At 43.5% G+C, this 70786-nt stretch overlaps 2 protein-coding genes across 4 annotated transcripts; both read left to right on the forward strand.

The window, feature by feature from the left end:
* The first annotated feature begins 13332 nt into the window (after window positions 1–13332).
* Window positions 13333–50433, forward strand: SMARCAL1 (SWI/SNF related, matrix associated, actin dependent regulator of chromatin, subfamily a like 1). 3 transcript variants are annotated; one of them, XM_057364789.1, is made up of 17 exons: window positions 13333–13416; window positions 14328–15276; window positions 15955–16005; window positions 18573–18833; window positions 20007–20057; window positions 23997–24177; window positions 25231–25381; window positions 27586–27744; window positions 29494–29559; window positions 37290–37430; window positions 42619–42837; window positions 43613–43683; window positions 45830–45932; window positions 46604–46786; window positions 47276–47376; window positions 48900–48996; window positions 49367–50433. In XM_057364789.1, exons 2-17 carry the CDS (start codon window positions 14409–14411, stop codon window positions 49580–49582), a joined length of 2919 nt encoding a protein of 972 aa, XP_057220772.1. In that variant the 5' UTR covers window positions 13333–13416; window positions 14328–14408; the 3' UTR covers window positions 49583–50433. The 3 variants fall into 3 exon arrangements, with proteins under 3 accessions (XP_057220772.1, XP_057220774.1, XP_057220773.1); XM_057364791.1 differs by lacking the exon at window positions 13333–13416 and adding an exon at window positions 13427–13616; XM_057364790.1 differs by lacking the exon at window positions 13333–13416 and adding an exon at window positions 13804–13929.
* Window positions 50434–53426: 2993 nt separating this feature from the next.
* Window positions 53427–56797, forward strand: RPL37A (ribosomal protein L37a). Its single transcript, XM_057364792.1, has 4 exons — window positions 53427–53606; window positions 54547–54675; window positions 55921–56003; window positions 56646–56797. The coding sequence occupies exons 1-4, from the start codon at window positions 53604–53606 to the stop codon at window positions 56707–56709; spliced, it is 279 nt and encodes a 92-aa protein (XP_057220775.1). The 5' UTR covers window positions 53427–53603; the 3' UTR covers window positions 56710–56797.
* The last annotated feature ends 13989 nt before the right edge of the window (window positions 56798–70786 follow it).

Consider the following 70786-nt stretch of genomic DNA (forward strand, 5'->3'; position numbering starts at 1 on the left):
TGACTGGAATAGAGCAGCTGCAATAGATGGTGTGTTTCAGGATATCTTCAGACGGCATTCAGCCAAATGCTGAGTCGTTTTAACTATCCAGGAATGTAGTAATTGTTATGAAATCCCAAGTGTGAAAGGACCTGGAAATTAGACATTAAGAACGGAAGAGAGAGAGAAAGTATATAATCAAAGATCCCTTGGATATTCCCACTACTCTCCTAAGTCAAGTCAAATTTGTTTCAAGTCTCTAATTGCATTCTTGGATATATATTATTTTAGTGCCACACAACAGTCCTGGAACTAGCTCACACTTGTCTGACAGGGCATTTAGAGAAAAAACAACATTGTTAAATGAGCCCATTAGGGGTGGATCTGAGAGATATTCAGTGCTCCCCAAATCCAGGTGAACAGAAAGGATCTAGCATGTCATCCAGCATTTGCTTAGTTACCAGGATTCATCATCAGACACAGTAACACTGAGGGTATTCCCCCTGGGACCATCATCAAGCACAACACTGCTATACTCAAGCAAAAAAGCAACAATTCTGTATGGGAAGACTGAATGTCTGTCCTTAGGAGGACTCATACCTAGGATAAAGGGGTCATGCCTGGTGACACCACACTATGATGTCCAGGAGTTTAATCCTATGAATCCTGGGAATCCTGTGCTGAGCTGAGATCCTTCTTGAGCTACAATTCTGCTTCAGTATAAAACACATCTTGGACATTTGAGACTGTTTCCCCAAATTCTTACTAATATGTATCTTAGGGTTTAACACCTTAGGCTGCCCAGATAACTTCCCCATCTGCAGCAGCTTGTTTCTGGATCAGCAGGCAGATATGCACTTGCTGCGTAAGTACAGTGCAGGCAGTGAAGTCGCTTACAAGCCAGATAATCTTAGTTTCATCAGTAGTAGGTGAGTTTCCACATTGGCAGAGGCCAAAATCCAGACATGAGAAGAAGACCTTTTTAGGTATCCCCTAAACGATTTCATTGCATATAAAGGGTCTTGAGAAGAGCAGGGACACTGGAGGTCAGAGAAAGGCACACTGAAGTACATTGCAGGAGGACATCCTAGTGTCTCCCTGTGCTGAAGAATTATCCACCATATGCACCAGCTCCACATTATCTTCACAGGAGAAAGAAGGCAGTAGGCTTCCACATCTGCCTGAAAATATCAGTTACAAAACACTGGGCTGACCCACAGCCTGTTAAGATACTGTGTTGTCTCTCTTTTGCCCTGAATATGCTCCAACGCACATCAGAAACACAGGAAAGCTCACAAGTGCCACTCATAAGTGCACAAAGATTTCACTGGAAGGTATCACCCTCCTTGGTGACCTCTCCCCACACCTTTGCACAAAGGACAAGTGCAGTGTCTGTCAGTGAATGAACTGAAGGCTCTATCAGGAACAGAGAAGCGAGGATTTAAAAGCAGGGCTGTTGGAGGTAGCATGGTGCAGACAGAAAAAGGCAGAGGGAAATGGAAACGTGGTGAGTGGGAAAAGTTAATGGATTTACACCCATGGAAACAGGAATTGATTTTTGACCATTGCACTTCTATGGARCATGCCCCAATAGTACCTCAGAATGGAAACTTCTTTCTGAAAAGAACATCTTGGCCTTGCATGAGACTCAGACACAGCATTTGAAAGGGAGCTTAAACATCACATTGACATCTCCCAGGGCCTCAGGAGCACATGAAGTGAGAGACTGTTACTTCCAAGTGATGGCCCAGATCTACTGCTTCCTAATGCACTTTATGTTAATTAAAGGGAGATTTCAAAACCATACACATTTTCTTGCCAAGATAATTAATTGACTTAGAAGCTTATGTAGTTAAAGAGTTTTGTAATTACATTTTCTTGTGGGGGAGTATTTTAGGGATGGATGCTGCCACAAGTTGAACACCTCCATAAAGGTAGTGAGTACCTGGGTTTCCCTGTGGGCTGAACCCTCARTGCTGATGAGCTGGAAATCTTTTCTGGTCTTTGGGGTCATGCAGCTCCTAATGACCTGGTCCCAGTAGACTGAAATATTCAATCTCATCACCCTAAAAGGAAACGCTCAAAAGCACTGGCCTCTGAGCACTTCCATGCTGCTAAAGGGGCTTTTCCTTCCTAATAGCCTTTGTCTCTTTCTGATGATGTTTTTTAACCCTCAGGTCATATGCAGATGACTGTGGTGATGGGCTGACTCTAATACCAGTCCTTTCCATCTTCGGACTAGTGTGATCTCTCTGGATCTTCCTCCCAGACACGTTTGGTCTCATTCAAGAAGAGGGGGGAAACAAGCTGTCAACCCCAGGAAACACTTCTCTCCCTGCATCATTCCCAAACTCACAACCCTGCTTTGCCCTGTATGAACATGAATAAATTCCTGGCCCTGAAAGCACTTAAGCTAGATGGGAAGAGCTACAACCGCTTTGATTTGTACTGGGAAACTGAGGCACAGGCAGAAGAACTCCCCCTTCAAGTCAGCAGCAAAGCACTATGTAGGGAACTATTTTACCTCATAGCACGATTCTCTTCAAGAGCAATTTGCACATCCTTGTGTGATGTGCAAATAACAAATGCAATATATCTCTATTTTTCTTCCCTCTTTTTATGACTGAATAATCACACAATCTTTCTTTCATGGAAGTTTGACTGCTGCTGTTTATTGCCCCCTGGAAACAGGATGACAACAGCCCACGGCTCCTCCACAGCAACTCGCAAAGGTCTCCTAAGCAGAGAATTATGCCTGTTGGAGGCAATAAACAGCAGGAACAGTAGAGTGACTAAGCACCAAAGATCCTGCATTTGTGTAGAAACTAGCWATGAAAAGGAGGCAAGGATGCCCTGGAGGATAGTGCCTTAGGAAAAAGTTTCCAGCATTTTCTAAAAATGAAGGTTTCCGTGCAAAAAACACAGGCCAAATTTGAACCCCATTCCACCACTGAACCTGTCTGTAATCCTGGGTATGACTTTCATGGTAAGCATCAAGACTTAATGGAAATCTGGAAAATCACAGGAGAATTGGCCTTGAGTATGGTGAGATATATTCTCCTGCCCTCCTGAAATTGTTTGGGTGTATGGTATCACAGGAACTTCCAGACAGACATGGAGTCTTTTCYATCTGAAGCCATTATGTGTGGGGACACTGCTGCTGAGCTCACCCCCCTGACTGGCTCTGATGTCCCTTGGGGAACTCTCATTTAGGCAGAAAAGGATCAAAACCTTGAGGTATCTCAGCACAGGATACTGCCCACACAACCTTTTTTCTCTGAAGAAGAGCTGCACCTGCAATAGCACTGGCATCATGTGATTCCACAAAATCACTGTCCCAATGAAATCCTGATGTACAAGGGAAAAAAAAAATTAATCTCCTTTTGTTCTCTTCCCTGACCGCCCACATTTTCCCTCCTACATTTTTCTTCTTGATCAATTTTTATGTCCAGTGGTATAAATTTTCCAGGTCAGTACTAAGTCCCTTGGTTGTGTGATCTTTACATACCAGCAGMCACATGCAGAGAGATGAGAGGAGACCAAGTGCTAATCAATCCATCCTGCTGAYACCTTTATTTATCTATTTTCTTTCCCCATCTGCCACTGCTCAGCTGCCTCTGTGTGTGTGAGAGAGGGATGGGGAAAGGGGCTGGAATATGGCAGAGCTGCCAAAAAGCCCTCCACTTGCAACATTTCCTTCCTACTACCCTGTCATCCATTGCTCAGGTTCTGCTTTGTGGCAATTTAAAAAAAAAAAAAAAGTATCAAATGAAAGTAACACAGGGATTTTTAGTGCTGATACAAGATGCCAGGGTGACAGTCAGGAAGCCAGAGCCATCTGCCAAGCCCAGACTCAACACCGGTGGCAAAGCTGCCTGGCTGCTGGGTGCATCGAGGGCTCCCAAGAGAAAGGGATCTGTGTCTGCAGCCTGAGCTGAGCTCCATGGCTGAAATCAAAGACAGATGTACATCATTTGTGGATCAGGCAGAGAGGAGGACACTTTACACACAGTGACTATTATATTTCATGGCTGTGACATCCAGCAGCCACACTGAGAGAAGAGACAAGCGTTTGTACTTCTACATTTGCATTTACCCATGTACCCATTACCCATTTCCCACTGAAATGTGCAARCCAAGGTTAATCATGGCACACAATGGAGTTCTTTACTCACTAGGCTTGGGTCAAGACCTGGATTTTTTCATTYAGTCTGTATCACCTGTAATAATTTCTGCTTTACTCTGATCCAAAATAGCTCTGAATCATCAACTAGAGCTGGGTCCAGTGGCTGTAAAGTTTCTCACATATTAAATAATTCAGACAATCTCCATCTAGAGTATTTAACTTTTTCAGCAATCCTGTTTTCTCTTCTAGGAACTARGCCTCAAGAACTCATGACCCACCAGGTATTTGCAGGGTGGCATGCATTCAAAATGTACTTCTTTTATAGCAGTGGTGTTATCACACAGTACGCTTGTTCCTGGAATGAACATTGCTTAGGAATTGTCAATACTTTAATCTGATTTATACAAGCTGTGTTCTCCCTTTCTCCCTCTTCCCTCAAATAAGCACTAATAAGTTCTCAACCTGGACAAATCCCAGGCAGTGGGATCACTACCTGGCAATATATCAGCTTTGTTGCTGAAATCGGGGATGAAGAAGGGACAGCTGAAAATGTTTTTCCCAGTTGTTTTTAATTCAGCTTGCAAACAGCTTGGTGCCTGTCTGAAGCATAACTGCCCTATAGGAATACACTTCAATTCTTATACTACTGTGTGCCAATTAAGTAATTAATAAAAGTGTGGAAAATCTATAAAAAAAGTTGGTTGCATCCACAGGGAACATTAATACTGCAAGGTGTCATGCCCATGAATAAAACCTGACAGCATCTGCAAATTCAGAGGGAACCTACCTGTTCTGCTTTTAAGAGATCCAGTTCAGGTGATGATCAGAAGATTTTTAAGACTGGGTCTTTAACTCGCCTGTGGACTGGAAAGTATTTGCAGGGTGYATGGGGGTTAGTCTTTGTCCTCCAGGACTCAGTTGTCACTTTACAACCATATGATGCATTAGACATTGCAGGACATGAATGTCACTGCTTTTAGCCTCAAATTCTGTCAGCATGATATTGTGCTGTGATGCAATCTCAGTCAGCATCTTGATTTGATTTGTGCACTGCTTCACAATTCGCTCCAGGAGGGCTTAGGGTCCAATTCTGCAAACAGTTCTGCAAATGAAAAAAAGTCATCCCCATCACTGTTAATAGACCTTGACATCCAGCAGCGCTCTCAGAGCATGGAGCAGTGCTCCCCATCCTGGCAAAATTACATGGAAATGGTGGTCATTTCCAAAATTCACCTGCCCTCAGAGGCAGTGTTTGATTTCTCTGTGTTACAGTGAATCCAGATGGACAACAGGGAAAGAATCAAGGGACTTGCTGAAAACCCAGCTGCTGCTTCTGAGCTTGGATTTTCCAGGTCAATTCATTTCAATTTTTTTTCTACCGAATGAGGGAAGAGAAAACCTCACTCTTCCACACTCAGTCTTAAAGCAGGCTCCTGCAAGATAATCTTAAAAGAAATTTCTTGCCTGTCAAAAGAGGAGACCCACTCCCAACCCACATTTTTGCACGGACTGTCTTGATTCAATAAACTCAGTGTTTATACTGTCTCTGTATGTGTGCACCCTCACAGGACAAAGAGATCCAATCAGACAACTCTTGCACTTTTCTCCTTTCTATGGAGCAACTTCTGAATATGAAATATGGAAAATGTCAAATAGACCATCAGAAATAACTGTTGTTAAAATGTATGATCAGCAGGGAAAATGTATTGCCTCAATATATCATCTAGGATCAAAATGTGCATTTTATAGTAGACAGCTATGTGATAATCAAATGATCTATCACCGAAAACATCATCTGATTCATGGTACAGACCAAAGAAAGGATKCAGTGGACAACCATGCTGAATGGGACAAGTAGCTCCTTTATCCTTATATAATTAAGCTAATTCTCCTCATCTGTTATTGTTGTCATTCTTATGTTTGTAATGCTTTTAACTGGACATAAATATTCCAAASAACAGGAGTTTCTTGGGTCCCAGAAGCTGAGCTTAGACAAACTCTTGCAATTCTCARACCAGGTCTCAGCAAACTTTCTGTGTATCCTTCATAAACCTTTCTCATGGGCAGGCACGRCTCAGGATGTTCCACAAAACATCAAATGACAGCTTGTAGTTGAATTTAGAACATATTTGACTACATGACAAACACTAAATTTGTTAGTTATTGTACAATGTATAACATCTATGTTGATTTATTTATTGCCACTGAGGATGGCACAACTTTGTTCTACTCCCCTGTGAAGAACCCCTGCATACCTGTGCCACCATAAGAATAAAAAAATATTAAACTGCCCTAAACTCAAGTCCCTTGAGCTATTCATGCCACTCCTTTTCCTTCACCACCCTGTATTAAGCCTTTTAAAGCCAAAAATGGTGTAAATCTTTCTAAATGCCAGAGGACCATTTTGCTAAAACACTATCCATCTTAACAGCATGCCAGATTTCTGAATGGGAATGACTTCTTCGGTGGGAACAGGCCTATAACTTATACTGCTTCTCATTTCCTGAAGCACTGGAATTGTGCTGCTCCCTAACGTTATTTTATTAAGATGCGATTTGTCATCATATTGCTGAAAACAAGATAAAATGCCAGCTAATTAAATTCCTTGTTTAACTTGATGAGCATCTGCTTTCTCTAGTCACATTCACAAARGAGAACCTTTATGGCTGTTTCTCAGGATCTGGCTATTATGATTTTTACTCTGATCAAAAAGGGGAAATGCCCTCCCTAAACAAAGCACATGCACTCCCATTGCCTATGACCCTTGCTYATAATAAGAGATGTACAGGCAGATTGCAGCAATACCTGCAAGCACACTGCCCTGACACTTCAAGAGCACTCCCTGTTGTGGAATAATTGCTATCCCATGGAGCCCAGTGGAAGTCACTGAGACAAGCTGGTAGCAAAATACCACAGCTGACAGCAAGTGTTTTCTAGATCAGGCTGCTATACAAAATATAACAAACACATCATCTTGTGACTTCCCCCTTCTGTAGCAGATGAGACTCMCAACACAAAGGAAAATCTTCCCTGTTGAAGGAGCAGGCTTAACAAGCTTAAGCACATACTTCAAGTTGAGCATGTGCTTAAGAATGCTGTTTGTCAAGGCCAGATTCTGGCTCCCTTTCCAAGAACTGCATTCATAGAGGTTTCTAAGATGATAGCAACCTTCCTGCATGATTGGTTGAGTGAAGACTGGGGTACAAGAGAGTCCTCTGCTGAGTCCACATTCCTAATTTAAGCAGTGGTCTTATTTTGCTCCCATCTAAGCAGAGGATGGCAAACAATTGTATCAGAACCCACTGTAAGCTCAGGCCTTGAGCATGCCACAAGCCTGGATCCATCTCCTGGAAGCCCCCTTGCATCCCACAGARCTCCAGAGCTGCTTTGCCAACCCTTTTGGTCTGGAATATGTCTTGAGATCCTTCAAGGAAAGATGCTGCTCCTGTGAAAGGGCAAAGGACCACTAGTATTGGTGTTGATTATTTAACACCAGTGACGTTTGATTCTACTGCTTAAAGGATATCTCCACATCTCCGCGTCTCTCATGCACCAGAAGGAGAAAAGGCAGAGAAACACAGCTAGCTTTAACAAACAGGATCTCAAAACTTGGCTTCATATAAATACTAAGGCCATAGGATTATCTGCTTATTCTGAGCTTGTAAAACCWGGCCAATAATTTAAGCTCCAGAATAGAACTAGGAATGCAACTTGATTGGTTTAACCTCATTTCCTAAAGAAATAAAGCTTGTGCAATTAAATTATTTCTGTGGGCACACAAACCTTTCCTTCTAACTTTGGACGCTTCAGGCAGTTCAACTATGTTTCACTAAGATGAAGTTCTGTTGAGCATCTGAACAAAAAATCCCAGTTGTTCAGAGCAGAGGGGTGTGCAATGCCCTGACCTTAAGCATAAGATACTGGAGAATCTACATTGCCAGCACCCTCAYCCCAGCTGGATCACAGCTCACATTGTGTTAAATGCTGGTGACACAGAAGATTTGAAAACAGTTTGAATCTCAATGTAGGATGTGTTTTTTTTCTCTTTTAAATCTTTATTCTGGTTTCCAGTGAACTGCCCCCCACACCTGGGCTGCATCACACAAAAGATCACGAGCAGACTCAGCTTTGCAGCAGCTCTGTGRGTGAGGCAGAGGCCTGGCAGTGAAGCAGGGGCCATGTGCTGTACAGACCATTGCTCTGGACTGGARCTGTGGAGAGGAATCCAGCCAAGAAGGACAGAAGGCAGAAAAGGGACCCTGCAATCTGTTGGAGGGGTTGTACTATAAACAAGAGCAGAAAGGCTTCAGCATGCCAGGGAAGAACAAGCTGTGTAGATAAAAGRGGCTGCTTCAAAAGAATGGAGGGTGACTAATTTTTCTTGCACCGGTGGCCAAAAAGCAGCGAAAAAGAAGTGGTCTTCACTGAGCTGGCAGTCAGAGGAGGGGAGCAACCTTCTCATGCTGGAAAAACTCACAGAAAAGTCTCTGCAGATGCCCTTTTATCAGAGTTTCAAGGACAGCAGGATTCAGCAAACTTCAAATTTTGTCTTTGGTCCTACAAAGATGCTCAGGGACAGGGCCTGAGCTGTCAGATGGGCCAGCAGGCCATAGTCCTCGATGTGCCTCAGTGGCAGAGGAAATGTAAAGGGGATTAATAGTTGTCTAAGAAAAGAAATCCAGAGAATGGTAGGGGATGCAGGGTCACCATCTCCCCAAACCCAAGCACACTTTGGTCCTTCCAACCAAGGGCTCTAGTTCCCCATTAGGCAGCTTACACCTCCTTGAGAATCCCAAACCAGAGCAGAGGAAGCCCAAGCCCACAGCCTACAGAGGACAGGTCCTGTAAAGAGTATTCAGGTCAGTCCCTGGAAGCCCAAAAGAAAAGTTTTCTCCAAATAGAAGAAGCTCTGCCAGTCCAGCAGCCTTTCTCTGACTATCCTGCACCACAGCCTTCTCTTAATAGCTGACCTGTATGTCCCCAGTCCAAGCACTTGACTGGTCTTAGCTGGGAAGGAACTGAAAAGTCTCATGAACGTGGGATTAATTTATTTTAGAAGGTGCAACTCCAAGTTTTCCACACCTGGTCAAAGACTGGTGCATTTGGGCACTGGTCATGGTATCTCTGAGCTCAGTGTGGGCTACCAAAACCSTCTCAGAAGCTGGGGCATCTCAGGACCCTTAGCTGGGGCTGATTTCCAGTTCTCTGTCAGATAGCTTTGCTACACACAGCAGCTCTGCATGCAATACAGCCCCAGCAGAGAATGCAGGCTGGCCACACATCAAAGAGGAAGGAAGCCAGCTCTGTTCATGTAGAGAACCACCAAAGKGTGTTGGCAACGTGATGGGATGGGGCAAATATATTCAATATGGCAGCAACAGGACCTCCAAAAAGCAGCTCAAGACCCCTCAAAGAATAAACCATGAGATTCCAGAATGGCTCTGGAGTTTTGGGTGACTAGTAATTCATGTATTAGCTGCTGCTCATATAAGATGTACAACACAGGCAGTTCTGGCTCATTTGGAGCCAGAAGTCAGTCAGCCCAGCCCATGGGAGGATGTTTCGAGCAAATAATGGAAAGATCCTGGTGAGAATAACACTGAGAACYCCATTTCCTAAATTTTTTTCATTATTGGGAGCATTTCTTCCGAAGGTGGTGAACCATTTCCTCTGCAGCAGTGCTGGGGTGGGCTATCCCCTCCCAGTCCTCCCAGGATTTTCACGCTGCATCTCAGCCCCCTGACCCAGTATGTGGAGGGTGAGTCCAAGCCACGGCTGGAAGCATGTTCTGACTGARAGGACACCTGGAGTGCACCAGCAAAGGGCTTGCAAGCGGCCTCTCGTTTTGTAGGTCTGTTCTCTGCATGGCCGGGCTGTTCCTTGTGTCTCGCTGAACTTGTGCCATATGGAACAAATGCTTCAGTGTCTGTCTGTGTCTGCCTGACCGTGCAACCCAAGAGCTCTCTGCAAATGATGCTCTGCTTTCAACATTTTCAGGAGCTGGGGACAGTCCCTGCATAGGCCTTTTCTCCACTTTTCCCAAGCTGGTTTTTTTTTTTTTCTGTAAGGTCTCCCAAAGCATAAGGAGCCATCACCAGAGACCTAGAACTGGATAGCTGCTGGCAAGGACAAGGTGACTGGAAACAGTTGTGGGATTATGCTCTGCATGTTCCCTCTCTGTCTCATCCACATGTGACACCGGGATCTAGTTTAGTTTTGGGCAGTTAAAAGTGCCACCAGAAAGAGAGAAAAAAGGTCTCCCATCCGCTCCTTTCTCTCTCTGCTGTGTAGCCACCTGGAGTCTGCTGGCTTGCAGGGGAAGAAAGGGCAAAGGCAGAAGMTCTGGACAGAGACCATGGGACTGWGCATMCTTTCCTAGCCAACCCRCTCTGCAACGAGAGGACCTGCAATGGGCACAAAGGTTTGATTTCTTTTCTTGAGAGAAGCTGGGACAAAACCTCAGAMCCAGATGTCTCCTTAGCTTGTGGTTTTATTTAAAAGTGGTGTGTTTGCAAGAGCCTGTGTACGTGTGATGTGCTCATGTCTGCCTGTGATTCCCCGGTGAGGAACAGCACTTCCATGGTTGTGGTATGTGTTGAGTTGCACCTCACTCTTCCTGCCTGCCTTGTTTTTCTCRGGCTGACAAGCTCCTGACTAATTGCAGTCACTGCTGCTCAATCAGGAAGCAATTTAATGATAACCTTTTCTAATTAACCAGCAGAGAGAAGAATGAATAAACTGTGAAACAGCCAGCTGGCTTCAGTGTCCCGAGCCAAAGGGCCTGTCAGGTTGGAGAAAATGGTATCTGGGGACAGGGATGGCAACTCTGGGCCTGCCACTGGGCAGGGTAGTAAAATTCTGAGATGGGAGAGGGTTATGGTGCTCCCCAGGGCCTTTTCTCTGCTTTCTCCCCAGTTACTGCTCTGGTCACACACATGGGGAACACGACTGTCCAAGAAGGGCATCTCGGTGTGTATAGTCAAGSCCCATGCATAATTAATATCCTGTGAGGCCCTTTTATTTTAACTTAGGCAAATCTGAGTAATCACCTTATTTTGAAGATGTTCACAAAATCTTAAACAAATTGGAAAGTACCTCAAAAGACCATCTGATCTAACCCTTYGTGGGAAAGGGAGCTTAGATGAGGTCATCTATCACCGTGTCCAATTGGATCTTGAAAACCTTTAGTGATGGGGGCCTASCATRTCCCTGGGGAGKTTGTTTCARTGATTGATTGTTCTCAATGTAAAAAATTTCTTTCTCATATCAAGATGAAACCTCTTTCAGTGTAATTTGTTGAACAGTGTGGGACCCAGTGTTGCTCCCTGAGGGACAGCACTTGTGACAGGCTGCCAGCCTGCATAAAACCCATTGATTTCTGCCTTCTGCATGTGGCCTGGAAGCCAATTTCCTACCCATCTCACAGACCACCCCTCCAGTCTGTATCCCACCCCTCCAGTCTGTATCTGGTCAACTCATCCAGGAGGAGGTTGGGGGAAACATGGTCAAATATTTTGTTTAAGTCCAGACTAACAACCTCCACTACTCTGCCCATGTAGACAGAAAATGTCATTTTGCTGTAGAAGGTGATCAGGTTAATCTACCTTGATCCGCCTTTAGTAAATCTGTGCTGGCTTTCCCAATCACCTGCTTAATTTCCTTTGTGACAGTTTCTTGAARGACTGGACTACTTTCCAAAGGCCTCAAGTAATACTGATAGGTCCATAGTTTCCTGCATCCTCTTTTGTGTTCTGCTTGTAGAAAGCCCTGACACCTGTCCTTTTACAGCCTCCAGGTACACCCCTTCACCTGTTCTTGTCACTAGCAGTGTCCCCAGGAATCAGTGTTGGGTCCAGTCCTGTTTATTGGCAATCCAGATGAGAGGATCGAGTTCTACCATTAGCAAATTTGTGGATGACACCAGTTGGGTTGGATTGCCACCCTGCAGAGGAAATCTGGACAGGCTGGGTCAATGGACTGAGATGAGGGTATGAGATTCAACATGACCATGTGTCAGGCTCTTCAGCCACAACAACCCCAGGAAGCACTACAGGATGGGGGGAGAATGTCTGGAAAATGGCCCAGTGGAAAAGGACCTGTGGGTGCTGGTAGACAGCAGCTGAACATGAGCCAGTTGTGCCCAGGTGACCAGGAAGGCCAATGGCATCCTGGCCTGGATTAGCAATAGTGTGACCAGAAGAACCAGGGCAGTGATTGTCCCCTGTCCTTGGCACTGGTGAGGCCACACCRTGAGTGTTGTGTCCATYTCTGGGCCMCTCAACTCATGAAGGACRYTGAGGTGTCVGAGYRAGTCCAGAGAAGGGCAAAGGAGCTGGGGAAGGGTCTGGAGCACAAATCCTATGAGGAGCAGCTGAGGGAGCTGGGGGTGTTCAGCCTGGAGAAAAGGAGGCTCAAGGGAGACCTCATCACTCTCTACAACCACCGGAAAGGAGATTTTAGCTGGTGGAGGCAGGGCTCTTCTCCAGGCAACCAGTGACAGGATGAGAGGATGCAGCCTCAAGCTGCCCCGGGGGAGGTTTAGGTTGGACATCAGGAAGAATTTCTTCACAAGAAGGGGTGATTGGACATCGGAATGGGCTGCCCAGGGAGGTGGGGGAGCCACTGTCCCTCTGTGTGTTTAAGACTGGACATGGCATTCAATGCCATGGTGTGGTTGGCTGGTGGTGTTTGGTCACAGGTTGGACTCGATGATTTCTGCAGAGGTATTTTCCAACCTAATGGATTCTGTGGTTCCGTGGTCTCCAGCAATATTAAAAGTGACAGAGGACAGCCTTACACCAATGCCAGCTGCTGCTCCTAACCCTCGGGGGCACACTCGTTCCTCACTGCTAAACTAGTGTCGCCACCCTTTCTCACACATCGGCTCCACTGTTTACTCCCCGCCCAGTCACCATTTACGAACCACACACATTGGCGTGCCAGATCATACTCCAGAGCAGCCAGCGAGGGTGCCCTGCCCCGGTCGAACAGCGCTGGGTGCTGGCTGGGACACGGCGCTGTGTGAGGCCGAGAACAGTCCCCGCTATTCCGTACCGGGCCGGAGCCGCACAGGGCGAGAGGGTGCTGAGGGCGGCCCCGCCATCCCCGCTTTACGCCGCAGCCTCCGAGATGGCGCCGCCGCCGGAAGACTACATTCCCCAGCGCCCCGCGGGCCCCGCGCGCCCCGCGCGCGCCGCTTTCATCTCCCGGCGGGCTGCGCGTTGCCGCCCGCTCAGTGCTGCCGGGCGGTCGCGCACTGCCTGCTGGGAGCTGTAGTCTCTCCACGGCGCTCCGGGCCGTGCCCAGCGGTGGTGAGCGGGCAGAGGAGGCTCCGGGGCGGAGGGGAACMAGGCCTGACCTCCGGGACCCCGGGGACTGTGGGTGGTCGCTGGCGGCGAGGGGAAGGGAAGGGCGCCCGGCCGGGCCGGCACTTCCGTAGAGTTTGGGACGGGAGCCTTCCCGGCACGTGAGAGAGAAGGGGCAGAGGGTGAAGCCCACCGCTCGCAGGGAGGTGGGGAATGGAGGAGGCGGGAAGTACGCAGGGTATGGGGCAGGGAGCGGATGGAGAGAGACGGGCTGTCTTTTGGGAGCTCATCTCTTGGGAGATGTGATGGGAACCAGGTCCTCGCTTCTATCTGACGGTCCGTGACCTGCGAATGTAGCTTTCTCAGGAGGAGCTTTCTCTGTCCTATGGGGTTTAGTACGCTACGCTGAACATGCTGTGGTGAGTGTAGCATGTGCTTTGGTGAAGGTTTTATCCTGTGAGATACCCAGGAACCGGAGGTGAACAGGGAAGATGGGCGTAATCCCATCTTTGCTWACAGGTACCCAAAATAGGACACACTTACACAAAAGTCTCTGCAGAGATTTATTGCTTTACTGTCATATGCCTATGCAGGGCTGGCTCTGCAGTGCAGGGTCCCCGTGCTTTGTTGTTTTATTAGTTCTGCTGGGATTTGCAGAGAACAGTGCTCAGAACTGTAGTAGAAKAGGAGTTCTCTCCTTTTCCCATATGTTTTATATATGCAGGACTGGCATGCAAACCCTCATCAGTGTCTGTCACCATCTACTTGCTGATAATGGCTCAGCAGTTGTGTGACAGCTTTGCTGTACTACCAGATTTGTGTACGATCRCTTACAGTAATATTCAATCACTAATAATACTAAGTTAGCAATACAATAATAGTTGGTTTTGGTTTTTGTTTGTTTTTTTTTTTTGTAGGCTGGCCTCCATTCCTGTAAACAAGCAGTGCCTCTGTGATTTATTCCCAATGTAGTTTTGGTACAGGTGGAATTGTTGAAGATGTCCTCAGGCCTTACAGAGGAGCAAAAGAGAAGGATTGAAGAGAACCGCCAGCTGGCTTTGGCTAGGAGAGCAGAGAGGCTGGCAGCCCAGAGAACTGGGCACRTGGGCGTTGCTGCACCTTCGGGGAAAGAACAGAGTTTGGGCAATCTGGGAAACTCGAAGGAAGAAAACAATCATGTCGGGTTCAYCAGCCAGCAACGACAGAATACACACAATCCTGTGGAGAAGGAGAGCTGCCTCCAGAAAGGCTATAACCATTACACAGCAAACCAGATGGCTGGCTCACATAGAGAGCAGCAAAAGAGTTGTTCAGAGGCCTCCGAACAAGCAAGTGGCCTTAAGCAGTTCCCTGCAACAACCCCAAATTCTCTGAGTTATTCCCATAAACATTATTCCGATGCTGGTAATCAGGAACATGGACAACACACTTCAATTAATCTTGGAACATTCCAGCAGCCSAAATGCTATCCAGCCTACAAAAACCCCACAGGACCACCTCATCCAAGATTAATTGGTAACGGGCACCCTGATGGTAGTAAAGGTTTACAAACTCARAACAAGTCTTCCATAAAATATGTTCCACCGCCAAGCAGCACTGCCCTGAGTGATTCAGAAATGCTGATAAACATGAACAGACCAACAGAAAGAACAGGGGGAGGTTTTGTCTCTCAGGCCAGTGGTAGGATGCAGAAGATGACCAGTTCTGCTGATGTGGGTTCTGCCTTTGAAGCTGCCTCTCATAAGAAAGCAAATAATGTTACAAAAGGAAAATGTGTAAAATATGGAGAAGACAGATTCCAGGTGGAAATAGGGTATAATGCTGAACTTATTGCTGTGTTTAAGAAAGTACCAAGCAAAGCCTATGGTAAGAATTATTTGTTTGCCATTGTCTATTTTACATTGGATTGAAGTTTCAGCRTCTGCTGCTATTGTAGTTGCTACTTGCTCTTACCAGTGTACCTATTGCTGGAATGGAATATGTGATATTAATGGGGGATTAAAGATTAAATTGGATAGAAATTCTCTGCATAAATAGCTTGAGCTTGGATTTAGAAGTCTTGCTTTATGARCAATGCTCTGAGAAGTTTAGTGGCAGCAGCTGGTCAAAGGCTTTTGGAAGTGAAGGAAATTATTTGTAAATTGGGATGTGAAAACGGGTCACTTCAACTGTAGTTCAGAGTTAWGAGCTGATTCCGTTTTCTGAGTTACTGAGAGCAGTGGAATCTACCTCCACCTTTTGGCTTGCTTCCTGCCATCTTTTCCCCCTGCCTTTATTTGTTATATTTTACTTTTGTTTTCCCCCATGTGTGGCTGATCCCTGTGAATGGCTGTTGAGTTCTTCTTGTCTTAGTGTTGATATTCCCCCTGGCTTTTTTTGGTGTCATGTAGCTGTRGACTTGGGTGTAACTGTTTTTCAGATGTATGGCAAAAAGTTTGCSTGAGTAGATTGAATACTTTTACCTCACATAAACATTTCACACCACCACTTTTCTTCTGTCCCAAATGATTMATATTCTGCCCTATTACTCTTGCCCTACTTTAGATCCTGCTATGAAAAAATGGAATTTCAGCATGGAAGATTACAGCAGTGTCTGTAAGTAAATGTTGAATGATAAAACACAAGAGGAATCTTGACACCCCCTCCATCCCTGCTTTCCAAAGTTGTTTAGCTTTGATAGTCTTGCATAATAAAAGTGGTGCTACTCAAAGATAATGCCTGTCTTTTAGTCACCTAGTTCATAACATTTTTCTGATATTTTGTAGTTAATTAGAAATAATTTAATTTTTCATGTAATGTAAGTACCTGTATTTGGTACACTTTCTCTGCCATTGAATTTTTTCAGCAACCAGCAAGATCATAGGAAAATTATATGCTGTACTGCTGGTACTTCTTTTGAATTTGTCTTGAAAACTGAATATGTTCCAGTGGCTAATGCTTAATTTCTAGGTCCATTCATTTATTTTCTTTTTAAAATWGCTCTTATTTAAACACTTTTCCTGTTAATTTTGTGTGTCAGAAAAGGATTAATGGTAATTCTCCATGGCTTTGAGTGAGACTGAAAATGGATTTGCCTTTTTTTGGTATAACAAGGGTGGGTTTATCTTTTTTTTTTCCTCTCCTGTCATTTTGTTCTGGAAAGATTGAGAGATGATAGAGGCAAATACTTCAGGTAAGCTTTTCAAAAGCACACTGTATTGAAGTGAGTGATAAATCACTATTGATTTCAGTGGGAACAGAATTAGGCCTGTGTTGAGCACTTTAAAAAACCACAGTTGAGTGCTGGTATTTTAGCTTCCCATGTGGGTTGCCACACATTTATAATTTAAATGCTGTTGGCTTGCTTGAAGTGTATCAAATACAGATGAGAGCAGAGTCTCTGCACCAAGGAACTTCAAATAAAGAGAATGGTTTTTTAGAAATCAGGCATTTTTCATTAAAGCTATCAAATATATGAATGCTCTGTGGAAAGTTCCTGTTAACATGTGAAGACAATATATGATCAGCAATGGCCAATGAAATTGGGAGAAAATGCCCTGAGTAAAGGGAACTGACTTTAAAGGGCCTTGAAAGTGTAAAACAATTCTTTTTRAAATTCCCACTTGTAATTTAGTTCTTCTGAATAATGTGATCCTGTATCACCTTTCTTTTCTTTGTACTATAAATTAAATATGCAATCAAGTGTAGAAAAAATTTCGAAATAAAGAAGTAAACATGCTTTTTGTAAACCCTAATTTCTTTCAGTATTAGTTGTAGAGGTGAGATCTARCTACACAATGCTAAACCAGTAGCGTCTAAAATCTTATGCTTGATGCATTGGGAGAAGGTCTRAATTGGTGGTTTCCTATTCCTCAAATTTAAAAAATACTTTCACTGAGTGTTCTTAGGCTTTTTATTTCGAGTAGAAAGCTTGGATWTATTCAGGAAGTCACTTACTTTAAAATGAAGTTGGATGAAATCCAAATGGTTTATTTATTAATTGATTAGGAAGAAAATGTMTGAATTTCCATTTTCACATCACTGGCATTGAACTTAAAGTTTGTACTTTTTAGTTGTGTATCAGTTTTCTGGACTGCTTAAAAAGAAGCAGAGTGTGTCATGATGTGCATCTCAGTGCTCAAAGGACTGGATTCACCTGGATTTATCCTGAACAGATCCCAGAGAAGGGAGGTTGCCTTTCCACAAGTACTTGGAGGCAGGGTGTGCTTAATGGTCCCCTGCTCTTGAGTCTAATGGACTCTGGAGATGTTCATGGATCTTTCTGTTACTGTAGTATCTGTGAGGTAGAGTCCTGGGGACGAGCTTACTACTTGGTCCTGTAGAAAATAAAAGAAATACTATTTCCATTCCTTAACCACCASAGTTCAGTGATAATAATAAAGACACACATGGGTATAGACTGACAGAGAAGCACAGGGGTAAGTGGCATGTTTATTCCTGTGGATAGCTGTGTTGTCAGGCTAACATCTGTAWAATGCTGTGTCCCTCCTCTCTCCATGCCCTGGTGACAGAGGAGGTTGCTGGTGATGGGCAAAACAGGTGTGCAGATGGCTGGGGGGAAGTGCAAGTCAGCTGTAAGACACGGAATAAAGGGTAATGAACTTAACATGTAACAAAAGAGATTTGGGGATTTGGACTATGTTCCTTCCTCCAGCATTGTGGAGGAATTCACAGCATTCCTCCTAGGTGGGTTGTCTATCAGATGTTGATATGAGRCTGAAGGCAGATATTTTTAAATCTTTCTCCTTTGCTGCTTACAGAAGCACCTTCCCATCTTTTCAGGCACATGCTATTAATCACCATGCCCCTGTCCCTATGATTTTCTGAGTGAAAGCACTGTGTGGCTGTGAGCAATTTACTACTTMATGTGCTTCTGGAGATTGCTTGCCCTGGCCTAGGGAGCCACATTTTAGGATTGCTGACAGAGAGGGAGCTTAGTGCAGTTGCAATGCTGGACAGGCCCTTTTTCTCTTGTTATCACATGTTCCCCTTTGCCCCTGCTGGATTCTCTATTCTAAAATCACACCAACCTGCTCCTCTAGGCCATTGCTCTCTCTATTCTTTGTCCTTATGAATGAAAGCAGGGAATCATCATCCCTTTTAAACTTATGTATGTTCTTTGCTATTAATTCTTTTCTCTATCTCAATGCTTTTATCCCCAGTGGAAGCAGCAAATCAACTTTCATCAGTAATTCTGGCACCACTGGAAGGAGAAAATGCAGTTTGCTTGGCATCAGGCTCTCATTTTGTTGGCAGTGGGGTTGATGTGAAATCCCTCTTGAAGATGTGTAAGACCTGGAAGAASCCCTCAGCCCTCATCAAAGGGAAGTGCGTGCTTGTCTCTCACTTGCGATTTGAGGTCGATATTGGGTATTCTGCAGAAGTGATTGGAGTGTTCAAACAGGTTGATTCCAGAAATTATGGTGAGTCTCCTGCTGTCTGCTTTCTAATAATGACCTTGTTGAGGCTACTTTCGCTTCAGAGAAGAGAGGTTGTGGTATTACATCTTCTGAAAGGGCRTAAGAGAATGTGCATTGGTGAAGATTTTAAAAGCTCATGTGGTTCTGGTTTAGGGTTGTATCCATATCCAGTGATTTATCCCAAGGCAGAACATGTCCTCTTCTGGRCCTGTTAGCCAAGGTGATATTTCAGATCTCAGCATGATTACATTTACTGTTGAGGTTGGATGTGCTGATAATTTGCCAGCATTATGGAGACCATGCAAAGTTCTTGTCTTTATTATCAAATGCAGCTGGACATTCTCTTACTTCTCCTGCTTTACTGTGGTGTATAAGGGCTGCAACTGCCTGAGCAGATTCAATTTAGCAGGAGTTTTACCAATGTTTTCAAGGCAGGTGTAATTGTAGAGCACTTTTTATGTTGGCATTCAGATRTTAATGGGAAATACAGTTTTTTGTCTGCTTTTAATTTGGAAAATGAGACACGGAGTGATGAGGTGACATGCACAGTGTCACAGAAGGTGACAGCATGGAGAAGAAATTCTGGAGCTCTAGTTCTTTGGGCAGGGCTCCATGTGGCTCATTGTGTCTTCACCTGACTCTGAATTCACTCTTCCCTGGATGTTGYACACAGGTGCTACCCAGGGATAAACCTGCCAGATAGGTCTGGCATTGATGTTACATTTTGGATATTGATGAATTGGCAAATTTCTTCCTGTACCCTCCTGAGCACTTYGACTATAGGATAAAGAGGCACAACTGGAAGTGATTGTTTTACTGACTCAAGTCAGAGTTTGTTGGTTCTCAAAAAGAAACCTCTGCAGACATTCTTAATCCCTCCTTGCAGTGAAGTGGTTGCCAAAATCCTTGAGCAGATGGGCTCATTAGGAGAGCTGATCTTGACTTGCTCTGGTGATACTACCATTTCTASATGTGTGCTCATACTTTTAAATCTTCTCCATACTGTTTCCTTAACATGACAACAAACAGAGGAAAACTGATTTTGATCAAGTTAACAATTCTTTTAAAGCTGTTCTGAAATGCAGAGGATATGGGTGGATAGACATSTTCTTATGGACAGAGAATTCAGTCTTTTTTTAAAGAGACTTGTGACAGTGTTTGTTGTAACTATTGCAGATATGAATACCAGAAAGTGGAATTTCCTGCTGGAGGATTATCCCAAACTAAGTGAGTAGCTGCATWTCTTTAGGGGGCAAATTAATTCTAACTCCATTTCTTCTTTATTTTTAACTCTGGAAAGACAAGTTGCTAAGGAACTATCAGACCAGTGTCTTCCTGTTTTGTCAGACATTTACACTGTTTGYCCAGACTCAAAACTTTGTTAATGTGTGCTATTCATGACAGTACTTTAGGGGCCCTTTCTCAAATTCTGTACTGAATTTCTATACTATTTATTAGAGCATTGATCTATCACAAAGCTTATAATCTAAAGCATCTTTACTTGACCTATGGCGTTGCAGGAGAATGGATTCCTTTCTTCCCACTTGCCAAATTTGAAGAGATTGATGTGGTGTCTGCCAAGCCTACTTGGCCTTACAGAAATTCTGTCAAACTGACTCMTTTTAGCTGTGTTCCCCTTACCCTCACTGCCAGCCAACTTCGCACTGTTTTGTGTGTATAGCAATTCATAAACTGCCACAGCAAACTTAGAAAACAAATCTGTATCARGTAGTTTTGCTTCTAATTCCTTAAGTAGTATGTTTGATGTAGTGCTGGTTCATTTCATACATTTCAGGAAGTTTTGGTTTTCAGGTCAGAGTAGTAGATGATGACCTCTGCAACAACCAGTTCAAAACTGTAACCCACAATTGCAGTCTGGGTTCTGTCTTGCTGTTTTTGTTCAGCCTCATATGTTACTGCTGATAATAATGGCTTTGCAGGCAGCACAGAACTATTAAGTTTATARTGTATGTGGCAGGTTAGAATTGGGGTTGCTTCCACAGATGAGTTGATTCTGAGGCAAGCAAGAAGAGCTGGTTTCTCTTGCAGAAGTATTTAGATCTGCTTGAAGCAGAGGCATTTTTGAAGCTGAATTTCATACTCCACTGAAAAGTTTTGGTGCTGTTTGGATGCTTRAAAGAAAGTTTAGCAACAAAATTTTATCTAAGAGAGCATCATATTTTTGCTTGCAAGTGGAATCTATGCACATAGTGTTGCTACAGTGCTTATTTCTTGGTAGAAGCTGGTCAGTGGATTGAATCACAGATTGTGTCAGGTAGAAAAGAACCACAGTGGGTCATGTGGTCCAACCTCCCTGCTCCAGCAGGATTATCCCAGAGCACATGGCACAGGAGTGTGTCCAGTCAAGTGTGTCCAGATATTCAAGTTCTTGAATGTGACAGCAACCTGTTCCAGTGCTCAATCACTGCACAGAAATGAAGTTCTTCCTCATRTTCAGGTGGAACTTCCTGTGCATCAGTTTCTGTCCRTTGCCTTTTGCCTTTATTCATTTGTGTAATGCTGCTGAAACTGACTTGCTGCACTGAAATGTAGAACTCTGTTTTGGTGCAGGTTTGGTTTGTTTTTTCAGATGCAACTTTGCAGAATAATCCAGACTCCACAGCATCCTTCTAGCACATCTGCTTCCTAGGTTTTTACGTTTATTTAAGTTTATACAGTGCTTTGAGATGAATAGCATTACACAATTCCTACGTATTATTATTCATCATCCCAGTCAGCGTGCTGTGTTTGCCTTGGTGCTCATGTGAAGGTTTGTGGCTGTGAAATTTGGTTGGGGTAAGCTTCAGAAGTATAATAAGCAAGGTGCTCTGTGCACATCCTTAGGAAGTGGGAGTGTTTCAGAGCTGAAATGCTGTTGCTTGGAGTTGTTCTTCTACAGCATGGGCTTCTGCTTCCATAGGATACCAGAGTGTGTTTAATAATTGAGTATGTGAATGCTTCTATGATGCATGTCTTAGTAACATTAGTAGCAGTTATAGGGCAGAAAGCCATTGGTGGGGCTGTGTAGGAATGCCGTGTCTTGTTCAAGAATGTGTCTTGGAGAAGACTGTTATGAAACTGCAGGGTTGGGATGTTGACTGGCTCCGATTTCGTGAGAGCTGATGATTGCTCATGATTTGGTCAAAAGGCCTTTTTTTCATGCAAAGGGCCTGATCTTGYGGCATGTGCCAGGCAGCCTGAGCAGACACATCACCTCCCAGTCTGCCRTAGGCTGACTGGCAGTTGTATGCATTACGTGAGGTATTCAGAATCCCACAGATTTGAAGAAAGAAAAAAAAAATTCCATGAATCTTGCCGAGTGTAATTTGTGAGGGCATTTGAGGATTCTAGCACGTGCCGTTTTAGAGGAACAGCATTTGCTTTGTTGCCTGTTCATTTGCCTACATTGAAATAAAAAAAAAAAAAAAAGAGTATTTAGAAAGGCTGGTTGCCATTTCCAGTAGAGAGATCTGTTAGCTGGGAACTGTTTGTGGAGGTTAATGTCTCTTTGCCTAGTTGCTCAGTCATCTTTATATAAAGGTCACTTCACTAAAAACTGTCTGTTGGATGAATCATGCTGGTGGCAGATATATCTTAATCACTCTCCCAGCTCATGTACAGAACAATAGCAACAGAATTATCAGTGAGCAAATTGTAGCAATTATGGTAACACACAGCTCGGTCTGTGAGTGTAATAACAAGCTTGTGCTTTTCTTCGGGTGGAAAGAGTTCCTGCTATTGAAGAAGTATAAATTAAACTGGAGAGTTTAAAAAGTTTGGTCATTGCCCAACCACAAATGGAAATCTTTTCATATGCATATTTCTTGGAATCGGTTTCCCCCTTTATATGGCAGGGGTCCATCCTGCTGCTTTCCTCTTGGAGATAACTGAAACAAAAATACCTAACTGAATTCTGGTGCATTTACTGCTGGTATAGTGAGTTATTATTTCAGTTGTTTTTCCAAGCAGGTTTTTTTTGTCTTCTGGACTTCATATACAAACCAACTATTAAATAAAAAAGGAAGTTGCTTCCTGCAGTGAAAATCTGTGCAGTTGCATTTGTGTTCCTAGTGTAGAGGTGTCTTTCATTTCATAGCTACTGGTCGCAAAATACTAAATATGTTTTCCTGGTCACAGTTCACCGTGTGTTTTAAGCTGGTGTTTATTTTTRTAGAAATTAACTGTTGGATTAAAAAGTAGTACTTTTATTTTTGGAGGGATAGGATAATAGGCTGGAGGGAACTAAAATAAGGTTGTCCAGGAGGAGAGTTGGCTAGATGCTGTGATTGCTATGATGCATGGGTTGAAAAGATGAAGGCTCTGAGGTCTTGGCATAATGGATGCTGGGGATCCCTTTAGTCTGACTGGGAAGGTAAAGTTGTGAGACTTCATGGGTRAAAGAGCAGTAGTATTGGGGAACTGAAGTGACTGCCTTGGCCTGCAAGCTGCTTCTGTCGAGAAGACAGCAGTGGCCACTGGCTGAGCAGGGAGGTGCTGTTGGTGCYTAGGGATGGCTGAAGGTCAGAATGCTGCTGATGGTGGTACAAGAGCTGTTTCTGTGAGTCTTGAGGCACTTCCTTTTTTCTTATCCAGACACAGTAAACAAGGGTGGTAAAGTGAGAACCCAACTGTGAGAATTTAGGGTAATGTGAGGATAAGAGASTTTACAAAATTGAAGATGAATGATATTCTTTAGGTAACTGTCTTGGGTCACTCCTGATGACTTGGGAATGGTGGAAACCTTAGGGTATCTAAGAATCTCAAGGTGAAAATGAAGATGCCCCTGCGTTCTAGACTTCAGAAGCTCTTTTGTTCAAATCCGTACTTTCCTTTCTGAGTAAAGTGTGCCCTAAGCTGCCCTCAGCATGAATAATCCAGCTCCAGCTGTATTAGTAGCAATCATCTCTGAATGATGGCATTGGAGTTTCAGCTTTTTTGTAAACAAGTCTAAATATGAGGGGAGGAGATGTGATTCATCATGGGGTTCTGAAATAGACTTTAGGGAAGAGGCAGGCTAACACCTGTGCATGATGCCTTGATTTCTGTGAGCTGTTTCAGGATAGGAACTGATTTTGCTGATGAGTCTGAGGGTTGTGTCCTGACATCCATTGTGGAAGTTGTGTGTATGTTGTCCTTTCAGATAATAAACTGCTTTGTTCTTTGCAGTGGAAGTGTTACTGAACCTCGTGTCTGTAGAAGTGGAGCCGCTGCCCGAAGCAGTAATTAAGACTTTCGCTGCTCGACTGCAGAGATCTCCATCACAGACAGACATTCCCGATGCTGACCTTTCAGCAGTGGACTCCAAAATTGTGACGAGCCTCATGCCCTTTCAGCGGGAAGGTGTGAAGTATGTGSTTTTTTGCATGGTGTTAAGAGCTAGTCCTTGTCTAGAATTGTGTAATTTATATTGGTGCCTAGGTTGCCTTCTCCTCCGTGGRGGGCTCTGCATTTCTCTAGGGTCTGTTATATTCTGGTACTCTAGGCTTTTGATTGTTTGGTGTAGTATGGTTTGTTTGGAATTTTTTTTGTGGATCTTTTGAGTGACATGTATGTTTTATTTCTAGTAGAATTCATCATGAGTCAGGTGGCAAGTAGCATTTTGCTGGTCTAAAAAATTGTTCAAAGAATACATCTCTGATTTCCCTCTTGTGATTCAATATGTACATAATTGTCATATGATTTTTTGTTTTTGTAAGGTCATTGTTCTTTTTCCGAGTGCATCTCTGTTGTTGTTTTTTGTTGTTTTTGTTGTTTTTGTTTTTTCCCAATATTAAACATACTTGGGAAGGGATGAGGAAATGGGACCCTGGCCCCAAAAGATTCAAAATTATGATTATATATACAGATAAAAATTTAAATGCCCCTGTCATCATATATGATCATTAGTTGTTGATTTCAAGATACAGTCCAGGACAGTCTGTACTTAAGGGTCTTAGTTRCTATTGCTATTAGTAATAATATTTTAGCTCAGCCAGAATGAACTCTGGAACACCATGTGAGTAATATCATGGAAAGAATGTGCTTTAAATAATTTTAAGGTCTTGAGACTATTTCTCATATGAAATCAAAGTCTCTAAGGACTGGGCTGAACCACTCTGTTCAGGAGCTTCCAAGCTTTGAGAGATTTGTGAGAGTTGCTCACTTTCATGTAGACTAAGGAAGAAGATCCAGGTTTACTGAAAAACCCAGATCACTTCCAGGTGATCCTGGTTAGAGAACCCAGATGACTTCCAGGTGATCCTGGTTAGAGAACCCAGATCACTTCCAGGTGATCCTGGTTAGAGAACCCAGATCACTTCCAGGTGATCCTGGTTAGAGGCTTGGTTATAACTTGTGCTCAGCCTGATTGCCAGCTCGTAACCCATTTCTTGACTCTTCTTTCCCTCTCTGTTTTCCCCAGTTTTGCAATTTTCAGAAAGGGACGTTTGCTCCTTGCGGATGACATGGGTCTGGGCAAGACCATCCAGGCCATCTGCATTGCTGCCTATTACCAGCAGGAATGGCCCTTGCTGGTGGTCTCTCCTTCTTCCGTGAGGTTTACGTGGGCAGAGGTACTGTGAGCTTGGGCATGTGCACATTGTCAGTAAAGAGCCTGTGTGATGGTTAGACTGTACTGTGCTTTGCAAAAGTTAAACTTCTAAATGAATTAAGGCAAAGAAACAAAAAACTGTAGTGATTTAGAAACTTGAGAGTGGGAAATTGCTTGGCATTGACTGTATGTATGCCAGTTTTATTTTTATCGGTTGATTTTCTTTTTGTGGTCCAACTGCTCTGTTGGGAAGAGGGAGAACTAGACAAAGTATCTCCTCTGACCCTCTGTTAACTTTGTTCCTGCAAGTCATTTGGCTCCACGAGGGCATTTTACTCGTCAGTGTCAAAGATAATAGTTGCATTCAAGCAATTGACTTGTATTCGAGCCCATCATAGCAGTATTTGCCAGTTCCTTGGCTGGAACAGAGGCCCAGATTCTGGGATTCTCCACTCTGTTCAAAAGGCCCCATTATCATCATCATTAAATGTCTGTCATAATATGTCTTTTGGCGTGTCTGGTGTATGCTGCTGACTCCTCTGAGTCCTTTATTAATACTCATCAAAGCCCAAGAAAGCTTGTATGATTGAGAAATGTATCTTGAAATAAATCACTGCCATAGTTTGTACACTGAGGCTCCTGGGTTGCTATAGACTAGCCAGATGTTCATGGTGGGAGCAAAAGGTGAGCCAGAGGTTTTAGGTCAGTAAATTCCTTCCAGAGAAGGAGGAGGTGAGAGTTCAGCTTTTCCAGGAATATTGCATTGATAAGGAAAGTATTGATTGGGATTTGCTGGTTTTGTGCTGTAACCAGATTGTTAGACCATCTTGGTGTGAGTTTTAATATCCAATACTGCAACAAAATGCAGAGTGAAAAGAAAATTGTTTACTGAAGAAGGGAATGGTGCTCATCATACTTGAAATCTTGAGGCCTTGGGGACAACACCTAACCTGAATCCATTGCTTCTGTGGTATATCTACCAGGAAACAATTTGGGACTAGGTTTCCTCAAGTATTGGGCAACTGCAACTAAACTTTTATGTTCTGCTTCAAGAGATTTAAGAAAGATGAGGCTTTTTTTGKTTTTGTTTTGGTTTTTTTTTGGGGGGGTGCTTGTTTGTTTGTTTGTTTGTTTTGTTTTTTTAAGCGCTTGATTTCTCCCTTCCCCTGCTCCCACCTGCTCAGAAGGCTCTTGTGGGAGATGATGGTGAAGTGGTGAAGGATAGTTAATTATTACTTTCTCACATAGTGAAAAATGTGAGAAGCTCAGATTTAACTCCTCTGGCTGCTGCATGAGGTTGCTGAACAGTGGACAGGAAGGATGATGGTTGGRGGATTTCAATAGGCAAAGCTCCTGGAGACAGAGATGCCATTTCTTGTCACCCTCTGGTTACATCTCTGTAGGGACCAGATCCTGATGGGCCSAGCCAGTTTTCTGCAGAGGAACATCAGCAGAACCCAAATGTTGCAGAGAGCTTGGTGTCACTGGGGACAGAATTAGGAGGGAAATAGTGGGTGGTCTGGCTTAACAGATGGGTTTGGGGGAGGATATCTTGCTCTGGTGTGTGGAGCATTTCAAAAGGTTGATTGAATGACTATTACCACATGTATTTCAGCTGCTGTCATAGAGCAGCTGGTGTGTTGTCAGCTTGATTGTTTTATTTTGTATTTTTTTGTTTTKGGGGTTTTTTTCGGTGGACTTTTTAAGAAGAGGAGGTAGTGGATGAGTTTTGTTGATCTGGGTGAGTTGTGCTTCACCCTCACTGTGGAGTAAACATTGCTATAGTGATAGATGTTTACTGCTCAGAAGTCTGTTTCACAGCCTTAGGTTTCCTGTTGAGTGAGAAAACTAAATTTCCCTGTAAGTAGTGGTCACCGCATTCTCTGGCTCTGAGCATAGCAGGTGACTTTGTGAGCAAGTTATGCACATTTCTGCTACACATCAGATTTTTTTTTGTTTGTTTTATTGGGGTTTTGCTGGGATTTGAGCATCCCTTGCTGTGTAWAGTAGTTTTTGCCTTATAGCCTGAGTTCTGTTCTTGATGTTSCTATTACCAGGGTGGTTGCCATGGAAAGGCTGCTTACCCTTACTGTGCTCCCAGGTAATGTCTAATGGTGGATGGCGTGGCTCCATGTTCTAAGTATTCATGGGGATATTCTCTGGAGTGCTTTGGGATCTTGACAAAGAAGCACCAGAATGCAATTAATTTCTTTCCTCTTCCTCCAGGCATTTCACAGATGGCTTCCATCCTTGAGTCCAGACAGCACCAATGTCATAGTGAGCAGCAAAGACAACCTAAAAGGAAGTTTGATCAACATCATCAGTTTTGATCTCCTCAGCAGGATGGACAAGCAACTTCAGAGCACATTCCAAGTAGTTATTGTTGTAAGTGGTATATGAAAATTTTTCAAGCTAATTGTATGCTGCAAGTGGGGTAGCCTTTGTACAGCAAGGAAATGTGAAATGGGCCTTATTTGGGACTGAAAGTATCTCGTAATTGTGGCTGTGATCACTGCTGTCTTCATGAGTGCAAGCATGAGGTTTATCTGAAACTTTTTGAAATAACTAGTAGAGTTTAATTCCTTTCTGATTCCTAAGGCTGTGTTTTCACTTTTGCTGGTTATGGTGCCTGTGTGATTTTACTGTGCTTGGTCATATCCTCTGCTGGRGAGAAAGATGTTAAATGTAGTGTGTCAATACAATCGTCTTGGACTTATATCTTCTTAAGTCTTGGACTTCAGGGTGGTGTTATTGTTTATCCAGTAGACCAGATAACCTTTCAACATCAAGTATGTGGGTAAAGCATCAAAAAAATCTCCCTTAGYTTGTGTTCCACTGACAATCTGCATTAAGCTTTCTTTGATCACTTGTATCATTTCACTGTAAATTACTTCAAATTCCAGTTTTTATCTTTTTACAGAGCCACAGTAAATGGCATTTTTCTGGATTTCAGTTACGAAAAATTCAAAACATCTAGTGTTTCAAATCCAGCTTGGATCAATAGAGAGCAAAAGTGTCTGTGTAGCTTACTATGAATGTTTGATGTTTTCAGCACGCATACACACCTATCCAAAGATCATGACAATTGGAACATAATAATCTTGTTGTTTCTCAGCATTAGATGGGAATGTGGTAATAGATGGAGTTCTTTGGAGACCAAACTAGTCATGGGAGAACTGATCTTTTTTATTTTTATGTTTTTTCTCCTACACACTCTCTGACAAAACATTCTGTGAAGGTGGAAATGCAGATTATTACTTTTGTAGGCTCGAGGCTATTGCCTTGGAACTTTTAACCAGCCCTGAACTGGCAATATTCTTTCTGTGTGTTTATATGTTCAAATTTGGACCCTGTGTAGGTTTTTACAGATGAGAGTAGTCCTACTGAGTGCTGACTTTTTCTGCTTTTTCTTCAAATCTTATTTTTTGGTTGCTGGGAAAATTAATGTAGTTTGTTTGTTATTTGGGAGGGAGAAGGCTGTGCCTGAGAGGCTAAGCAGTTGTACTGTCTTTGCATGCTTGTTTCTACACCCGTGGAAAGATGAGAATATGCCCTTGGAGGATGCTGATAGCTTTTTGAGTCTTAAGTTCTGCCTTACTACTGCAGTAGAAGTTAAGCCCATTTGAGGGTGATGTCTGAAGTAGGAGACTATTACCCACCTGGTGAGCCCTATCAGCAGAACAGTTGGATCTTAATTAGATTTCTTTTTTCCTTATCATTTGCATTAACCCCTTATTAAGGGAACTGGCACTCGATAGGCCTGCTATGTTTGCTGCATTTAAAAGATACATAGGGACAAATAAGTATCAGTTATGAAAGTAATATTTATCTTTCTCTTTGCCTCTCCAKCTCCCTCTGCTCAGGTTTTTTGTGGTGTTCATTTATGATTCATGCCTGCAAGGTTTGATTTTTGTTCCATTTGCTTGCAGCTGCAGGTTTGAATGCAGGAAGCCTGCTWCTCTTCATCCTGTCTTTTTGTTTAGAATTTGATATGACTGTCCCAGTGCCTGAAATATCCTCTGAGATGAAAGGCTTGTAGTATTAGATAGCTGAGAATACTGGGAATTTGTTCTGTAACCTGCATTTGGATTATGGATCTGAACTGACTTCGCTTTTGTGCTTGTTTCGTTCCAGGATGAATCCCATTTCCTGAAGAACACAAAAACTGCACGATGCCAAGCTGCCCTGCCTCTACTCAAGGTGTGTATGCTGGATGCCAAACCTCTTAACTGCTCGTGTCACACTCCTGGGGCAGTGTTGCTCCACTTTCCTGGTTTGGGAGCCAGCAACTGAATTCTTTTGTTGTACAGGGGGAAATCCAGGTAATAGTGCAGATCCAGGAGCAAAATTTGGCYTTACCACTTGTTTCCATACAAATATTATATGGCAAAACCTAACAAAACCACTTCAGAAGCTCCCTTGCTATAATTGTAGTACTGTCACTGACGAGTTTGGTGGTGGCAGGAAAAAGGGAATGTCAGAACTTCCTGAATGTATTCTGGGAGASTAGAAAGAATATAGTGGTGTCAGAATGCTTGTTAAATAAAAATAGTCGTTATCAGTTACTTCTCAGCACACAAATCTTTAGAATGATGTTTGCCTGGGGCCYTTCCCTGGTGTTGGTTTAGGGCTAAATGGTAACAGGACTGTTACTRCAGGCTTCCAGTGTATTTGTGTGGCTGGGGTTTAGGGGCATTCTTGCTGATTACATGTACAGAACTACTAGAAAATGGCAGAATGTGAGGTTAGCAAGACAAGAAGAGAGGCAGTAGTCATCAAATATGAGCTACCAGGAGAAATGTAAATTCCAGTGTTTGCCTGTTGTCCTGGGRTCATGGAACCGTACTCTCCCTGGTAGCCTCTAATAGGTGCAAATTAAAATGAGTAGTTTCTAAACACTGCAGGGTCTGTACATTAGAAGAAGGTAAATGCAGTTCCTCTTCAGCAGTTCATCAGTTAATGTGTATAAAGAGAGGATTTGATCTGTGATGGCTTTATAGCAACCAACCTCTATATGCAAGACTCTTAATGGCAAGCTGAAGGTGGTTGTCCTTGAATAACTTGGTTGTTCTCCTTAAAGGCCTGACTCGTGTCTTCTTTTGATTTTCAAATCACTTCAGGCTTTTAATGTTTAGAAACGAAGTAGGAGGTCAAATTCTATGAGCAGTTTGAAACACAATAATTAGGGTGTATGTCTGAAAATCATGGAAAATAACAGATTTGCCTCATTGCAAAATGCTCAAAAAGCAGCCTCATCATTTGCTACTTGAAGCTTTGTAAGAATCAACTTGTCAAAACTACTTGCAGGCTGCAAGATATGAGAGTGAAAGATGGTAGCTGTTAGGCAGAGGTTAATTGTGCCTGTATGCACTTACTGAGAATTTACAGTTTTATGCTGTCACATCACTGGTCTTAACGAATTGAGAGCTGATGCTTCTGAAACTAAATTTTAGTCTTCTGAAAGCGTTAGGAGTTTCATGTTCATATCATGCATTATCTCACCTGCAATGAGCATAGAATACCAGATGTTTTGTGTTAGATGTTCAGGTAAATTCTGTTTGCCTGTTTGCTGACAGAAATTTCTGAAGTGAGTATTCGCTTTAATARCCATTTTTCTTCCCTCCTTGCTTTCCCACATAGGCATTTTGYTCTAAAACTATCCCCTTTGGCAGCTGTGTTTTCAGCTCCTAGTGAGTGATGGTGTGGTCACTACTGGCACAGCACATCACACCAATGTTTTCATATTCAAAATAACTGCCAAAATATCAGGAGCTTTCATCACTTGAATACTGAATTTAACAACTATACCATGTCATATTTATACTAAGTAGCCATTAGGGTAAAATTAGGAGTATTTTCATTATTTTACATGATACCTTGAAATTACTGAATAACAGGTGTGGCTAAACATGCTGCTGAGGATAATATTCTTTTTCTTGCCTTCTCTATGTTAAAGGATTTGAGCAGTAGAAGGGCTCTTAGAAGAGACCAGAAAATATGCCAGCCCTGGTTGATAGACAAGTCCTTGATAGGTAAACTCCTTCTAGTACCTCAGTCCCTACCTTAAGGTCACAGTGTGCAGCGGGGTCAGTGCTCTAACCAGGGCCCCTGGAGCTGGCTCATGACTTGTTTGTCTGTCTTCTAAGCATTTCCACTTCTAACTGTTGTTAGCATTATACTACTTTAAACTGTTTGAAATTGCCATAGTTGCTTCTATTTTCTATAAGGATCCCAATGTCCTAAGGTATAAAAGCTTGAACTGACTTCTAGGGACAGAAAAAAAGAACCTTAAGAAATGTCATCCTTGATCCTTATGTGCTACAAAGATTTATGAGTTCATAATGGTACTGGTCAGATCTAAGGTAAAATGTTTTGGAGACAGAAATGTTGCTATCAGTTCCATTCCTAATTAATTAATTCTTTTTGATATAATTAATTTTATAGAATTTGCTCTTGTGATTTCTCTATCTGAATTATAAAATATGTAAGTTGTTGCAAGTGTTCATAAAGATTTGCACAAAAATCAGATTAAATCAGTACATTGATAATAAAGATGACTTACCTTGGATATTAATTTCTCATTTGTCTTGCTAGACACCCCGACTGAATCCCTACCTCTGAARTCTGTAGCTCAAGGTTACTGCATTTAAAGCCTTGTTTCAGTTTTAATATTTGAGACTGACCGGTTTTCTAAATGAAGTGGTGTTTTTGACCACTCAGTAATAAGTCATCTTTTCCTTCTCTCTTGTGTATATTGCAGAGCAAGCATGGCATKGAATTGTCAAGCAAAACCATGTATTAAACATGTCACCTAAGTTTGTCAGTTGGGAATTTTTAGCCTTTTTTTTTTTTTTAATATTAACAAAAGCTGCAGATTTTGTACGTGCAGTACTCAGTGTCTTTTCTGACATAGTTAGCTGCTACCCTGACAGAGATTTAGAAGAGTTTTAYTTGAGACAGACAAGGAACTTCTGTAATGGCTGGATGTATTCAGTGGCTGTGCTCACTGCCTCGTGGCTTGCCCCAGGTTGTCATTAGTTTAAATATATAGACATGTTATGCCAATTGTACTGTTAGTGGGCAGAACTTTGAGAGTAACTTACGATTGCATGAACAATAAGATAGAGTGAAATAGAGCAGCAAGATGTTTAGGTCATATTTCTTACTCTCTTCATGTTCCAGTGGATGTGCAAACTTGTGGGTGTGCAGACTTGTACATGGGGGAGAATGCTCGGTCTGCCTACGGGAAAGCAGGTGGCAGAGTTTGYACAGTCTGTGTGCATCCCTGCAGAATTGTGGAGGAGGAAGCATTGAAAGCTATAGTAGAAAACAGTCCTTTCATGTTTGGTCCTGTGGTAAAAATCTTGCTTTCAAGGTCAGCCAGCTTTGACACTGGCAGATCTGTGCTGGCAGCTGCCTGAGATTTGTCCCCAGCTGCAGCACCTCTCACAGTATWTGAGGGGTGGAAGTTGCTGTGTTCAAAGTAGTCTTTTGTGTCTTGTTTCCATGCACATCAAAGTGAGAATAGCTTCATACTGTTAGGCTTCTGCTGAGTCACCAAAAGGTCTCATTAGGCCTGGCATGTCCTTGCTCCTAATTCAAAGCTGTGGCAAGTGGTAATAGGACCTATTTGTCATCTTGCTGTTTTCTGTAGTCTCATGTTGGGACTAAATTCTCCTKGGCATACTGACAATACTGGTTGTTCCCTTCACCTCTGCCCTGCATCTGCTTCCCTCAGGGGCAGTGTCAATAGTGTTAAACTTCTTGTAAGCATTTTGCTTTTTCCTTCTAAGATTAGACTGGCTCAGAGATGTAAACACAGGAGAGGGAGTATAGGTATTACCAATATCCTTAAATCAGAAAAGCCTCAGGGATACAGAGTGAGAAGAAACAAACAAAACAAGTTTTTCACTTATCTGTRGTGGGAGCTCTTGACGAGATCCCAGCCCTTGACCAGCCAAGGTGTTGCATCGTCTTTTATTCTTCTGTAATTGCATGGAGTACTGCATGGAATGGAAACTAGAGAAGGTCCCAATRGAAAATGGTCTAGTTTTTTTGAAGCATGACAATAAGTAGTGAAGAATCKCATTGAAAACTGAGAAATAAAAGGGAACTATCTAATAAAAAATTCCAGTGACATTAAATGTTCTTATACTCTTTGTGCTCTYTGTAAGCTTTACCCAACATATGGGTAATATTATTAAATTGATTGTTCCCATTGAGCTGCTGTTCCAGTTAATAGTGTGATGCACATTCTGATATTTGCAGGGTTAAAGGTCTGTGGTTTTATTATGGGAGTCCAAATACATTGTGTGGCTGGAATCTAAACCTTTTGTGCTYGTTGCCATAGTGCAACTTAAAAATAATGGAGGGAAACAGGTCCATGCTGGAGGTAGAAGGTGAGGAGGGAACACAAAAATTTCCATTTCTGTCAGGAAATAAACAGCAGCTGTCTTTAGGTGTTGCAAATCTGTATGGWTTAGATAAATAAACCTTTCCTTATTGTCACCTGCTGAGAGAAGGAACTTCATCTTGAAACTGGAGAAGCTGTGGGCCCTCAGGGCTTCATCTTCAGATCTGCTCTTACCTTCCAATTTCTTTTCCTTCTTGAAATAGGAAGGCAGTTTAATTTGCTTCAGTCATAGCTTATCACTGCTGTTTGACACACATTGTCTGTCTAGATGTCACTTAACAATAGGGAAAGGTATTTATATTTTTTKGAATAATTACTGTAGGATCATCTTATGAAATGCAGAGCCCTATCTCTTGCCCAAGTGCAGAAACAGACTTCTCAAAGCAGCTGTAACTCTTTCCCTTTATCAAATCCTTTATTTCATCAGATGATTATTTTATTATGGCCCCTCTCAGATTTTTCATTTCACAGGATAAGCTGTTCTTAAGCTAAGCAGTTCAAAATGACACCGTAAGCAAAAACTGGGGACACAAGTAATTGTACAGCCAGAACCAGCCACACTTATTAAAAAAGTATGTCAGTCTGTTAGCATATGGCAGAGCTCATGCTRTGAAATTCATTTAACACAGAGACAGTCATTGTATGTTAATGAGGCTCTTTGCATGTTCAATTATTTGTTTGTCACATAACCCCTCTGCTTCTCCTACTCCCCTTTGAATTGTTGGTTGCTGGGTCTTGACCTCTAAAGTAAGTGCCATAATTTCATAAATTATTCTTTGACTTTCAAAAGTGACTTTTGTAAATGTTCTCACAGCTGTGGAATTAATTCTTGCTGTTGTATTGTGTARTGTTACAAAGCCACATTTGTCTTAGGCTACTTAGTAAATGAGAACTGCAGACCAGGTCTCCATCAGCTCCATGGATTTCATGCCTAAATGCAACTGAGAAGCTAAGTTCTTCTGAGTGGAAATATGTATCAATTGATTACAGGTCTGATTTTGCTAGAAAGTCCTTTCTGGCCCCTGCAATCTTATTTTGTGTGGTTGTATTCCATATTATTGTTACAGACCTTTGAAGAAAGAGGCTATGTGCTCACTCYTGGCAGCGCAGAAGGTTCAGCAGGAAGACAAGAATTAAGCAGTGATCAGCAGAGACTTCTCTGCAGGAGCAAATCCTTATTGGCTTCTATTCAAAATGAGTTGCCACTAGAAAAAGAAATGGGAATCAAAGCTATTTCTTTCATCGAGAATTTAAGTCAGCCTTCAACACTTGAAAATTTGTCTTGCTAGGGGTTTTTTTTTTCTGCTGTTCTTTCTTGAGCTCCATCTGTCACAGGTTTTAAAAATGAAAGAGACCTTTGGGATAATGAGTTAGACCACCTATGTTCCATGCAATTTTCTGGAAGTAATTTCTGAAGTTCTTCACAGCCCCAGAATTAGTGATTTTTGGGGTTTTGTTTGTTTGTTTGTTTGGGTTTGTTTGGGTTTGTTTTTATTGGGTTTGTTACTATATTTTCWGTTGGCATAAATTGGTTAATTAGAAGATATGTCACAGCGCTTGGTAAGAGTTTGCAGTGGTTGGATGCCCTGTCTGTTCAGAAGTAAGTTTTGTACAGCAGAGCAACAGCTGGACGAGTTTAGAATTCAAATAACCTGTAACTTCATCATCCTCTCTTTTGACACCTATTTAAGGATTGAGGAAGGAGCCTGACTAATTGCTTTGACTACTGGGGAATTAGTGTTCCAGCCTCACCTTGTGCAGCTCCTGGGGAACACCCTCTGAAGAGGAAGAGCCCTGAGAACGGCATAAAACCTTCCAATGCAGTTAGGTTTATGTTGCAATTATTATGTCCCTGGTCTGTTTTGAGTGTGCTGTTCTTGCTTTAGCTTGATCCAGAGTTTTTTTACATGAGATGTCTGTAATCCCATGACCTTCATGTTTTCGTTTTTCTGGCAGTTGCCTTCTGTTGGTCCAGGAGGCACAAGATTAATTTGGAGGTTTCTTGCACTTGTGGGACTTGCTTGTCTTGCGTTTCAGCAAATTTCTCAGGGTAGTGTCAGTTTACTCCTCAAAGGTTTCTGCAAGGTGTCATATATTGTCTAGGTTCTGTTCAGTTGTCCTCTAGTGTTACCTTAATTTTTAAAACTGACCTAATTTCTGCTTGATCACTGTTTTTTCATGGGATCTGGTATCTCTGGTCTCTGTGACTCCTTTATCTTTTGAGTAGCATAGGCACCTCTTCCTACAGACTAATTCTCACTTTCTGACATGTTCAAAGGTTTGACCTCTCCTCTTACTTAGTGGAATAAATATCCTGCTTTTTTAAATGTTCACGGGAATTGTCTGATCCTGGTGGTGATCACATTTCCCTCTGATCTGTTTAATAGGGATTTTTGGAGAAGGCAAGTCCCACCTTGATCACACCCTATATATAAATAGCTGATAGTCTTTAAATTAATTTCCGGAACTCTTTTTCCACTAAATTTGGTTGATAAGTGGATGAAACAGCTGAATAGATCTGGGTGACTTGTTGATCTCAGTGAAATGATAAAAGAATTTAATTTTATTTTTCATTTAAATGTGAATGAGCTGTTGGTACAGATGTCACTCAACAATCTCTTTGTTATTTTAATGAACCTGCATTACACATGCTGTGCAATTTCCTGCATGGTTTAATTTAACTACAGTATGTGAATTTACAGCAGTAGAAGTTCACAGCTTTTATCTAATAATAGAATTAGGTAATRGGACGTATGAAGGTAGAAGTGTATCTTGGAGACTTTAATGTCTATAGTGTAATTATTTGCCCCATTTATTTGGAGCACCTACTTTTGATACAGGTTTTCTGCCTTCTTCCTGTCTCCCCTATACCACATTTTACGATCTTCCTACATGATTTGTATTTATTAACTCATGTTTCTAGTATCCAGCCAGCTGTGCCTAGACTCACTGTTGGCTGTCAGATGTTCTTCTGACCCTTCTTCAGACAGCTTCATTTTTTGCTCCTTGCTAGTATAATTAAAAAAAAAAAAACAAACCCTAAAAARTAAGAAAAAAATCTTCCTTCTTGGTATCTCTTCTGCTTTTGTGAGAAACAGTCTGCTTGTGGCTTGCTGTGGCAGGTTTATTATGAGAGAATTTATTTTGGAGGTGGGGATTTACCTGAGAGGGTGTGTCATCTTCCTGTGATAGTTGATGCCAAATGAAAAGTTGAGCCAGGCATAGGATATGAATGTGCCTAGTGGTTAAATGCCAATACAGAAAGTTCGGGTGTAAAAATGGACATTCCCTTCCCTTACAGCATGTGGATGGATATTAAGGGACTATGTGGTTTGTCCTGTTTCCTAGGARGTTGAACCACTGTCCTTGGGTGTGTTCAGGCAGTGACGGCTGAAAGTACCTGTGGAAGGTGAAGCACTCTTCCATGTAGGGTACTTCAATGGGGGGTTGTGGGATTTTCTTTCAGTACTGGGGTGACTTCTTTGTATGATAACAATGCCCTGCTTGGCTTTTCCAGGCTGCCAAGAGAGTGATCCTGCTTTCAGGAACCCCAGCCATGTCCCGGCCTGCAGAGCTCTACACTCAGATCGCCGCTGTCCAGCCAACCTTCTTCCCTCAGTTCCACTCCTTTGGGCTGCGCTACTGTGATGCCAAGAAGGTATTTCAGTGGGAAAGTGGCAAAACGGGACTCTGCAAACAGCACTGTATTTCTTTCAAAATGTGGAGGCTTTTTCTTTTTTTCCTTCTTCTTTCTTGTTTTTGAGAAAGTCTCTCTGCAGAGTAACRTTTTTAAAGCTCTTAAACTGAGGACATGTAGGTGCTGCAGTGGGATGGGCCTGAGATAYGGAGGCAGTAATGCTTCTTGCCTTGAAAGCCATGGAAATAAAAAGCTTGGGGGGAAAAACCCCAAACAAATGTGGCCATAACTGGTGAAAGGAACCTATTCTTATCAGATCTTGTCGTTCCCCCCGCCGTCCCACCCCTGAGTTTTTTGAAGGAGCAGAGTAGCTATGGGGCCTTTAAGCAGCTGCAGGTTTGGGCTAGTTGATTTAAAAACAAACAAACCCAAAAAAAAATCCAGTTTCTAGTCTTAGTTACTGTTCGATAAAGGACTTAGTTGCTCGGGATTTTAGATTTTTTACCTCCAGGAGTAAAAACATGAAGACTTGTAGTCTTATCTTTGTATTCCACCCTCTTCTAATTTAGGAAATTGATGCAATCCTCAGCATATCTTGAAAATAACTCCTCTGCCAGCTGCACAGCACTTGTTTCCAGAGTTATTGAGTCCAACCACTGCAAGAATTTGGCCTTAGAGGAATCCAGCATTTGCAGCCATGATAGCAAATGTTTGCCTTGCTGCCAAGGTGCAGGCAACTCACYTATGCTTGGATTTGCCATCCTTAGGGCTGCTGTATGTTTTGGAAAACAAAACCTCCCACCTGCTGAGAGAAGTGCTTTTGCCGCTGCTTCTTGTACAAGGATCCTCTAGGATCCTCTGTGCTGGTTGCACAGACACAGAACAGGGACTCAAAACTCCCTACAGCTCTGATTCGAAGTGTTCAGCAAAGTGGTTGGAAACACCAAATGACCATTTCAGTGTATAAAAATATTTGCTGAAGAACTGAACATCATTGATGTATGCCATAAAAATAGTTACAGCTATTTGTAGGGCTTTCGTGTTTGCTTTCTTTTCTGTTTGGGGTAGCTAACATATATCAAGTTTCCATCAAAAAATTCTTGCTGCAGTCTCATGTAAAATTCTTGAATCTCCTTTTTCATGCTTTCATAGCCAGTGTAGTGCTGTTCCTGTGTATGTCCAAATGTGCAAGTCAGAKGAACACTTAATTGGCTTAGGTAGTCATGTGCTGATGTCATTGATTAGAGTAAGGCCATTAGCAGAATYGCAGAGCATCAGTCCTGGGACTCCATCCATAGCAGGAATTATACAGAAGGAGAGGCCACATCTTCTCCTAACCTTCATTATCTTTACTGAAAGATTCCTTTCTGAGCATTCCTTTCAGAATGCGTCCTAGAGGGAAATGAAGAAATACAATTTAAGCTGCTTGGCTTTCTTCATCAAAAAGGGAAGTTTATTTGCAGCATGAGAGTCTTAAGTAGGTATGGAGTTTAATAAGCCCAGTTAAGGGTAAAGTTCTGCACATGCAGCTGTAATTTCAATTATGAGGCAGGTGGACCTTGGATAGAAGAAATAAAATCGTTTTACAGGATCCAGGTTGTAACAGTGTGTTCAGTGTTAATGACTTTTCAACCTGCAGTGAAACTCAGCATGGAGGTCACAATCTAGATCAGCTTCCCTTCAAAACCTCGGCAGGGTTTCTGGTACAATTTTGTTTCTCTGTTTGACCTGCCTCTCCTAGACAGTTGAACATTGTTGGTCTTCTCCATGCTCACGTGAGACTTTTTTTTACAGTTAATGCCAGCAAATGATAGCGTGAACCTAGAAAGAATTTGGGTTTTTTTGAGAAGTGGGGCTGCTGGAAACGAAGAGATATGAATGCGTAATATCAGAGAAAAAAATGGGAGTGCTGGATATTGGGTTGCCATAGATCCATTTGGCAATGAATAAATTTAAAAGGTGTTTGGATGATTGTAGCTGGTTCCCTTATGTGTCCCTCATGTTTGTTGCTGCAGCTCTAACCTGAGTTAATGTCAGGAGCTGCATCCTCTCTGAAGAACTGTTGTGGTAGTTCTGCTGTCAATACTTTAGTAGGTTCTTCTTTCTGTCCTGAAATTGGCAGCATTGTAACTGGAGGTAGAATGGCACAGAACCAGAGAGGCTTTGCAAGGCTTTTGAAGATCTGTAAGGATGAAAGGTGTTATGTAAAAATGTTTCAATATTAATAATAAATCCAATTGCTTTATAAGATTAAAGAAAAATTGGAAAACCTGATCCATTCAGTTTAAAACTGAAATCTGACTAGTTTCTGTTTCAAGATTTTGTGACAAAAAAAATTGCAAATATCTGGCAGATCTGATTAGAAGAGTTATAAAAGTTTATAATTTTGTAATTCAACCTCTAAGCATCTGTACTTTTAAAAATGCAGCAAGTTAAATGTCACGTGTTATTTACAAGATAGCCCAAGTCTGTTTCCCAAAATACATGCTGTGAATTCATKTTTCAAACTGGGAGATGTTGGCAAATATTAAATAATTTCTATCTGAGCACATGCTCTGAATTTGTAAGAGTTTGGCAGCTTCTGCTAACACTGTAATAAGTTTACTGACTCATGTAAGATGCTGTAACACTTCGGTWAGAAAATCACAGTTGGAAGCCTGTGTTCTGGAACGTAATGGATCAAAGCCAGATGTGTATTATGGCAAAATAAATCTTTTTTCTCTCTTTTCCACAACAGGATATACTAAACTAAATTTTAATAATTCTAAAAGCAATGATTTCTTTATAACTAGCTAGGTACAGCACAGAGCTAGGATGTTTCCTTGTTTGCAAATCATTCCAGCACCATAAGAAATCTATAGCCTAAATGCACTGTGGGGACTCTGCCTGTGTGTGCTTTTTAATATGACAGTAGATGGTATCTTGGCTCTGTGCCTTGTTCTTTCCCTTAGGACAGTGCTGCTCTTCTGAAATCAATTTGGCTGTGTGGACACAMAGCATGTGGATGACTTGCTTGTTATGGATGTAGGAAGTGGGAAAACATGGGCTTCTAAGCAGAATAAGGTAGCCTGAGGAGTATCCAGGCCTTGCTGAGCAGCTGAATCATGTTGATCCCTCCTACTCAGCTACCAGTGCACTGAGCAGTGTGGGCAGTGRGCTTTGGAGGCTGGGCACTGCACCAGGGGGGTCCTCCATAGTTCTGTACATCTGCTCTGCTGGGCCCACAGAGCCTGWGGAATGCAGAAAGGGAGCATAAAGACCGTGGCTCAGCAATGTCAGCTTTCATGCAGAGTGCCTAAAGCTAATAAACCCAGCTAGACTTGAGCTGGCTTTTCATGGACCTGAGGGATGCATCTGTGTTGCACTCTTGGTTTCAGGGAAGCAGAGCAGTGATCCTCATGTTGTTTTTGAGGGGTTGGCTAAGATCCTGGTGGGCTTATTAACTCTAGCCCTGCACCATGGGGCTRTTGTCAGAGCCAAAGCTGTAATTCTACAGGATTCAAACTGGCTTTGTGTTTAGGGTTTGAATTGTTTCCTGCTTTAATGAACCAACTGTAGCTAATCAGATGGTGCCATAATTATGTAGAAATAGATTAAGTTGAATRAGTTTAATGATGGCCATAAGTACCRAAATCTGAAGTCAGTTAATGGTTCACATCAGTACAATATGGCAATAGAATTGCAGATTGTTTTATTTTATCTCAACCTAAAGTAGGAACATTCACTTTTGGATATCAGAAAGGTCTTACTTGCCTACAAGSTCTTTGATTGCTCTTCTTCCTGTCCCACAGCATGTCCTTTTCCCTGTTCCATCAAAGCATYATCTCTTAATACAGTCAGTAGGATACTAAGCTTTTGGCTAGTATGATTTAGTTTTTGTCTCATGCATTCTAGGAAATTATGGAGGATGCAGTGAATACTTGGGAGCTTCTTTCTCTTTTGCTTCCATTTATGTGTTGTAGCAGGTTTCTGTTGGGGAAGACAAAATCAATATAGATTTTTAAGGTTAAATCTATTTCATCAATTAATGTGGCACACTAARAGAGGAGCAGCCAATCAAAGGTATTGGTGCTGAGGCTCCTTATATCTCCATTATATACATTTCAGGAGGGAATATGTGATCGTTTACTTTGGGTCGTTATTCCAAGGCCAGAGATTTTGTATTTTTGGACACAGCCAATATTACATAGAACTAGAGCTCTGAGGAAGATTTCWCCTCCCTCTCCACCTTGGTTTTCAGTATTCCTGTAGCTGTATTCCCTGTACTTACTTGTGAATTTTCAGCAGAGAGGTTTGGTTTTTTCCCTTGCTTCAGCATTAGAACTCTYTTGGTCTCTTCTCCAAAAGAAAGTTGTTTGAAAGATGCTTCTTTAGGAGAATGTACCAATTTTGATGCCACAGTTGTTTCTCAGAGAACAGAGTGTGGGGTTACTGGTAGGAGAAGTGATGAGCTGGAATTAATTGAACTGGTGTATATTGCCTGCACACAGGATCTTGGAGGATAGGGCAGGTTCAGAGGGGAGTGCTTCAAGGAGGAGTGAATGAATGGCTTGTTCAGAGGATCTTTGAAGTGATGAAGCTTTGAAGACACAGTGTTTGGAGTCATGTCTTTTGGTCCACAGTTTATTTATGGTTTGCTTGAGTCTGAGCCAAACWTGGTAATGGCAGAAATAGAGTGTGTCAGGAAACAGATCAGAGTCAGGTCACAGCAGAAAACAGGCGGTTCTGACCTCGCATGTCAGACAAGTGTAACAACACTGTGAAGGCATCTGGGTTAAGGATGTTTGTCTTCCTTCTGTTAGAGAGGGTTTTTCTGTGTCTCTCTGCTTAAAGCTGAGGTAAATGTGCATGCACAGAGCTGCAGTGAGTTCTTTTGGCCTGCTCAAAGCTGCAGGTGGAGAGCAGCAACACCATGCTGTGTGAGAGTCAATACCAGGGCACAGGGCTGGAGCAGGGATCCCTGCCTCCTTTCTGCATAGTCTTCCCTGCACCACTTCCTTGAGCTCTTGTAGATAGGGAAAAGGGAARCTTTTCACATTGGGTGGATTAGTTTGTACGTTTCTACATTATTGCCACTTTTGTTAAATCTCCTGCTGMCCGTCAAGTTCCTGCCTTGTCCAGTTTCCCTGGAAATTTATTTTGCTTTTGGATTGCCTGCAGAGCAGCCTCTTACAGATTTGACAYTGATAACTGCTTTGATCTTTCCTAGATGCCATGGGGTTGGGACTACTCTGGATCATCCAACTTAACCGAACTGAAAATTTTGCTGGAAGAGTCCATCATGATCCGACGTCTGAAATCAGATGTGCTTTCCCAGCTTCCAGCAAAGCAACGCAAAATGGTTGTGGTGGCTCCTGAAGGCATTAGTGCAAAGACCAAAGCTGTCTTGGAAGCTGAAGCAAAGAAGATGGCCAAAGGATATGAAAGTGTAAGTCAGAAACTATTTTTGTGATGAGCAATTGATATTTCAGGTACTTTTATTTAAAAACATCAGGGGAAAAACAGTACCCTGAATTCCAAAGAAGGTCAGAGCCACACCTTACGTGAAAGGCACAGTTTTAAATGAGTGTACAGCACAATCAAAACTAGCTCTGCTTGATTTGCTTTGGATTTAAGTGGTCTACTTTGTCCCTTTATGTGAAAAACCATTTCCTCTATTTTTTTCTCTCCTGTTAGTAATTTCTAATTGTCTTTCCTATCTCCTGCCTCTCTACTTACTCTCCTGTCTAGCCTTGTAATCTCATTCAGCCTACAAAACCAGCCTTGCTTGAGCTGTGTTGTGAGCAGAGCAGTAGCCAAAAATATGAAGGGTGTATTTTTGCTTTTCTTTTTTGTTTTCCTTGTATGGGTGKAAAATGCATGTCCTAGGCTCCTAGGTTGCTAATAGAGTTCTGTAAGAACTTAGGGGTTTTTCCTTGCCATTTTGGTGGCTTTCCTAACTAAAACTGCATTTGTGATACACTTGTCATCCAACTTGTAGGAGTTGAGTGGGAGGTGGGAAGGGAGGTGTCRGGACTATGTGAGTATCTGCCCTACCCAATGGCGAGTAGGAGACTTCCCCCAGCAAGCCTCTATTGTGCTTTTTAGGCTGATTTTTTTTTTCCTAGCAGTGTTTATTGGCAGCAGCAGACATCCCAGATCTGTAAGGAATAGGGAGAATAGGCATTTTTGAGACTCAAATTTGTTTATCTTTTCCTTTACAGAAAAAGCAGGAGAAGGAAGCTCTTCTTGTCTTCTTCAGCAGAACAGCAGAAGCTAAAATCCGCTCAGTCGTGTAAGCACTGTGTCATTGCCTCATTCTTTCCCAGTAAAATGTGCTTTTCTGCTGAGAACAGGGAGACAGTACCTTAGAGATAACAATGCAGGGACATGAAGCATAGCCTCCAGCCAGCCTAGAAAAACTTGATTGTAATTACAGTGCACTAAACATTTCTTCTCTTTGAGTTTTTTGGCTGAATAAATCTTCTGGTTTCATTCCAGGTACAGACCTAAACTKTCATTTGAACCATTTAAGATCTTTGTGTTTGGAACTTGGATCAAATTCCCTGGTCTGGGCCCAATTTTAATTTAAGGAATATGGGAATAATGAAGCTAAAAATATCAACAGAATGTGCGAAAACAAATGCTGCAGTTGTGCTGCTGCAGGAATCCTGAATCAAAAAGCTTAAGAGATGGGCTGAGCTTTAGTTGTAGYGTGCTTTAGGAATCTCACAGTTCCTGCTGAAGTTGTTGGCTCTTCTACAGGCTGGCATGGGACCTCAGTAGCAAAACATTTTGTACCACAGGTGTGCTTTTAACTCTTTTCCCTAGAAATAATTTCTTTCTGTGCCCTTCCATCCTCAGCCTTTTTGCTGGGACTGCAAAGAAGTTGCTTTAGGTCATAGCATAACTTTCTAATAAGTAATATGCTAATAACATGAAAATGGTTTCGTTTCCACAGCTCCCTGAATGTAAGGACCAACTAGTGTGCTGTGTGTGATTTCACAGTAAAAGACCTTGSTGCAAAATTTGCCTGTTTGGCACAGAACTGTATTTCATAGTCCCAACATTCATTTCTGTAGAAGACTTTCTTCATTTTATGTTAGTGAACAGTTARAAGACTTTCTTCTTTTTATTTCAATTCCAAGTGTGAACTGAATATAAAACCATGAAGTGCTGTTTACTTGACTCTTTGGTAGGAACTAGTCCATTTTTTTCTGGCGTTTAGTAGCATTAAAATATCATTACTACAAGCTGCTAAGGTACAGTACCATGTTGAGTAATGGTACTGTCCTACAATCACCAGCATTTCCCCTGTCTTATCCCTGGTGACACATCTTCCGTTGGTTCCGTTGAAATGATCTGCCATTTGTTAAATAGAATGTGGGAATAAGCTATAAAATAATTGTGATGTGTTGGTTGGCATCTGCTTACTATCTGAATGTTGGCTTTAGTTTTTGTTTTAAAATCCAGCAGTCCCACTTCTCTCCCAGATTTCTTCATTAAATAATACCGTCATGTAATGGGGATCTGAACATTAGGAACCCTGCAAAGTTGTCTGCCATCTTATACAGTGCTGGAAGTGCTTGGTCTTTTGTGACAGTTGCTGCTGACCTAAGATGTGTTGTATTTGGCAAAGGTCTTGTTATTGCTGATCTTCACAACAACTTTGCTGTTCCAAAGAAAAGATGACATTGTATCATTTGTATGGGCTTAGAGGTGTTCCTCAGGCTCTGGTTGACCTGATTATAACCCAAGTTACTGCATCGAAATGGGTTCTGTAGCTGTGCTGCCAGTCCGTGGGAAAAGCTACATGATTTCGTTTAAGTGCATTTAAAAGGAGTCTTGTTGCCTTTCATTGGCCATTAGCCTATATGCATATGGATAACTGCTAGAAATTGCTGATGAATTTAGATTCTTAAGCTGGAGTAAATTGTCAGTCGGAACCCTTGCAAGAAAAGGGTTTGTTTTTTTTTTTTTTTATGATGAGTGTGTTTCAAGATCTTCTGATATAAAAACAGTCCCAAGTAAACACAGGACATATAATTGCATACAGATTATTTTAGTATATTGTGATTGTGCAATAGTTAGAAATACAGATGGCTGAGTGAGATTATAATTAAGTATAGATGTCCTTCATTTGATTGGCCTGGGATGTCATGTTCCAAGTAGGATATAATAAACGGATTCTCTTTGATACCCAAGTATAATGTAGGCAGCTGTCTGTCTGTGGTGAAGAAAAAAATGAGGGAGTTTTCCTTTCTGTATTTTAGCCTATTGAAAACTTGACTTGATACTTGCACTTTACTGCAGCTTATGTGAGCCTGTTTCCTAGAGTTTGTGTATGGATGGGCAATATCTTCAGAATTTGTTGTGAGCCAAGTCTGTATTCTCTCAGCACATATTTTTACAGAGTTTTGGTGGTTTTCTTTTTCATGTAGAGAATACATCCTGGACTTACTGGAAAGTGGGAACAATAAATTCCTGGTGTTTGCTCATCACAAGATAATGCTGGATGCAGTAGTTGCAGAGCTGAAGAAGAAAGTAAGTGACTGATTTGTCTTAACTTTATCACTGTTCCAGCTTCAAAGCTGTTGAAGAGCCCCCTGGATTTATGGCTGGTCAGACAGTTTAAGACAGTTAGTGACAGAGGTAATTTCTACTTGCTGTGCTTCTGAGTGCACCCTTCACCGAGAGAGCTGAGCTGTCAGGGTGAATGCCTCACAGGATGCACTTTATATTAGCTGGATGGCTTTTATTTTATTTAATGTTCTTTAATTCCACTGTCTGCCCTGGAGCTTGCGAATTCTTGGAGGAGTGTTATCCTGTGTGGCTGTTGTTCTCCAGGCTTTCCTCAGAGGGAGAATGCAACTACCCAAGCCCACCATTCCTGGCTGCCTTTACATCTGTGGTGTTCTTACATTTTTGAACTAAGGTACTGTAGGGAGACTTGATAGACCTGCCAATCAATTCTCTGACTTCAAAATTGCTTGTCTAAGTTTTCATGTGAGATTTCCATGGACACTCCTAAGGCGTTCTGGGTCGTGCTGGCGCAGCGTGAAGAATGGTTTAAGATAACATTCCAGACTATAACACACAGTGGTGCTGGCAATTTTGCTCAATGGCAACATTGGGCATGGAATCCACTAAAGCATGGAAGGAATATGTGAGAAAGAGACACCGGGTCTCCAACAGCATCTTCTGCCTTTTCACAGCACGTTGAGCACATTCGCATCGATGGCTCCACATCTTCAGCTGAGCGGCAGTCTCTGTGCCAGAAGTTCCAGTTCTCGGAGAAGCAGGCTGTGGCYGTCCTTTCCCTCACTGCTGCAAACATGGGCCTGACATTGTCTGCTGCAGATCTGGTGGTGTTTGCAGAGCTCTTCTGGAACCCAGGGGTGAGTGTCCTGGAGGGGAGAGGGGTTGGATGTTCCCTGGAGAGCAGAAACAGTGCTGATTAGGAGATGTAATGGATAGGTGACTTTCTCTAGGGTTTTTCTCTTTCTTTCTCTGCTGTCTGTGCAACCACAGATGCCTGGACTTGAACCTGTGAGGCTGGTTTACACAGATTGCTGGTAGGGGAAGGTRGCACAAATGGGAAACACTCTCCTGTCTTAATTTGATACCACTCTTTAAGACTCTGCCCAGCCTGAAAGGTCCATCATCAATGCTGACCCTCTAATTATGAAAAGTGCTTAGTGCCTTTTGGGAACCTGGTGTACGAGATTACTTCTTGGCTTAGTCTGTGTTTGAGAATACGTGTCTTTACAGGATCCAGATGAGAAACAGTTGCTAAGCAGAAGAAATGAGATCTTCCTGTTCTCTGGTGCTTACACTATTTCTTAGATGTTGTAGTTCTCACTTTTTTTTTGTATTTTTATGTTAAGATTTTGATCCAAGCAGAAGATCGAGCACATCGAATTGGACAGACCAGCTCCGTTAATGTTCACTACCTGGTGGCTAAAGGCACAGCAGATGACTACTTATGGTAAGAAGTGAGAGAGACACTTGGGTTCTCCTGCCACCTGTTTCCACTGTTTGTCACATATGTGGTRTGAGGGGTTAATGTTAGTGCTGATTTCCACAGCCTGTGAGGGGAGGATCAATACCTGCCAGTCAGGGCTGCTGCAAGCTGGTGACATGGCCTGGCTGCAGTGGACATGACAAGCAGGAGGAATAAAAGTAGTTYGTTGACAAAGAAAGGGCTCTTAAGAGAAATTCTGGGAGAGCTGATGCATCTAAAACCTCCGCAGTCTCCGTATAAGGAGGAATTGTCTTAGATAAMAGCCCAGAACATTCCTGTGATAGGGTACTGTAAAGTGCTGAGACTTTCAAAGTCAGCAGACCCTGGAGATGGTTCAGTGTATTATAGATCAGGTCTGAGAAGCAATCTGGCTGCCRAGTGCTTCAGCAGGCAGCTGTGGAGGAGAACTGCACTGTTGCCTTCCTTTTGCTCTTCAGTGAGCCCTTCAGATGGAGTGAAAAGGTGCTGTTCACCCACCTGTGGATAGTGTGGTATGAGCCTTTCTGGCTGCAGTGAGAGTTACCAGTGGACGTTAGTCCTTAGGGATGGGAAATTTGACATCTGGGGGTGGGGAGGGTCTGAGGAATCTTTAGTGCTGCAAGGGAACTGACCTTCCCTTGAAGATAATGAAAAGAAATTAGCCACCAGCTGGTTCATTTAAAGTCCAAAATCTTTATTACCTTGTTTAAAGGAATGAATGAACTTGATRAACTTGTGCAATTCCCAGAATATCGTGATGGCAAATAATTATAACCCTACAATGCAAAGATCTGGGAACTGATGCATCACCCAAATTTCATGGAAAGTTAATGACAGTAATTCTGCCTTTATTTGGGAAATGCTGTCTGTGCAGTCATTAGTGCTTAATGGGGAAGAAATATGGCTCTGGAAAAGACAATGGCATCTTTTTAAAGACAAGAAAAAGAACAAGAGGATGAGGCTATTTKGTAAATGCATTGATTGTGCTGTGGCCTTGGCATCTTTCAGTGTCCAGTCTSCAGGTGTGGCTGGAACCTCTCGGTCTCTTGGGCCAGTGATGGATTCTTCCTCCTGCTGCACACTGGGAGTTGTCCTTGAAATGCTCATGCATCYGTTGTTGGGGGTTACTGTTGCTTGCTTTGGATATGTAGCACACAGGCTACTAGGAATCCCTTTTAGCTGCATCTTCTTGTTCTCACTTCATACCTTTGTGTTGTTTCAGTCAGCTAGTTTCCCTATTGGATGTGTGTGTTCTCCAAATGTTTATTGCCCAAAATCCTCTAGTAGTTACTTAWTTAATTGATTGATACTTGTTTAAATTGGATTATCCCAAGACAGCACACAGGGGTCACAAACAAGAGCAGGACAGGCTAAGGAACCAACAAAGTTTGGTAGAAAAGCCGTTTTTTATACCCAGCTGTATCCTTTTTTAATTYGCACATAGTAAATGAAGCAGTGTCCTTGATGGTACATTTTTCCTTTCAGTAATGTCTGTTTATCACTCCTAGGCCAATAATTCAGGAGAAAATCAAAGTGCTGGGCGAAGCTGGTCTTTCAGAAGCCAATTTCTCYGAAACAGCTGAGTCAACTAATTACTATCCTAAGGTAATTGACCCAAAAGAATATTGGTTGTCCCTGGGAGAGGCTGAATGGGCTTTGGCTTGTGYACATCTAGATTGGCACAGGTGACTTTACACCTGTTCTGCCTTTAACACTGCAGAGCAGATTGTTCAACTCCTCCCAGGATTCATGCCTTGGCTTGGACTCTCCACAAGCCTGCTACCTGCAAGGAGACCATGTTAGCCTTCATGTCACATATGTCTCTTTAATATGTATGTATGAGAGATGTGTGTATCATATATGGTATGATCTGTACACACAGGTGGYACTCTGTAAGGGGAGTGTCCTTTGATTTTGCTCCCTATGTTTTATATGACAATGTGAGTGCAGATCCTGTTCTGTTCTGCTTCCTCAGCCAGATCCAAAGCAGAAGACCATCTATGACCTTTTCCAGAAGACCTTCTCTGAGAGCAGAGATGATGTTGATGATGTTGATGATTTTTTGCTTTTGGAGGCAGCTGATGCTGGCTGTGAGTTTGACTCTGGCAGTGCCCTGCAAGACAGAGAAGCAGAGACATGTTCAGCGAGTCCCAAAAAAAAGCGGCGTATTGAGGCGTTTTTCAAAGAGTAGTTTTTCTTTATTAAAAAAATGAAACCAATCACGTATTATTTTTTTAGTTTTTGAAAATAAAAGACTGGATGYTTTCTGTATCTCTGGCATGTTTCATCTCAAAGGATGAGAAGGCAGTGTGACAGATGTGCAGCACACACCTGGCAGCCTGCAGGGTTTGCAGTCCTGGTTTTGCAAATGACTGAGTGGACATGGGCAAGTACCATTCTGCTGTGTTTCAGCATGTCAGCCTCCACAGTTGTTTTGTYTAAAAAGCAGACAATGGTTGTCTGTCCCCAGGGCAGAACTGTTGAGAAAACCACTCMTCAGCAGCTGCAGAGTGCTTTTAACAATCAGTTTTCCATTTCCAAAAATTCTGGTCTCTATTTCTAGGAGTTTGTTCACTGGCACATTTGGCCATTACTTGATCACTCACAAACTGGCTCTTCAGTTTTCAGTTTGGCCATGGGGAAAAAGATCCAGACAGATCTTGATGTTTTGTGGAGGTGGGGAAGAGGAGGGAAAAGAGCAACTCACCACCTTGAAACTAAGTAATGTAGCTGTGTGCCAGTAAGCGTGCATTGTCTGTTTTAGGCACATGTCTGTCTGAGCACACTYATCTCTGGCCTCCTGCTGAATATCAGGACCTGCTCCATAGCATGTACTTCTTATATCAGTAGAGGGGGAAGCTTTTGCTGACTGCCAGGGATTAAGCCTGATTTCTCAGGGAAGGGTGTATGTATGTTTTCTTTGAGACTTGACTGATTTCTACAGGTGAGTGAGGAGAGGGGGACACAGGCAGACGTTTTCTCTTGTTTTGTAAGAAACTGATTCTGGAYTGAACTGTTTAAATAAAAAGTTGTTTTAAGTTGTGATTCTCAATGTTTGGGAACTTCTTCTATTTTAGCATTTTATCTCCCAGTTAGCTGTGTTTTACAGCCGTAATCTGTAGAGAAGGGGTGGCAGACTTCTTATATTTAGCTTACATTTAGGGCCTTACATTTCTCTCCTGGAGGCCAGCAGGTAACATGCTGTGGAAGTGACATGCTTGGCTCTGTGCAGATACCAGACACTGACAAAAATACCTCTCTTGCAAGGCAGAGGAGAAAAATGGTTGTGCTGTAAGATCAGCCTGGAAATACTAGGCATTTTTTCCTGCATTGAAGGGTTTGTTCCATTTTCAGCTGGTGAAATGGCCCCACAGGTTGGGTGTACAATTGTGCTGGGTACAGAATTGCTTTTCATTCATGAYTGCAGTTGGTGCTTTGGTGTGTGAGCAGTAGCATGGGGTGTGTGACTGGGCAGCTGGAGGGAATGCTTTATCTCTGGGTTTGAGGCTTAAGTTAAACATCACTGCTCTTGCTTCAACAGCTGGCCAGGCAATGAAGATACACTTTTTGACGTTTTTAAATGTCTGTCATCTTGAACACAGAGTATTTAATCTGTCTTTAGGACGAGTGMTCTTTCTAATTCTGAAGTGGGTTGTTCTGAGAAGGGTGAGAAATGTTGCTGTCTGCTGACTGAAAAAAAATGCAAAAGGTATTATTTGTGTGACCATCTTGTTAGCTCCTATAGAAGCAGTTCTCTTTTTTGTAAAGTTACAGCTATTTCAAAACAGYATTTTTCTAAGATACACAGAAAGTACCCTGGGAGAATTCTGCTTCTTATGAACTCAATTCATCYTGCCCATGTGTTGGTAAATCCCAGCCCTGGAAGAGGAATTCTAGGTGTACCTTTCCTTTGTTAGGACCTATAAAATCACAGTTGGTTTGCTGCAGAGATAGAGAGGTTTTTTAAGTACCCTTGAGATTGCCTTTCTTTGCTATGAGAAAAGGGGAAGAAGAACCTTGCAGGAAAGTGCTGTTAGTGATTACTTCGAGGGATTGGAAAGATTGCAGGCCTTATCCTGATGGCACCATTAGTCCATCATTAATAGGGTGAGGAGGTGGCTGGGCAGCTGCCAGCAGGTTCAGACAGGCTCTCCAAGGCTTGCTGATGAGAACCYGTATAAAGCCGTGTGCAGGTTGCCAGTGAGACCCACAGGCAGACTCATGGGGACTCTTGCACCTGCCCACTGAAGACAATAGAGCTGTACCTTTTTGGCATTATCTAAAACCAGTAGACAAAAGGGAAGGACCATCTTACTGGATCTTGGAGCATCTTACTATGGCTGGATCCCTGCTTTGTACACCTCCATCAGTTGCTCCTGCAGGTGCTGGAGAAAGGTTTTCAGGAAGGGTGCCRAAACAGCAACAGGTAAAAATACCTGAACAATAAGCTGGAACYGTTCCAATCAAGTCTTCTGCATGCCCCCAACTGGCCAGTTTCCTGTGCTGAAGAGTTCCAAGGGTTGAACTATTTGGGCAAGGCAGTGCTGGCCAGTGCCCTTCATATTCTCAGTAATTTGGAAAGGTGTGTTTACTTTGGCAGTGCTGGGAATGGCTGTCACCGTGGGGTGAGAGCTGGGCTTGGTTGTTGCCAGAGCTGTCTGTGATGCTGGTAGATGAAGGATATGACCACGTGCTGTACTGTCACAACAAACTTGAGCTCTGTAGATACTGACCAGAGAATAGCAATAGACTCTCTTGATGTGTTGGCTGACAATTTATATTTTTTTAACCATATCATCACTAAGCAGCCAAAGGAACTTATTTTTCTTTTCTGTTTCCTAATACATTGGTATCAAAGCTGTATCCTGTGAGTCATCATTATGACGAAGATCTGAAAAGGGCAAATATATTCCTAGGATGTATCAAATGAGATTTTGATTCAACAGAGGGAGATATAAATACCATTGCCTAAAGCCCTGCTGAGCCCTCATCTCAAACAATGCTCTGGCACACCAGCTCCCAGAAGAGCTTGCAGAGATGATCAGGGAATGAGGAGCCTGGCATGACAGAGGGAATTAAAAATGTCAGTGTTCAAACCCTCAAAACAAAAGCCAAAGGGAATGTGACAAATGTCCATAAGCATCCCTTAAAGAACAGACCCCAGTCAGAGAAAATAACACAGGGGCRGGGTACACTCGATTCCTTAATTCCGTCTTAACTAAGACTGTAAGTGAACTGTCATGGGTTGAGGCAGCCAGGGTGGGTGTGGAGAAAAATTACCTTGCAAACAAGCACCTGGAGATGGTTTCTCTAGGAGGACTGTGAAGCTCAGGCCCTCTCCTGGCAGGAGGGGATAAAGCAGGAGGGGGATGAACCGTAGCTGGCTCKGCACATCAAAAAGCTCTCAGGCTAACTGGATTACATTTCTTAATGGAGGTTAGTGGGTTGCTAATCCCTTTACAAGCACTGCAGCTCGGTGGCATTAGTGTGTTTTCCTCTCGCAGTATTTTGGTGCTGCGAGTCACCTCTGCAGCATAACATGAAGGCTTTCATGGTTGTTATAGCACTGGGTGACCCCAAGGAAAGTAGGAAATTGCCTGAACCCAGATACAAAAACTCTTGAAACCTCATGTTCTAGGGCTTGTATGTGTTAAAAATTCTTCCTTACTGATTTATATATGTATTTATTATTACTTTTCTGCAATTCTGGTCGTATTTTCTGTCCCTGTTTCCACATCTACCTGCTGCTTGTTCTCTTCTAAAAGTGACATGAGTGAATGGAACTGCCCCATCTCCTTTCCTGGTGAGACCTCTCGGAGGAAACCTGTAAACTCAGGACTGAGCTCCAGCGGTGCTCGGTCTCACCTTCTGCCTGGGTCTCACACGGGGCTCCAGAGGATGGGCCAGGCTGGGAAGGACCACAGTGCTCATCCGGTCCAACCTCCCCGCTCAAGCAGGGCTATCCCGGAGGACACGGCACAGGATTGCATACTCGTAATGTATGTATGATTGTAACTCGTAATACATCTGCAGTGCGGAAGCCTCCACAAGCTCTCGGGGCAGTGGTAACGGAGCTGTGCCGGTGTTTGCGGAGCGGAGCGGGGATCACTGAGGGGCGCCTCCCGCCCCATCTGCCCCGCGTCACTTCCTCCCACACCGGCCCGCCCGCGCCTGCGCACTGCGCCTCCCTCTCCGCGTCGGTGCCGGCAAAGATGGTGAGTGAGGCCGGGCCTGTCCGCCGCCATCCGCTGCCATCGGCGGCGGTGCCGCCGCGCTGAGGCCTCGGGGCAGCGCGGGGCCGGGGCCGGGGGTGCGCCGCGTCCCTCAGCCGCTCCCGGTTCCGTGCTGCGCCAGCGGCTCGCTCCGCCCGGGCGGCCGGGGGGAGGCGGCCTGGGTGAGGGTAATGGCAGCCGGGGCTGGGGCAGAGACGGGACTGCAGCCGCACCGGCTGGCCCCGGCGAGGGACAGAGCTCTGCTCGGGCATGTTGGCCGCACCGCCGCCCGAGGTGCGCCGGCAGGGRCTGGGAGGCTGCAGCAGCGCCAGCCGGGCGGAATTTCATCACTGATTCTCCAGGGGAGGGCAGCAAGGAGGAATGGGGGACTGGAACAACTCTCTGAAGAGTACAGGCTGAGGGAGGTGGGCTGTTCAGCCTCGAGGAGAAGCGATTGAGAAGGGATCTTATCTAAATATATAATAATTAAAATAGTATACAGATATCTAAAAGGGGCTAACAAGAGGCAGGAGTCAGGCTCTTGTCAGTGGTGMCAAGCAGTAGGAGAAATGGGCAGAAACTGATGCACAGGAAGTTCCACCTGAACGTGAGGAAGAACTTCTTTACTCTGCAGCGACTGAGCCCTGGAATGGGCTGCCCAGAGAGGGTGTGGAATCTCCCTCATTGGAGATACTCGGGAATTGTCTGGATGCACTCCTGTGCCATGTGCTCGGGGGAGATCCTATTTGAATAGGGAGGTTGGACCAGGTATCACTGTGGTCCTTTCCAACCCAACTCATTCCATGACTGGATACTCAGTTTTTCCAGCGTCAGGGGGAGGCTTCAGGGTGCTCAGCACTCAGCTGCCATGTCGGGAGAGGGGAGCAGCAAGGAGAAGACTGTCTCTGTAGAGTTGAAGCTTATTCTGGTTTGCCCCCAACAGGCGAAGCGCACCAAGAAGGTCGGGATCGTGGGTAAATATGGGACCCGTTATGGTGCATCCCTTAGGAAAATGGTGAAGAAGATTGAAATCAGCCAGCATGCCAAGTATACCTGCTCCTTCTGTGGCAAGGTGAGATATCTCCTTCCCTGCCCGCAGAGTCTTTAAAAATCACATTGTTATTGATGCCAGAAAGGTGATTTGATGCTTCAGTAATTTTTGTACTAAAGAGAAACGTGACTAGTTCTGAGACAGGRACTAGTGTATGGTGAGCTTTGGGCTACTGTCAGGTGTCCTTGAAAAAGGCAGGAGTAGACATTTCACCTGGATGTTTAGTGGTAGTTACATTAAAACATGCATAAATTATATTTTGTTATACAAAAGAGTGAGCAGTGTTGTCATATTGTATGTTTTACATAATTAATAAGACAGAATTAAAGCATCACAGTTGTTATTTTGATAATTGAGGCTTGACATGGGCTTTTTTTTTCCTTTCTCTTCAGTAACTTTTTACAGTACACCTGGAGGAGGAAGAGGGCTTACTTTTCCCACTTTAAACTTTTGATGGCAGTTGCTTACTTTTGTGTGCTGTGTAACTCTTGATGGGGAAGAATTTCTGATAGGAAATAATCTTACCTGCATGGGTACATAATTAAAATTCACTGTTAAATCTGGTGTTTRACAGTTTGAAAGGTCGATCAGCTTATGCTTTGCATAGATTTTTTTTATATTTRTAGAATAGGAATCTTTAAAGTGGCTGGAAATTTAAAAGTATTTTCATCATAGGTTACATTATTATTTTGATCTTGGTTTTTTTTGTTTGTTTTTAACTTACTGTCTTTCACATATGAAGTGAGAATGTTTATAACTGTGTCTGCAGAGCTGCCTAAATCAGGCATAGATGTGGGTAAGCTTATTGTCGCTCTCTGCAAGGTGATGGATACTTGTGAGACRGGGGAGAGAGAGTTCAGTACCCACTGCTCACTCTTCAGATCTGTTTGAAGTGGGTCTGGGTTAGAGCAATCTGAGGTTGCCCAGGGAGTCTTGGGAACAGTGGTGTTACATGAGTCACCAGATGAGGTGAGAATATCAGTTGTTACGACCAAGGTTACTCATTACTATTTTTCTCTTTCAAAATAAGCTGAATTTTTGATGATGCACTCAGAAATGATGCCGTTTATATCTGAATAAAAAGTGTTTCAGAAGGACTTTCCCAGTTCTGCAGAATTCCCATAAAAAGAGTTCACTGACCCTTTTCTGTTTTAACTTGGCTTACAGGAATGCTGTGGTGTGATGTTAAAAGTTCTTGCCTGAAGTCTGTTCAGCTTTTTGAGCTGATGGAGAGTGATTTGTGTTTCCTTTTTTCTTCTATTCCAGACCAAAATGAAGAGGAAGGCTGTGGGTATCTGGCATTGTGGATCCTGCATGAAGACAGTTGCTGGTGGTGCCTGGACTTACAAGTAAGGAAATGAAGAAGCTCCTGTCAGCATTTATTCTCACATAGCTGAGGCATAATACAGCTTTTGATTTTTTAATCTATTTTTTCAAAAATTTTGATCTACTAACCATTAAGTAGCTGTCTTGAATTAGTAATAAGGGAGATTGCCTTAGTTTTGTTAAAATTTGATTGCTGTGAATCAAATTTGATTTGATTGCTATTCTTTGTAATAGGTAAAACCAGATGTATTTGAAGAAAAAATATTTTCATGTTTTCCTTTTGTTGTAAAAGCCCTGAATTCGTAATAACCYTTATTGTGAGGGTGCTGTTACTTATGCCTTTTCTTTGCTCTCCTTCCCCCACAATTCTGTAGAAGACACTGTTGCCCCACGCGTAGCAGTGGTGAGGGATCTGAGCCCACACGTTTGTGCACGTGGTGGGTGCGTGACTGGGAAATTTGGGTTGGGGTGTAGTCTGTGAAGTTCCATGTGCTTTGTGGACCAAGGCCTACGCTTTGTTGTCAGGAAAATAAAAGTTAGAGTAGACCCTGTTTGACAGCGCAGTCAGATAATGATAATTTGAAATGATTACTGCTTTCTCAAAAAAGAAGTAACACCAGCACAGTTGTTCAGCCACATGCAAATGACTCTGCTTCTTCTTCCAGTACCACCTCTGCAGTGACAGTCAAATCTGCCATCAGAAGACTGAAGGAATTGAAAGACCAATAGAAGCTACTTCCTGTTCTCCTTGTGAAACATCCTTTTTTTTCTCCACTATCAAGATCGGTCCTTTTGTCAATAAAAGGGTGATAATGGAGTGGAATCATGTTGGTCTTTTTTGCAAAGTCCTGTCTGTTGTGTTGTGTGTGGTGAGTGCCAGGTGCCCACCAAAGCTGCCCCATCACTGGCTCCTCTGCCAGACAGGTGAGAGAAAATACAATGCAAAGTTCATGGGTTGACAGCAGTTGCTGTCATGGGCAAAACAGACTTSACTAGGGAAAATCAGTTTAATTTATTACCAATTGTATGAGAGTAGGATAATGAGAAATAAAACTACATATTGGTTCCAGTCACCACTTCTTACTTCCCAGGCTCAACTTTACTCTTGGTTTTTTCTTCCTCCCCAGCAGCTGCTCCAGGAGATGAGCAATGGRGGCTGAGTCCATCACATGCTGACTGTGCTGCTCCATTTTCCTCAGGGGGATGGCTCCTCTCACTTCCTCTGTTCCCCTGTGCATCCCCCATGGTGTCACAAGTCCTGCCAGCAAACCTGCTCCAGTGTGAGCTCTTCACAGGTTCTGCTGGGAGCCTGCTCTACCCTAGGCTTCCTGCAGTGTCACAGCCTCCTGTGAACATAGCTCTGCTTCAGCATGGAATCCTCCAGGGGCTGCAGGACTGGTATAGCAGGTTTATGTTAGAACAATTTGGTTGCAGTGGAATGGAGGTGTGTAGCTGTTTTGGTTATCTATAGAAATAATGATACAAAACTAAAAACACCACTTAAGAAAATACATAAGGAGAGAATGAGAAAAAGTAGAGGAAAAATACCACCACTCATGGATCCAGTGACATGGGTGATACTGACTGCTGGTGATTTCAGTGTCCCTTGGTTGAGGTGATGGTCACAGTCTCGATTCGTAGGAGGTGTGGGAGCCCCTGAAATCCAAAGTTCAGGGAGTTAGTAAGTTTACATTTGGGTGGGAATGCCCAGGTACCTCCCCTGGAGGGGGTGGGGTTTCCACAATCTGATGTAACTGGATCAGGTGCAGTCTAGGTCCAGAAATGGGTCTGTGAATGTTTCGGGGGTCTTGGATRGTTTATGACCCCTTTTAAGACATGAAGATGATTCAGCATACCCGAGCCAGGGATGAATGCTGTCAGGCCTACATGTGAATGTGAATGTCCCAATACCTTCTGGGGAGGGGGGAAAGGGAGGAGGAGTTTTAGATCTCAGCAAGCAGTGCAAGGGAGCAAAATAAAAGCAGCATCTTACTTTGCAGGATCTGCTTCTTACTGGCCTTCTCCGTCATCTGTCTCAAAAACTAATTTGTTGCTAAACAAAAGTTGGTTTGAAGTCATGCACCTCACCAGCTGCTTTTGAAAAGGTGGATTGATTGAGTTATTAACCTTTAAAATTTCAGTCTCTCAAAGGCAGGTGCCTGGAGTATCTCCTGTTTATGCTGCACTGACCTGGGTACCTGCAGATCCTTAAATGTTACCTCAGACACTCTGATCACTGCCATTGGGCCCATCCTTGGCGAGTGGTGTGGTGAGTTCATGTTGGAGTGGACTGACATTGGCTCTGTCATACACAGGGAAAGCTTTTGGCAGCTTCTCACAGAGGCTGCCCCTGTAGCTTCACCACTACCAAAACCTTGCCATGCAAACCCATGTTTGTTTTTAGTGTTACTATGGAGATATCAGTAGTGCTACCCAGTAGTTGGAGAAGTTCTTGTTACTGGTGGAGCCATTAAAAACCACTTTCCTCTCTAGTTAATTGCACACTTTCTTGCTTGAATGTACTGAGGTGAATCTGAGGAAAGCTTAAATAACCTGTAGAAGATTGGCTCATCTTGGTATGTCCTTCATGTCTGTGCCTTGAGAAATAGAGCTCCATGAGTGGAGGAAGTAAGGGGGGCAGGAGAGAACACATAAAACATCACTCTGTCTCTTCCCGTTTCCTCAAGGGACTGGGTCATGTGCTGCAAGATGGAGAGAAAAAGAGCATCTTGACTGGCTTGGCAGAGACTGGGATGGTAAAAGCAGCTCATTCTCTATTGCTTCAGCACCAGCCACAGATAATTGTGTACTATAGCCTGGGGCATGTTCTGCTGTCTGCAGACCTCAGSATTAGCCCACCTGAATGCTTTGCTCCCTGTGGCTCACACCCTCTTGTCTGGTAGCAGGCTTTTTTGTCTGTATGTTTGAGTTGCCTAATTCATAGAGTTGCAACAATAAATTTTCATGTTGAGCCAGTCCTTGGGATATTCAGTCCTGGCGAAAAAGCTGCTGTTAGAGTTAATAACTGCSTCCAAATAATCCATTTAGACTGTCAAAATGCTGGAACATCTTTTATGGTCTGACTCATGAGTTTGAATTTGGTTTTGTCCAGGGTTTTTTAGTGACTGCCATGTCCCATCCCTAACAATACACGTGAGAAAACAATAACTTCGGTTATTAACATAATTCATAACCAAATTTTCTTTCTGGAGGAAAAATAGTAAGAAGGGAGCAGAGGGGTTTCTTGTTCTTGCTCCAAATAAAGCATTACATGGATTTGTAGTAATAAGCCACAGCAATAAAAATTCATTAATGAGCCTGACATCTTCAAAAGATTAATTCAAAGCTGGACCTAAGTAGGAACTYTTTCCCAAGCTGCAAAAAGTCTGTGACTCATAGGTTTGACTGCAGTGACCTGAATTTGTTTTCTAAACTTTTTTTCTTTTAATTCAGCCTCAAACTTCCCCTGCAAAAGTCAATTCATGTATTCGGGTATCTGGTGTTAYTCATACCAACCTGTGTATCCTCATATCCCAACTGGTTTGGTGCTGTAACCACCTCGCAGGGAAGCCAGTTGCAGTGCCCAACCACTCTCTGGGTGAAGAACCTTTTCCTAATATYCAGCTTAAACYTCYYGTGACATAACTTCCTTACGTCCCTTTGGGTCCTGTTACTGGTCACCAGAGAGATCAGCCCCTGCCCCACTTCTTCCCCTCAAGAGCAGGACTGTGTGGCTCTGCATATTGTTTTTTATTCTTGATACAGTGTGCTCGGGTCACATTTCCACGTGCTGAGATACGGCTCTGCACACCTCTGTTCTTTCTTCATTAATGCAGAGGTCGTAATCGAAGTACTGGTTTCTGATAAAGCCCTCTCAACTTCTCTGAAGCAGCCATTCATTAACAAGTGCAGAGGATATGTTTCACTGTGTTGATATCCCAGGATGGTTGCACTGGTATCTTATCTGAGGCGACTTCTATTCCTGCTGAGGAGGTAATTAATTATCCTTTGGATTTATATTTGCAGAGGGTRGAAGCTGGGCAGGGTAGAAATAAAAAGAGAAGATAACTACGTGAGATGAACAGTTTGACCTGGATTGTGTGGTCCTGCCTGCATCCATCCCTGTATCCCTGTGGGATGGGCCGTGCCCGCACATCCCCTGGGCTTCTTGTGCCSTGGTACCTTGGCCTGGGGAATGTCCAAGGCTGCCATTTCCACTCGTTTCCCCGAAGCGAGGGCKGGTGGAAGGATGCTCTGGCGATGCTGCGAGCGGCCAGCGGGTGACACTGCGGCTCTGCTGTGCGCTGCTCGAGGCTGCTGCATCCTCTGTTCCCTCCACCGGGAGCGGCTCTGCTCACCTGAGCGCCTGCTGGAGCTGCTCCGCTCAGCCATTCCCGCTCCCCCGCTAAAACTGACTGTGGCAGTCATTTTAGATTGAAGCAAGAGTCTGTGACAAAAGACATCAGGAGGTTAAAATAGTAATGGGGAGATTGGACATGAGGATTTTGTAGTCATTTGTCACTTCTGGCAAAGCTAAGTTTGTGTCRGTGCTCAGTCCAAATACTGTGTATATCCTGGGAGAAATTGTATTGACAGCTATGTGATTCAGCCGGGTGATCCTCCAAATTTGTTGTTTCCTTTGGGAATCTAGGGTGAGAACAGGAATTCTAAACAATGTTGCTTACTGCTTGCAGTATATTTGCTGTTAAGCCTCAGTCAGGAACTTGGATAGAGTCGTCTTAGATGCTGTAGAAGCAGAGAGCTGATACCTGTCCTGGAGAGTGTGAGCTTATGGCAATGTCTGACCCATCTGGATTACTACAGCTCTGGGAATTGATGGAAACAGAGACTTTAAATCTAATGGAATGTTCTCTTGCTGTGGCTGTGCAGGTTAGTTGATCTTTTGAAGAGCAGGTGAGAAGGGAACCTCTTCCTCAGTGCAATCTGTCTGTCCCATGAGATTTTTCTTTCAGGATCAAGGATATAACCTTGTTATATCCAGGGTGGCATTTCAGGTAACCAAAGGTGTTTCATGAGCCCAAAGGAACTTGGAAATAAAAAACTGAACAAGCTCAGGGCAGCTTTCCTCATTTTGATTTCTGTTAAGCATTTCTTTATTTCCAAAATGAAATAATTGCTTAGATTTTGCCCTATTTGTGCTTCCTGCTCCCTCTTGGTTCCTGACAGCCTGTTTGGTCTATAGGGGATCATGATGCTAWGCCTTGGGGCACCACTGGTGTTTGTGTTATGCCACATATGAAAGACTGTAGGGGTTCAGGRCTTACAGGGATGAGAAACCTCAGCCACAGGCATTGTCCTGTCTGCATGCCCTGGCTTAAAGGCAGTGTGAACTCAACCTGTGTGCAGGTGCTCCCTTTTGGCTTGAGTGTCTCAGGGATTTGGCTGTAGAACAGCCTGGCAGTTACAAACAATGAGCACCAGGTTTTAAGGAGCATATTCCAGKGGGATTTTTAACTTTCATGAACATTGAATGTCTTGCCCTTACTGTACGGTCAGCTGCTTCCCTCTTTGAGCACAACCAAAGGCTGTTGGCCTTCCTGAGCTCCTTCATCCCTCTTCCTCCAGACTGCATGCCAGGGACATTTCAATGGCACTTCAGAAACAAGAGTGACTGATGCACGTGAGTCACCCTCCTGGTGCAGACTAACCCTGTTTTGGGACTATTTTCTAGGTYTCTCCCTAGAAAGGAGGGAGATTTAGTGATGGAGTTTACTGCTGGCTTTGCATACAGCTCAGAACTCTGGACAACAAGAAAGCAACCAGATTTAGGGAATGATGTGAGCACCACTTTAACGGGCTGCAAGTCACCATCTGATTTTATGTATTATCCTAGCTTCCACCTGCTGCTCATCCCACCTGGATGGGGAAGAATTGCAACGCAGAGCTGGCCCACCTCCTGTGAAAGAAGCAGGCAGGTAACATCTCTCTGCTCCCCAGCTATGCAGTGGGGCTCACAGCTTTCCCTGGAGACCTGCTTCCTTAAAGGATGCTGCAAAATTATTCGCAGTGGCATGAGATTGTGTGTTTGCAACAGCTCGAGGTGCCTGTGTGAAGCTGGCCCCAGTGCTCTGGCAGTGGGCAGTTGCCATCGGTAACACATCCTTCCTCCGAGTATTTGATCTTAGCGGATGTCTTTTGAGGCATGGAGTGTGGCAGAGTTGTGGATATGCCTCAGGTGCCCTTATTAGATGCCTGGATGCATTTTGAAAATGGCTGCTTAGAAAATGTTTAATTGCTATTCCACATATTCAAAAAGGGTTTTTTTTTCTCTTGTCAAGGCTTTGGCATGCCTTGGATTGCTAAATATACTTTCCTCTTGCAAATTCTTGGCAGGAATCTGTGTAAGGAATCATGCCAAGCAGTCTCTTCAAATGTTAACAAGCTCATCGGTGTGGCTTTCCCAGTGCAGGGTTTGTGCTCTTTTTTTTTTTCCACCTTCCTTCCCAAAAAACCCCAACCCTTCTTTTATACTGTTGCTCTAAGCATATGAACTATGGCAGCTCTGCAAGAAAGGATTTTTCTAACCAGAGCTGAAAAAGTGCTTGTTCCATGTTCAACAGTTTGGTGTCACTGCCCTGCTCAACCTCCCGGGGCTCCTGTTGAGCAGGAAGCATGGATTTTGGGGTGCTTGTRGAAAATCTAATCCGTTTCCTCTCCTCCTTTGCCATTCTTGCTTTTTCCTGTGTTCTTAGCAAGCTGGACTGTGTCCTTGCATGGCAATTGTAGATTTGATGTCTTTCTTACAGTAGCCTATTAGCAAGTGAATAAGGCTGTCATGCTTCCCTTTTTTGTTTCTTCCCCAGKGCTTATCCTGGTGCAGAAGCAGCCCTGGAGGTGGTGCCTGCAGCAGGGCAGGGACCCATGGATTRGAGCTTCAGGCTGGGCTGCTTCTCTGCCTCTGCCCCAGGCAAAGAGCTGTGCTGCCATGGCATCTGCAATTTACAGAGCCAAGAAAGCAGTGAGAAGCCAGTGCAGCACCCCTGAAAACCCCAATGTTTCCCTAAAGGAAACCTTATCCTAGGACTTTGGCATCCATCAATCCGCCAGGTTACACACCTCCCTTGAGCTTCACTGGAGACAATCTTGCATGAGCATTTGGAGAGCTTTGCCTCTGACTTCCTCTCCTGGCCTCCAGTCACCTGATGGACACACCTTGGGAACAAGCCTTAGTRTCCTTGTTAGGATGTTGGACTCCCCTCTCTGTGCTCAGAGTCCTGCCTCCTCTTCATGGAAAGAGCTCAGTGTGGGATGCAGGGAAGGTGCTGCAGTGGAAATTGAGTTGTGGGGCCACAGAGTGTATCACATTGCTGCCTGGAATGAGCAGTGGGTGTTTGTGAAGGGACCTCTGTTCACACCGTGCAATATTTATTTATAACCCATGAGTTTGATTTCAGGAATTTGCTCTGTGACCCTTCTCCATTTCTTTGATTAAACTTCCTATTGTAAGAGGAACATTTTATTCTGCAGTTCTTCCCCACCCCGAGACAAATGTCCTKCAAGTCACAGCTTGGCTCTCCCCTTCAGGCAATTCTGGAACAGATTCAGCTCTCTGAAAGTGTGGAGAGAGAACCTGATTCCTCCAAGTAATTATCCTGGATACTAAGAGATGGACCAAGAGGGCACTTGCCTTTTTCACTAAATACACTTCTTCCAAGTTTCCACCTACTACTACGCCTCACCTTTGAAGGAAAAAGTTTTGATCAAAGCAGGATTGTCTCTAATATCCCAGCTGTGAGGCCAAGTTGATTGCTTGGAGATAGGATCTGGGGCTCTATCAGTCATGTCTGTTTCCATTCAAGTGGTTGCATTTRAAGCTGTTACTGTGATGGATTAGATTTGAGATTAAAATCTATAAAGGGAACATTAAAAAAATGCTCAAATGCACACTAGATCCAAGTCATGCAAGGAGAGAAGAGGAACAAATAAATAATCCAGGCATTAAACAATTAATTTTTAAACTTAGTCAGCTGAATATGTAATTTTCTTTTTGCATGAGGAACATGAAACAAAGAAATGCAAGTTCCTGTAGCAAGCAAGAGGTGCTTGTTCYGAAGAAGGTCTGCCTCTGACAGAAATGCTGTGGTGGTCCTTGTGGACCTCAGATGAAGACTATGCTGGTACCTATCAAAACAACGAAAAAAACAGTCCAAGGAAAAGAYAGAAGATAATAAATAATCAGACAGATATGGAAGATTCAAAGCCCTAAAAGCAGGTTTGTGATCTGAGCCCATCAGCAGCCTGGCCATTGCTTTGCTTTGGAMTATTATTACTGCACCAGTGCTTAGACAGTGATGGTTTTTACCTTAATCACTGAGAAKTCATTTCATATTGCTCACTTGGAGAATCTGAGGCATTAGAGATGGTGGTGGAGCTGCTGATTGTGTTACGTTTTGCTCTCAAAGGGTAGAGAGTGGTTGTACATCTGTGGTTGTACATGTGAAGGCTACTTCATCTTCTCCATGTACCGTCCTGCTCTTTCCCACYACTTCCCTTCTTTCTTTGGTGTGTTCTCACCTTACATGGACTCTCCTAGATGTTCTGAAGCCCTTGAGCCTSACAACATCAGAGCCATCTTCTTGTTTTCCCCACTGGGCTGAGCTGAGCCCAGAGGATCTTGCACGCTGCCTGGTCCCTCTGTTGGTCATCTGGCACATGGAGATCACCCAAGCCTTTGAGAATGCATTTCAGGAGCATTYCTGCCATCACTGCAGGAAGATGGTACCTTTGTCAAAGGAAAAACTTGCCATCACTTTCAGAAAAAGAGGTTGCATAGAAATGAGACAGACTCTGACTTGTGGTTTTGCTCTGAATCAGCTGCATTTTTAACATTCAGAAGCCAACAAAGATGAAAGACTCCTGGTCAACCTCTCTACTCCCTTGGGGAAAAAAGTAAAAAGACTTGATAAATATTTTGCATTAATAAATTCCATTTGTCTTATAAAACAAAGTTTGCCAGCTACCAAAGCAGGGAAAATATTTTACATAACTGAGTGCGATGTTTAAAAGGTTGCTATGAGCCTGGTTTGAACAACTCTTTCTTTCCACAAACCAGAATGTGAAGGAATGCTAAGCTTCACCCGAGCTAGGACCAARCTTGCTGTGTGTGTCCATGTGGTGGTCCAGCCCTGGCTGGGTGCCAGGTGCCCACCAAAGCTGCTTGACTTGGGGAAATTAGTTTRATTTATTGCCAATCAAATCAATGTGGAGTAATGAGAAAATGAAAATCAAACTCTTAAAACACCTTCCTCCCACCCCTCCCTTCTTTTCTAGGCACAGCTTCACTCCTAATTTTCCTTCCCTTCTCCATGGCCTCAGGGGCACTGCTGCCTSACCATGGTCTTCCCCATCAGCTGCAGGAAATCTCAACTCCTGCTCCTGCAGCACCTCATTCCCCTCCTTCTGCACTGACCTGAGTGTCTGTTTTTCTCACARGTTCTCATTCCTCTCTCTGGCAGCAATTGCTGTTGTGCAGGAACTTCTTTCCCCTTCTTAACTCCGTTATCCCAGAGGTGCTGCTGCTGTTGTTGATGGGGTCAGCGCAGTGGGTCCATCTCGGAGCCAGCTGACATTGTCTCTGTTGGACACAGGGGAAGCTTCTGGCAGCTTCTCACAGAATCCACCCCTGGAGCTCCCCTGCTACCAAAACCTTGCCATGCAAACCCAGCATAGTCCATGCACTTTTCTGCCAGATGGTTGGATTTATTGCAGGCTGGCTGCCTTCTGGTGAGTGGGATCCAGCAGGTAAGAGGTAAGCCATGGAAAAATAAATAACGTGTGTACATGTCTGAGAAGCTGTTTGTGAACCCAAAACATATCCCTCACTGTGCTGTGGGAACACTGCTATAAAAGGCAGGGAAAGCACAGCTGCCCACTATTATTGTTTTGTTATTAATTTTTAAGTGTGATGTTGATTCATCAGTGCAGCAGATTACCCAGGGATGTTTCTTGGTCTGGTCTACCAAGTTTCTGATTCTCAGGGCAGGAATTGAGCACTGGCTGTTCCTGTTGATCCTGACAGGATCTATGTGATGGTTTGCATCACCCTGCTGTGGTTTTGTGTCAGGCTGTGGAGTGTCAGACATCAGCCACAGTGTCTCAGGGAGCTGCAGGAGGCTTTGCTTGCCTTTTGCAAACCTGCACCYTTGGTCTGGTTAGCACTTCCTGGCATGCAGAAATACAAATTGTTATGAGTGGTAGAAGAAGGAGACACCCAAGCCTGAGACAAGCAGGGTGCAGCTGAGGTCTGCCTTCAAATAACAATCTGAACACCACTTCAGGTTTGGCACTTGGAGCATTCCAAGACAAGGATGTTTGTTTTGGCTTTGTAGGATGCACATCATCACAGCTGAACAATCTCCCTCCACCATCCCCATCAGTCTTCTCTAAGGTATCAGCTTGGCTTGCAGGAGYTGGGGTTGTTTCTCTACTCGGTTCAAGTCCATCTCCTGCTCACCTCTCCCTGCCTCCTCAAAGACAAGCTGGCTGCAGCTTTTTGGGTGCTTACACTTCCCCCTGAGCCTCCCTTTGCCTTGGGCATCTGCCACCAGATGATCTTTTGGAAGGAGAGGGTGACCAAAGGCTCACAAGTGTCTGTCACTGTCAAGGCCAGGAAATGCTGTGAGTTAAAACACTAAGAAAATGAGGGATGCAGCAGCTCTGGGGGCACAAGAATTGTCTGGAGTTTGGCTCCTACGAGCATTGAAGCCCCCCAGCCCTGCTGCCTGAGATGTGCATGCCAGGAAGATTTGCTCTGGTGAGCCACATGGGAAGTAGCATTCCCTCTTGGGAGGGTATTTGAAACAGTCGACTGAGAATGTATCCTGATTTGGGGTGAAAATTTACTTGCGAATCCCAAACAATGTCTCTTGTGGAGCTGTGGGAATGCTGCTATAAAAGTCACGAAAGGCCCAGCTGTCTACGATTATTGTTTTGTTGTTAATTGTTAACAATGAGGGCAATTACCCGTTGGAGCAGATCCCCCCTGGGATGTTTGTTGGTCTCGAGTATTTAAACTATGAGGTCCTGTGAGCAGAGACATGTCTGGGGCAAAGTGTACGTACAGCACAAAAACCTCAGTGCCTTCAGCCACGGCTTGTGCAAACCTTCTCTCAGTTGTGTCGCAGCAGTTCAGGAGGGCACATGTGGCCAAACACGCTGGCTCAGCAGAGGGGTGTCTGCTCCTTCGGGGGTGGCAATGAGTCTTAGGAAAAATTAGAGACCTGAGTAGCCCTGAGCACCTGAAGTCTCTCCCAGTTTTATCAGATTGGTATTTCACAGCAGAAGGGCCTGGCCAGGCTATATATAGCCAGCCCCTAGCTGAGAACAATTAGTGTTTGTTTTAACAGCAACTGAGGCTCTTCGGAAAGAGTTTCAACAGCTAAAGCATCAGTTCTTGGTCACCAAGGGTGGGGTGTTGTTTTGGTTTTCTCCTCCCCCTCAGTGGACTGTGCAAGTGCCTTCTCTTTTAGGAATCAGTTCTGGAACAAATGGAGAGACTCACCACAAAATTATATCTCTGGGCAGAACAGCAATGCCAAGCCAGTCAGTCGGTGTTGTAATGTGGGACAGAGCCCCCCTTGCCCTGTGTGCAGTCATGCACAGACTCCTTGGCAGCTAATTAATAATTTGCAGTTAAGCAGCGGCTGCTCCCTTGCATCATTTCAGCACGATTGCCAAGTGGAAAATTGAAAAGCAAGAGAGAGCCAAAGAGAATGACAATGACAACAACAACAACAACAACAAAGGTTTAAAGTTCTAGGAAATTTCTCTTTGTGAGGTCAAAATTCCTTGTGCATTCAGGGGCCAGGCTGCTGGCTGGCAGGCACCTCTAGTTAACATGGCAAGGCCCTTTCTTTTCAAAGTCCTGTTCTCCTCAAGCCCCTCCTGTTTGAGAAGAATTTCTTGGTTCTAAAAATGCACATGTTTGGGGTGGGGGAGGATGGGGGGAGCACACGGGACTGGGGCAGGTTGAAGAGGAGTGAGAGTTTTTCTCATGGTTGGGAAGGTAGCAAGTGCTCTGAGGGATGGGAACAGGCAAGAGGGGATGGTGATGCAGATCTCCCAGGACAGGACTGGGAGAGGATGGGGGTGATGCCATCAAGGAATTTGCAGAGCAGGGGGTACCCAAGAGTGGGCTTACAGCCAAGGGAAACCTGGTCCTAGTTTTTCTGGATCCTGGGGAACACATTTTGCCAGGAGTCTCTCCTCCCAGCATGCTGGTCAGTAGCTGGACTGTGTTTGGCCTGTTCATGACACAAAAAGACTTTCCTTTGGGTGGAGGGTTYTTTAGCACAGCCCAGGTAGACAGCAGTAACAATATCATCTCATGAATTAGGTTTTCCACTCTTTTATGCTGTGCGCCCTAGGGACAAGTTGGGGCACAAAACATTGGCACAGCAAGAAGTACAACAGCTGAACTGAGCACTTGGAGTTTTTATACATCTTCATACTCAAGAATGTTGGAGATGTGAGGAAGAGGGAGCCAAGGAAAGGCTGGTATTCGGAGCACCTGATGAGCTGTTTCTGCTTTGCCAGTCTTTCTTCTGCTTTCTCCTCTCCATGGAGGAACCCATGGAGGCATCTGACTCTTCCCATCTACAGTCACAGCAGTCTTCATGAGGTTGGAAGCTCCAGGATCTGTGTGGCTGGACACTGGCAATTATCTGTGGGCAGCAGGGAAGAAAGATCATCAGTCTCAAAAACATGACCCATGAGGAAAGGCTAAAGGATCTGAATAAGGAAATAATTTTTTAAAACATTAGTTTTTAAACACAAAATATTTTGCTGTTAGGTGAAATGGCCTCACCAGTTCTCTGTATCCATTGCAGATCTGACAAGAAGTGATGATTGAACCCAGCAGCAGGTTAAGTGTTCATTGGACATCTTCTGGCCAAGTAGATCTGGTTGGCCTTGCTTTGAGTTGGGGTGGGAGCAGAGACTTCTAGAGATCCTTTCCAGCAATAAAATTCTAAAATTCTGTGATAGGAACAACTTCCCTGCAATAAGGATTGCCACACAGTGATGAAGTAACTAGTCATAGTAATGACACATCTGGAAGCTCCAAGCTGGAGATTAGGCAGACATTTTTTTCAGAAGTGGCTTGGGCAGAGCTGTCAGCGTTTGGAAGAGGGAAAGGAGAATGTGCTCCCAATGTCTATTCCATCTTTGACTTTAAAAACAACCAGGTCTTAACTCGCAAGTTAAGGGCATCTGTGAGGGCATCACACTGTGCATGCTTCACTTCTGCTTGGAGGTTATTGAGGCTTACAGATACCTGGCATGAGAAAAAACGGGGCAGTCTGGAAGGCCAACTGGTTCCATTAAGAAAACTCTTGCTCTCCCATGTTCACCCTCTCGGTTTGGGGGTTTTCTGGAGAAGGAAGGAACCAACAGTGTGGATGACTCATGGCCCTTTTCTAAGAAGCCCAGTAATGCTGGATTGACTTACCAAGCAAACGCAGGCAGAGCTGCAAATACCCAGAAGTCTTGGCCTCTTTCTGCTGCTCACATTTCATGATTTCATAAATCTGAACCTGGGGCTCACAGTCCTTCCCAGGGATGTGTGTTTAACAGCACGCACATATCGTCAGCCACATCTCTTCCTCTTTGCCCTGAGCCTTTGTACTCAAAGCAGTGATGGGGGGCTTGTAGCTTCTTGCAGTTTCTTGCTTCTGTGGGATTCCTGTGGGCTGAGCACGACTGAATGGCTGTGGTCCTGTGGATGAGAAATGCCTCACACCCTGCTGGCATCCAGAAAGGATTACTATTCCCCTGCTTAATGCATTTGTTTAATGCCCATTCCATGAGGCTGTTTCTCAGGCTGTTTTCCTTGCAGGATATGTTTCTGTGCGTGCAATTAGCTCAGAGACATTAGCTTAATGACTTGTGCGTGTCTGAGTTAGGCCTGGTCCAATCTCGGATGGCTGCTTCTGTCCTGTCTGGAGACTTAATTCTCTGCAGCACAAATTGCTCTGTCATGCTCATCACAGGGGTTGGATGCAGACAGTGTCTCTTGCTGGTCCCCAGCCAAAGGAACCCTGCTATCACACAAAATTACCTCCTTGTCTCATCACGACTTTTATTGCCCCCCCTTTTTTTTGTTTTGTTTTATAAGTTTGATTTGTTCTTTCAAAGCTATTGTTTCCATCCCTGTATTCCCAGTGGCTCCGGACGACTGCAGTGTATTCATGCAGGAATTACTGGGGCGGGCTCTGTGGTCTGTTTTGTGTAAGAGTTCAGACTGAGTGACTTTTCTGGTCTCTTCTGGCTGTTTTCTGAGCTTATGGGTTAGTCAGAGGGAGAGTAATATCTGGACAGCAAGCTGCATTGTTCAGGAGCCTGGTGCTGAATCAGAGCCACTCACCAAAAGCAGGTGATAATTTCTTTTTAATGGACTGATTGTTTTGGTCATCTCAAGTGGTCCACAGCAGCTGGCTAAGCAGTGGCTCGGGTAAGATGAAGGGGACACTGGTCATCCAGTCTCCTGAACAGTTCCAGAGCTAGAAGTTTTCAGGACCACAAGGGTAGATCTCATAAGGAATCTCTCYTCCCTCTCCATCTTTTGTCCTCAGTGATTTTCTTTCCCATTTGCTTCAGCCCCAGCTTCAAAAGTCAGCCCAGCAAATGTGTCTGCAGAAGGCAGTGGTAAAAGTCAGGTTCCTCTTTCTCAGTTCAAGTGGTATCTTGACRGCTTGCTGATAGGTAAAAGCATGGTCAGATAGTTTTTTTTGAGCCAGAGATTGTCTGCCTAATGCTACCTCTGGTCCTTTCCTTTAGAGTGAAGGCA

Source organism: Malurus melanocephalus, unplaced genomic scaffold (genome assembly GCF_030028575.1).
Source record: "Malurus melanocephalus ecotype Western Australia unplaced genomic scaffold, MMel_1.1 scaffold_42, whole genome shotgun sequence".
Taxonomy (NCBI): domain Eukaryota; kingdom Metazoa; phylum Chordata; class Aves; order Passeriformes; family Maluridae; genus Malurus; species Malurus melanocephalus.

What these genes read in the sequence shown, in the direction of transcription:
- RPL37A (XM_057364792.1), top strand. An exon ending in CCTGCTCCTTCTGTGGCAAG is followed by an intron (nt 54,676 to 55,920) that starts GTGAGATATCTC and finishes CTTCTATTCCAG; the next exon opens with ACCAAAATGAAGAGGAAGGC. An exon ending in GGTGGTGCCTGGACTTACAA is followed by an intron (nt 56,004 to 56,645) that starts GTAAGGAAATGA and finishes TTCTTCTTCCAG; the next exon opens with TACCACCTCTGCAGTGACAG.